At 39.6% G+C, this 72089-nt stretch overlaps 1 protein-coding gene across 1 annotated transcript; it reads right to left on the bottom strand.

Annotated features, from left to right (window-relative positions):
- Positions 1 to 2627: 2627 nt before the first annotated feature.
- On the bottom strand, positions 2628 to 60349 carry LOC308705783 (lysosome membrane protein 2-like). The gene is made up of 12 exons (XM_081390979.1): positions 60036 to 60349; positions 50786 to 50946; positions 46643 to 46790; positions 45628 to 45822; positions 36817 to 36908; positions 36594 to 36713; positions 24606 to 24784; positions 14431 to 14549; positions 9943 to 10016; positions 9783 to 9834; positions 9549 to 9701; positions 2628 to 2878 (listed from the first exon to the last, which is right to left on the bottom strand). Exons 1-12 carry the CDS (start codon positions 60156 to 60158, stop codon positions 2771 to 2773), a joined length of 1524 nt encoding a protein of 507 aa, XP_081247105.1. The 5' UTR covers positions 60159 to 60349; the 3' UTR covers positions 2628 to 2770.
- Positions 60350 to 72089: the final 11740 nt, after the last annotated feature.

Here is a 72089-nt window from a genome sequence, read left to right on the forward strand (position 1 = left end):
TATTTTAGGTATCTGGGAGACTTATGGAACAAATGTGACGTAAAATGTCATAATTATGAGATAAAAAGTCGAAATGACTGTCAATGACATTTTGTAAATTTCAACCTCGTATCAAATTCGACCTTGTACATCATAGTTTGGACTTTTTATGTCATAATTTATTTACAAAGTAACAAGTACTACATACGCATTTTTATGGTGGGATAAGTATGTTATAAGTAACGATACTTGTTATAAGTATCAAGTACTACTCTGTAGGCCTCGTTTATCATAACAGCCGCCATATTTGCAGTTTCAAGTACTCTATAAAAAGTGGTAATCTGGTACCTTAAAGAGCTAATTGTACCCAATTTAGCTCCTGAAATTAGTTTTGTTTGAATAGACTGACCCGTTTAGGTTTATACGGTGGTTAAATAATATTTAAGATGTAATTTTTAGGTTACTATTAATGTCAGTGTATAAGTATAATCAGAAGTACGATTCAGAAAAGGAGTTATTATAAAAACACGAGTACAAAATAAAATACAAAACATATGCCTTTTAGAAAGTCTTTTTAATTGTATTTTCTTATAAATCCACAGGAAAAAGGCATCATTTATATACAAAACTGTACAATTATTTGTGCAGTCTGAATATAGAAATCTAACAGCTGGACAGATGCAGAAGACAATAAACAGTCTGTGTTCATCGATCAAAGTTTTATAGTTTATACACTGATGAAGGCAAGATCTGCATCATTTAACACCTGAAAGACTGAAAAGACACAAAATGCATTTAAAGCACATTACATTCCCACTGAAGCTCAAAGATTCAGTCTCAGCTCGGACACAGACACTATCATTTGAACTCGGGATCAAAAATGAAATTTCACTGTGTGATTTTTCCATTGATGTCCAAGTGAATCAAATTCATCAAGTGCATTTTTTTCATGTTTGGCACATCGGTATAATGACAAGAAAGAAATCATAAAACTCAAATAAAATGGCTCAGAGATTGAAACAAGTGACCATCTCAAAAAACAGTGCGTTAAACGTGCAGCTTTAGAATTACATTTAATATAGTGTATTTTAGTGCTATGTGATTGATAATACACACATGCAGTGACGAAAAGAGGTTATTATGTTATGATTTTGCACCAAAGCATCTAGTTGAAGGAAAGCCAGTACAAACATGAAACCGTAACATATCAAAACACTGTTTGATCCTCTAAACGATGAAAATATACAGATTGAACCTTTTAAAAATACTTATTTTCATACTTCAAAAGAGATTCTGAAATATTAGTCCAGTAACACTATTCAATCTCACTGCAATCTTGCTCTGTCAAATAATACTTGATACAGATCTTCATTTCATAACAATAAACCTTGAAATCATCTAAAATAAATCAGACAATCGTCTGCGTTCAGTGTTTGAGGATCAAAGTTTACATTTACATCAAATCAACAAATATTAGATCATTAAACCTTAACTTTAGTATATGACACGTCTCTGTAAGGCACAGTGATGTCACCTGTTCATTGAAATAAAAAGACGCAAAATGAACAAAACAAACATTTCTAAGAAGGCACAGCAGGTTCAGTCGCGTATGGCTCGTTCACACTGGATGTTTTATTGTTTGTCTATGTACACGTGTGTCAGACACAGTCTTTGGCTGCTGGTGTTGCACCATAAGCTTGCCATGTCAAAGTAAAACTACCAGGTGTTTCTGAACGCACGTCCTGTGTGAACCGACCATTTAGTAACACAGATATAAAGTTGCTTTTGTTTGGCCTTCAGAAGTTGTGAAAGTCAGTCAACGTAGTGTCTGATTGTTAAAGGTGCTGCAAGTGATTTCAGGAGCTTACCGACTTCAACCGCACACACCCTCTCTGATAAACTCCACCCACTGACACACACACCCTGTCAAACCCCGCCCACTGACACACACACACACACCCTGTCAAACGCCACCCACTGACACACCCACATCCTGTTAAACCCCACCCACTGACACACCCACACCCTGTTAAACCCTGCCCATTGACACACCCACACCCTGTTAAACCCCGCCCACTGACACACCCACTCCCTGTTAAACCCCGCCCACTGACATAGACACATGCCGTCTGTGTCAAACCCCGCCCACTAAAAGATACACACGCCCTCTCTGTGATAAACCCCGCCCACTGACGTAGACACACACCCTCTGTCAAACAGCAGTGCATGCTGGTTAGAAATTTTGTCCAACCTGAGACAGCACCGACACCACGTCACTCGACGTATGGCATCAAATGTAAATTTGATATTCAAATTAAATAGATAAATTTTAAATTCAGGCCTAAATGTGTTTGTGCTCCACAGCTCACATAGTGACACACAAAAGTACAGAGCGAGAGGAGTAATCCTCCAAAAATCACTTACAACAGCTTCAGTGTTGCTCAGTGTTTAAACATGTAACTAAACAGATGCTGAATGACCCTGAAGTGTGTGTGTGTGTGTGTGTGTGTGTGTGTGTGTGTGTGTGTGTGTGTGTGTGTGTGTGTGTGTGTGTGTGCAGAGACACTCTTCAGTTGTTCTTCAAGATGCTTGTTTCCTAACGGCTTCAGTCCAGAGGAAGAGTCAGTGTGTGAATCATGACCGTCGTTTACTGACACACACCGCTCAACAAACTACTGATAGTGCTTGTTAGACAGCATCTGTGACCACACACACTCCGACACACTCTCCCACTCACACACTCCAGCACGCACACACACACACACACACACACACACACACACTCAGCAGTTTAGGACTTGTCCACGGAAGTCATGCCGATAAACGTTCCATTCTTCTCATCTTGATCGTCCACTTTGCCGCTCACAGGAGCGTATGATGTGTCTTTCTTTGCGGATGGCTAAAAATAAGAAAGAAAACACAACGATTGTTTAGTTCGTAATGTGAGTGTGTGTGTAATCAGTCTAAAACAAACAATGCAAGGTCAAGAACACAAACACTTGGCCAACATATTCCTCGAGTACAGCATGTTTTAGTCCTTAAACCAGTTGAAAGCATCATGTGATTAACCAGACTGGAGGAGTTGAAGTAAGTTAAGCCTGTTTCACACATCTGAGTGTTTTCATTAATAATGCATGTACATATTCATACACTCGCTTATGAGTCTGACTCAGGAGAGGACTAGATCCTAGAAACATTTATATGTTCTTATTGTTGAATGTGTCAAAAGCCGCTTTCCGACCGGAGGAACCTTTTCACAGTTCCTAGAACTATTGGCGGAAGTTCCCGGATGTCGGCGTGTTCGCACTGCAGGAACTAGGAACGATTTTAGTTCTAGGAACTCCATTTGGAGGAACTAATTTAGGTCCTACTTCAGAGTCGGTCTAAACCAGCACTATAGGAACTACCCGTGACGTTAGTGTTCGCTGATTAACGCGAAACACCCGCCATTTTTAAAACAGCTAGAATGTAAACACACAGATTATAGCCTATATATTTACTCCATAAACTAACTATACAAACATGGAAAACAGTGATAGATGGGTCTCTAAACCTTTATGCTGAAGAGAAAATCCAACGCAACTTTGAGGGGACCAAGCCAAACATGATTATGTTTATCTGCCCAGCAACACTGGACATCAACCACACGGCATAGGCTAATAACCTTTTTTTCATATACTGTCTACTTTCTATATCAGTTCTATCTAATAAGATATTAAACAGTACTGTTAGACAGATCGCTAACTAATGAACACAGAGAATGCGAGCATTGTTTGCTCTGGCGTTCTCAGCGCCGCCAAAATAAATGTCCGTCGCGCCGTCAAAATAAAAGTCGCCGTGCTTGCATCACTCCCTTACCCCTCATACCAGTTCCTATGGCCACTTGGCCAGTGCGAACGCAAACAGCAAAACCGAGTTTGGGGGAGAGTAGTTCATAGAACTGTTTAGAAGTGGACAGTTCCTAGAACTAAGTTCCTGTAACTACTTGGTCGGAAAGCGGCTAATGTCATCATTTCATTAATAAATAGTACTGTTTTGATCTCCTTGCTATAGTTATTATTTTCTATTTTCAAAATGACCAGCAAACATCATAATAATCCTTCATTCTAATAATTGTGAACGGAACCCACAAAAAAAAACCTTATTGTTCATGGAACGTTCTCTGGATGTTTGTAAATGTTATACAAATGTTGCTTTGTCTCGGAATTTTCAGAGAACATTCAAAAGTAACGTTCCCATAATGTTTGAAGAATGGTACAATTGAATGTTCCCTAAATGTTCACAAAAACATTTAAAAAACTGGATGTTTTGAACATTCAGAGAACATTCAGAAATACCATTTTAATGGGAATGTTAGCAAAATGTTCTTAGAACATATTTTTGTTAGCTTGTTAGCACCATGCTCTACTGTTTACGCAACAGCATGTGACAATTCTCATGTGATATTTTTGCAGAAATGAATATGCGCCACAGACGTGCGTTGTGTGAAACAGGCCTGAACTAGCAGTGTTATTTGTAAGATGGTTAATGAGTGTGTGAACTTACAGGAGCGCAGCGGAAAACCTCAGCGAAATCAAAACGCTTCACTTCAGTCTAAATAAAAGCAGATCAGCACAACATGGTGTTCATTTGCTCAGGTTAGACATACAATGTTAATAAGCAAGATAGCATAGCATTGTTACAAGGTTAGTGAATTGATCTGGAGAGCAGGATGTGGTGGTTAGTAACTTCTGATTGAGTTATGACAGGAAACAGCATCACATAAACCACAGAGTCACATAAACCACAGTCTGAACAACAGCAGAGTCTAGATGAAACCTCAGCTCCACTACAATTAGGTCTGTCATATAGGCTAGATATAAATATAATGAGAACATTATAATTGTATTTTTGGGACATAGATTTTAATGGTGAGACTTTTGTTTTTGTAATCAGGAGCTGTGTCTCAAACCGTTCACTCGTTCACTAATCCCTACATAGTGAATGGCAGTTGAGTGCACTACATCAGCAAGGAGTGAACGAAAATGAGTGAGCGAATTCGGACGCTGACATAATTATCACGCGCCAGAGAGCTCGGACAATTTTGTCATAAACATTACCTACCCATCTTTAATATTTCCTTTTTTGGCTCTATGAATTGTATGTAACAATTGTATGTATGTATTTTTCACGTTTATTGCGTAATTTGATAAAAAAAAAAAGATAATAAAAACACTTGATTGTCATATTTATTTACTTTTTACATTTATATGTGAAAATAAAAGAGAACAAAACACTACACAACACATTTGTTTATTCAAATATAGATATAACGGTATATATATAAATAAATAACCAGGCGTCTGGTCTTATAAATCATTGTTTTCTATCTCGCGTGCGCCGTTGCCATGGTGACATTGTTGTTTATTTTTCATTCGTGCTCTATCGCCTTGTGTTGGATTGTGGGAAATAGTTTCTCAGCATCGGATGTACACTCGAATTCAGAGAGGATTGTGGGTAAAAGTAGTGAATGAATGTAGGGAATGTCGTTCACTCAGAATTCGGACACCACTACAAAATGGCCGACACCCTAAATAGTGCACTATATAGTGGATAGGGAGCGATTTCAGACACAGTTAGGCTCTCAAAAATTATATAAGAATCTGGATTTGGATTTATCGGCCAGTATATCGGTTTATCAGTTAACGGCGTACAAATATAAAGAATTATACATTATGGGCTTTCAAACAAGAATTGAGCAAGAATCGTTATCGAGAGGCTTCAGGAGGCAGAGCAACAATCAGCTATCCCCAGTTGTCAGTCCAGGACAGCTGCCAGCTCCTCATATTTTGAGAAGGTTGCCACGCGGCACGCGGACCCTTATGGGCATTCCCCCAGGAGAGCGAGTACAAGAGTCTCGCCCCCTTATGCAGCCCTTAGGAAATCGATGTCTGCTTCCCGCTGCCGATGGTGCCTCGGGACACATCGGCTTCCAGCGAACACAAATCGCAGCGTCTGCCCGAAGACGTTGCGGCCCTGTCGAGTTCGCCGCCTCTCGGGAGGTCTGTAGAGAGCATATTTCGGTTAGTTCCTGCCAGTTAGCTGCTTCAGGTCACCGAAGCCATTTGGAAATTTATAGCCGAGGCCAGTCTCGAGGGACTGGTCCCCATAATGGCATATTTAGATACCCCGAGGGGTCTACAAAATATAGCCTAGGGGGTCCTGCTTACAGTGGAGCTAATATACAAATATTATCTACTAGGGGCGCTTCACATGTCTGTTAGCCCCGAGCAGGGTCGGTTCTTTGAACAGGAAGTCTAGTCCCTCTTAACACAGGAAACCTCAAAGTGGATTCTTCCTTGGTTATGGGAGCCCGGGTTCTACAGCCGGCACTTCATAGTTCCTGTGAGGGCGGGGGGAGTTAGGCCTTATTTTGGATCTCAAGATACTGGATCAACCTCCGAGGGGATTCAGATTCAAGATACCGACTGTCAGTCAGACCAGCTCCGAGGACTGGTCTGTCGTGATAGATCCACAAGCTCCTTAACTCCTCGTTCCCTTCTAACCCCATCACAGGAAGTTTCCGAGATCCGCTTTTGGGGGAAAAGCGCATCAGTTCCGGACTCTTCCATTCAGCCTAGTATTGTATCCCCGCACCTCCTCGGAATGCATGGTCACTGTCCTAGAGTCTTCAGGGCATCCTCATTCCCATCCATTGACTACTAGAGCAGACGGTTCAACACCGAGGTGTTGTTCTGAGTCTCGTGAGGTGCTCGGGAATATGGCTCAGAGTCTAGGAAATATCACTAGTTCCTCTTCAGAGAAACCGATTCCTGGGGGTGGTGTAGGTTATAGTCACGATGCAGGCACAAGCTAGGCCAGGCCACCACTATATGACCTTATCAAAGAGTGGGCTCGCTGGCAGCAGTGTTCAACATACTATTCTTTGGCCTGCTGTACGAGGGGGCCCTGTAGTAGTGGCTCAGGACTAATGGGTTTTTCCTGAGAGGGAACCCACTCCGCGCATATGCCCTCGTTTTCTGATCATGGAGAGGAAGTTAGGGTTTCTGCTCCGAGAACCTGTTTTGGAAACACAGGGTCTGAGGAGATTTCAGAGAGGCCATCAGGTTCTATTTTTGACAGACAATACGTCGGTGGTCTCTCTGATCAAAGAGGGGCAGTCATCCTGTCGAGGCAGGGGCTGCGGCCCGGGGATTTCAAACCCCACCCCAAGTTGGCTTTAGCCGGGATGGAGGTCGGTTTGTCAGAGGTGGTCCCGTATATGGCTTCCAAACATCTGGGCTCTCCTGGCAGGCCTTCCACGGTAAATCCGGATCAGGATGATCCTCCCTCCTCAGTCCGAGGTTGTGATATTTCACCCTTAGCTGAAGGGGGGACCAATTCACAAATTCTGGTCTCTCAACCGAGGTTGTCGAGACCATTCTAAACTCTAGAGCCCCCTCCACGAGGAAACTTTATGCATTTAAATGGAAAATTTTCATTTCATGGTGAAGAACGTCAGTTGGACCCAGTTAACTGCCCAGTGGCTTCAGTGCTGGAGTTCCTCCAGCATCGTTTCTCTGCCAGGCTCTCCCCGTCCACGCTTAGGGTCTATGTGGCGGCTATATCAGCCTTCCACACGCCTTTAACGATGGGCACTCTGGGGACACACCCACTCATAATTCGTTTCCTTCGTGGAGCCAGGAGGATGAGGCCTGCCATCCAGCCTAGGGTCCCCACGTGGGACCTGGCAGTGGTCCTCGAAGGGTTATCCCTGGCACCCTTCGAACCCCTGGATAAAGTGTCTGAGAAATTTATATCCTTTAAGGTAGTCTTCCTGCTTACTATTACTTCCCTGAAACGAGTTGGCGACCTGCAGGCACTATCTGTGGCTCCCTCTTGCCTCGAGTTCGCTCCTGGCAGAATGAGAGCCATTCTCCACCCTAGACCTGGATACATGCCTAAGGTGCCCACGAATGTGGCACGGTCTATAATCCTTCAGGCCTTTCATCCTCCACCGCATGTGTCGGATGATCAAGCTAAACTACACTTGTTATGCTCAGTCCGGGCTCTTGAGGCCTTTGTACATAGGACCTCGGGCTGGAGGAAGTCGGACCAGCTGTTTGTGTTTTGGGTTATCCTAGGAGGGCTCCCCGGTCTCCAAACAGACTATTAGCAAGTGGATAGTAGAGGCTGTTTCTTCAGCTTACGAGGTGCGCAATCTGCCTTCACCTCTCCTGATAAAGGCCCACTCAACTAGAGGAGTGGCATCCTCTAGAGCCTTGCTAGCAGGGGTTTCTCTTCAAGAGGTCTGTGATGCCGCTGGCTGGGCCTCCCCACACACCTTCATAAAACATTACAGTCTGGATCTGCCCTCTACACCAGGTTCACAAGTTCTCATGTCTTGAGTGTGCCAGATTGCTTCACACCAGGATCTCTCAGTATGGCGGCGTGGGTATTCGTTCCCCAAAGTGTCGAGTATCGACGCAGCGGGAGTTCCCTTGCGAAAGGGAACGTCTCGGGTTACTATTGTAACCCTCGCTCCCTGAGTAGGGAACGAACGAGATGCTGCGTCCCTCGGCCACACTTTTCGCGCTCCTGAGAACGACTTGCTTCGACCCTTCAAAAGCTGACGCGGCTATGTTTCGGTGTCCTTTTATAGCACAACAATAATTGAATCTCTGATGATTCAATAAGTGCAATTCACCTCTACAGTATTCCTCAAGGTGGCGATGTCTGATACACATGAATGGCATGATGTTTTACTCATAATTACCGCAGATATAAAGCAAACAAATATATCAGCAAAACTTGAAATGGCTCAGCGATTTACAGCAGAACAAATATTTTATCACAATCAAATATTAGTGTCACTGATGGTGGATCTGGTGAAGAAGCTGTCAGTGATCAAAATATTGATTTTGAAGGTGCTGAAAATGATAGTTTTGAGAATATGGTTGGGATGGCGAATATGAGCCAAATGAGCTCTGACGGGGACAGTGATGATGGTAAAAAACATCTGCTGAAATTGAACCCTTCCAAGCTCTAAAAGGTAACGAAATATGCTTTATTTTATTCTTTTGTAATTGTTATAAAAACATCAGTAGAGTTTTATATTATCGCGACAGGTGGAGATCCATCCGTGACATAGATCCGGGTCACTAAAGACCGTAAATGTAATAATGATTTGCGAAACATTCATGCATTTAAGGGTTAATGTTTCTTCGTACGTTTCCATAACCATTAGCTTTCGAGTGTTCAGGCAAAGAACATATTTTTGGTTAGCTGAGAGTTAATGTCACCAGCTCCACCGATTTTCTCAAACTCCACACATCTGTCTTTTCTATGAACAGTGACCGTGTGAATATTGATTCATAAAGGTCATTGTGGAAGAATAGCGTTCTGTTTCCACAACAAACACACACTGAACGGACACATAAATATTCGTGGAATGATTTGGCGCATAAATTAGTGTCACATGATGCAGCTTTAGTTTGTGTGAACCGCACTGACAGCCAATGATTTGGTGGGAAAGTGAAGAATAATCTGGGGAAATACTAGTGATTCTACTGCTTTCAACACTTCATTACCTTGTTTTGATAGAAGCGTATGGCGAGGATGATGGAAACTAAGAGCAGGATGACTCCCAGAGCGATGATGATTAGAGGAAAATGAGAGACTAGAGTCACGACCAACAGCAGTTTCTGAATCCTCGCGGCCGAAGCGTCATCAATCACCACCGACTGCAAAACAAATCATGCAAACACACATTCAATACGATATTCAACTGTAATGGCTGATTAAATCATCCCATTGACTCTCACCTCGTTCAGAAACACAATGGGGAAGATAGTATTGTTGAGATTCTTGGTCATACTGAGGAAACAGAGACAAATGACCTTCAGCTATAAAACTATATAAACACTCACGCCTGTTTATCAGAACGCCGTGATTAAATATATCAGACAGGAAAACATCACTCACGGAAAGCCGGTTACTCTGTCGAGATGAATGTTGATCTGGGCTCTTTTCATGGCACGAACAGGCACTCCCATAGTCTAACACAGGAGAAGTCAAGATCTGAGTCAGATTGCAGTTAACAAACTAATTACACAGGAAAAAATACATCATAGAAAGAGGCACGATGACGAAAGTGAGCGTTTTCTACATTTGGCTCCTTAACTCTGGAATAGCCTTCCTGATAAAGATTCATCTCTTTAGCCAAGCATTCACATATCATGATTCTCATAAACGTACTACAATTATATTTGATGAAATAGTACAAATACTCATATTTCGCCTAAAATGCTATGAACAGAAGGTACGCGAATCCTTCTTGCTTTGCTTCCTTCCCCACTAGCAAAAATCTGTTCTAGGAACGTTATGCTAATGTTCCCATTTAGTTGGTTATGTGAATGTTTAGGGAACATTCCATTGTATCATTCTTCAAACATTATGGGAATGTTACTTTTGAATGTTTTCTGAATATTCCCAAAACAAGTAGCAACATTTAAAAAAGGAAAATCCAACTGAAATGTTTGAGGAAAAACACTCCATGAACGATGTATAAATAATGTTTTTGTGAACGTTTATAAAGACCAGACAACTTTGAACAAACATTCTGTAAACGCTACTGGAAGAACGTTCGCTCATAACTTTGCCAGTACTTTCTGAGTGCGTGTCCTGTAATTTGGAGTGTTTCTACCTTTGTGATCTGTTTAGGCGACACCGATAATTGCGAAGATTTCAGACGGCGGCAACATCTGATCGACACGCAAAACTTTCAAATATCATCCTTATACTGTAATAATTCTGAGCACAGGTTGTAAGTACTGCCTAACAGGTTAACTAACCTCATAACATGCACTGTAATAAAACTGTATTAGTAGGCCTGTCACGATTATGAAATTTGGCTGACGATTAATTGTCTAAAAAATAATTGCGGTTATGACGATTAATTGTCAGTTTTAGGGCTTTGACGATTAATTGTCTGTGTTAGGGCTTTGGCGATTATGCCGATTAATTGTCTGTTTTAGGGCTTTGTGCTTCATTCATTAAATAATTGTGATAAATTTAATCCTTTGTAAGTTATCATTTTGCAGTGTAAGATTACAGTTAACACCTTTAAATATTAAATAAATATATTCAATAGCTATGACAATTTGTTTATTAAACTTAGTGAGTGTATAAATCAGCAGCAAAAAGTAATTTTTGAAAACATCTGCACAGTAATTGAATAAAATCTAAAAACATGTTAATAAAAACAAATGTGCACAAACCATGATAATATGATACGCTTCAAAACAGAGCGGAACAAAGCGTGTATGCGCATCGCGGGTGCAGAATGATGTGCTTAATGCAGCATGGAGTCACAGTGCGCAGCGCTGCACAAGTGCGCATTTAAAAGTTCACGGCACAAAGTGAAGAAATGTCGACTGTCGAGGGCACAAATCCTAGTGTATATCAGTCCAACAGTTTATTGATCATTTGTTTCTTCACAGTTTTAAACTCCAGTTATTGCACGTCTGATGCCAATTCATAGTCCTTGTAAAAAAAAAAAAAAAAATTCATAGTCCTTGTGCTGTGTAGGCACACGGTAGCAAGCGAGTCATTTAGAAACAGCAAAAAAAACTCCAAAATAAAGTCATTTTATGCAAATCCACAGCCCTTTATCTACAGATGAAGCATTATAACGTCAATGTCACATTGGAGAAAGTTTTACCGTGTATCCTGTCGTAACCGGACGACGCGCGCTGTTTGAATGCTGCACGGAATGATTGACAGCTGCAGAGTTTGAATGCTGAACGGAACGATTGACAGCTGCAGACGAGTTTGTGAACTTTAATTTAACAATGTAAATATACTACTGTCCCTCACATTAAGCTAAGAAATGGCTTTAGATGACTTTGAATATGTTGCTGGAACATGTAAATTAGTTGCTGGAAAACGTAATTAGTGCTTGTCTATTTATTTTGGTCCATGACTCCCCCTTCAGGGGCGTGTCTAGAGCATTTTCAGTGGGGGGGGGGGGAGCATGCTGGGGCACTGCCTCCAAACGGGGTGGCCGCCAGTGACCAAAAAAAAAAAGAAGCTAAATTCTACAGTAGCCTATATTACGTAAATCCTATTGATTTTATTATTTTTTTAACTTGAATAAAGTTACTTGTAAACAAATGTAGTAATAAAGCACATTTTTGATTAATTTAGTTTTTTGTTATCCCTATATATCCATTAAGTTGAATTTGAGAGCCAGTGTTTATTATTTTTAGTGTTTCCATAAAACTAACAAGTTTATAAAATAAAAGCAATTTTAATAATGAGCAAGTTTAAAATCCCAGAAGCAGAAACGATGTCAATTATTTTCTTTTAATAAGTAGTTTGGCCATTACAATATACAGTAGTTTTATTCACAATCTCTTTCAAATAATAAATAAATAAATAAAGAAAAATAAAGAAAAAATCCCCCCACTGTAATAATTCAAATGGTTTGGCCAAAACATCATAGTGTTTCATTCAACATTTTTTTCAGATTAATTTACAAAAAAGCTGAGTAACACAGAGTTAAAGTTTTAGCACTTTAACACTTCAAATGAAAACACCACAGTTTAAAAATAAAATATGGAACCATTACATTGTGCTCTGCTAATATATTAAAGAACAGTCTTTAGTCTAGAAACAATAATAGCTGCCAACTTTTTGTTTAGCTTGGAGTGTATTGTGATTGTCACTAACATTTTAGTAATTAAACTGAATTTTATTAGGTTTAGTGACATGTTACAATGTTTTGGTACAATTTCTGGTAAACTACACTTTTTTATTATTTCAATTCAATTATTGTGATTTGATTTAATATTGACTCATTTGGATAAATATTAGGTAGGCCACACAAGATAGGCGTTTTTTTCTAAAGAAAAAAACAACTCACCTGATGCTGTAAACATACAGAGAGCCCTATCAGCTGGTAGTAGGCTATTATTTAAGGTTAAAAATAACTCAAATTAAATATAATGCGTACATTTTTTAAAAAATTATAATAACTTTAATTAATGATATAAGTAAAATTATAATATGTAATATAGAACACATATTTAACTAATACTCTCTATAGCTATTTTTTTCTTGCCAATGTACTATAGCCTATTATATTAATTAAATGGCTTTCCTGAGGTAAATGGGACATAATTGTTCTCCAGCTATGTTATTGACCTCTTCACACTTATGAAAAACACTGATTGATCGATATTATGTATGAGGAATATACATTTCGGTAAGTTTTAGCTGTATCTTCAGTGTTCATTCATGTTTTTTTACTATTAGCTAGTAGAGATGATCGGTTCACGTGCGCTAGGGATCTGTCACGTAACATTTAACGTTACAAGCGCCAAAACGTTTGAATTTCGTAATAAAATTGACAGAATATGAGAGCTGAGATTTTTTTTTATATCATAAGTAACCTGCTCTGTCTAGTCTGGCGGTCTCCGTGTCCTCTTTGCTTCGCGATTTTTCTGTGCGTGAGAAAATGGATGTGGCGTGAGAGAGTGTGAAAATTGCGTGTGTCTCACGGTGAATGTGTGAGAGTTGGCAGCTCTGGAGTAACAGTAGCAGAAAGAGAGGAAAACAGTCGAAAAAGAAGGAAGGCAGACCTCAACTAAAACAGCTGAAACTTCTGGAACTAAAACTTCTGTTTCGGTGGTGATGACTGGCAGCTCTTTGTTTGGTGTCTTGACTTCCCCACTCTTGATTGATAAGGACAGTAAAAGTCCAAGTCCGCGATGACCGTTGTTTTTCTGGCGCTGCACTTTTTGAATCGCGAACTTCAGTAGAGTCTATAAACTGATTGGCCGTAAAATGAACCAATCACAAGACATCTTATAGGGGGGGCACCTGGGGTGGCCAACCGAATTTCAGGGGGGGCCGGTGCCCCCCCTGGCCACCACGTAGACCCGCCCCTGTCCCCCTTGTGCCGTAGGCCTATAAAAGAGCGCAATAATCGCGGTTGTCTGAAACAATCGCGGTTAGATCAAATAATCGCGATCAGACGGTTATTTAATTATCGTGACAGGCCTATGTATTAGTACTGTCAAATCGTGATTGATCGCATCTAATGTAAAAATTTGTAAATGCTCTATATGTGTACACACACACACACACACACACACACACACACACACACACAAACTTATATGTTATATGCAATTAATCAAGATTAATCGATTTGACAGCACTAAACTCATACTGTATCTGACTGACAGAACATTTCCTAAATTGTAATATTGAATCAAGCATTTTATAGCTGAAAAAATGAAGTGAATGTAAACAGTAGAGAAAGATAACGCATGTGTAGGACTTAAAGTGACAGCAGCCTAATATTTCTGCTGCTGTCTGTGTTTTTAATGTTACTCAATTTGAATTGAATCGAGAATCTGTTTAAAGTGTCTGAACGTTGAGTGGATCAGCTGGTGTTTCACTTACAGGGTTCAGATCCAGAAAGGTCTGATGACGCTCGTGGACAGGAGAAATACCGTCGATGGCATTGGCGTACTTCTCATCACCCAGATGAAAGTGAGGGAAAGACACGACTACAGGAGCACCTGTGACACACACCAACAACATCGTGAAGCTCACAGAACCACCGTTTACATTCATGCAAACAGACATGCATTGCATTCAAGGCATACATTTGAGCAGTTTATGCATTCCCAGGGACCCCAAAATCAAAAAACACAAAATAAATTACGTTTCTCAAGTATATGAAGTATATGCAGGGCCTAAAATCAACACTCGTCAAGCGTCAAATGAAAGTAAAAATTGGGTTTGTGAAACGGTGTCAATCGCCTGTTGGTCGGTAACTTTTTATTAGTGCTGGCAATGATTAATCGCATCCAAAATAAAAGTTTGTTTTTACATAATACATGTGAACTGTGTAAAATTATTTTGTATATATAAATATGCACACATGCATGTATATACTGTATATATTTATATATAATTTATATTATACATAAATATTAATATTTTATATATAAATAACAATTTTTTCTTAAATATATACATGCATGTGTGTGTATTTATATTTACAAAATAATTATACACAATAAATATACACAGTACACACACATATATGATGTAAACACAAACTTTTATTTTGGATTTTAATTGCGATTAATAGTTGCCCAGCACTACTTTTTATGAATTCTAATAATGCAATAATGTGAGAACATGAACGTAAACGAGAAACCAATTAGCTAGTGTACGAATACTGCATCAAGCTCTGTTTCGCGTCTTCTTGCGCTTGAACGGACTATTTCACACAAAAAATTTTCATAAATGCCCGTCTCAGCAAGTATCCAAGTAAACACAGTCGGTTATGGCTTGATTAGTTCACTTCAGAATTTAAGTTTCCTGATAATTTACTCTTCCGCACGTCATCCAAGATATTCATGTCTGTCTTTCTTCAGTCGAAAAGAAATTAAGGTTTTTGAGGAAAACGTTCCAGGATTTTCTCCATATAGTGTCTTCAATGGGGTCGAAGGTCCAAATGTGAGTTTAAGTGCAGCTTCAAAGCCTCGACACGATCCAGCCGAGGAATAAGAGTCTCATCTAGACAAACCAGCGGACATTTTATAGCAAAATAAATATTTATATACTTTAACCACAAATGCTGGTCTTGCACTAGCTGTGATGCGACACACATTATGTAATCACATTGAAAGGTCAAGCGTGACGTAGGTGTAAGAACAGACCCAGTGTTCACAAAGCGAACGTTTACAAAAAAAATAAAAAAAATAAAAGGTAAAACAACGATGTCGGATGATTTTGAAGTTGGAGGAGAAAATGAGATGGAGTTTTTCACCCTACCCCATAATTTTGAACCGGAACAAGCATGACCTTTCGACGTGATTACGTAATGTGTGAAGTCATGGACGTGCAAGACGAGCATTAATGGTTAAAAAGTATATAAATGTTTCTTTATTTAGAAAATTATGGATTTTAATCAAAATTTTAATTCTGAAGTGAACTAATCCTTTAAGAATTGAATGTTAACAGTAGAGAAAGACAACGCATGTGTAGGTCTTAAAGTGACGGCAGCCTAATATTTCAGATTCTTTGATTCTTTCTGCGTTTTTAAACATTAAATAACAAAAGACAAGGAAATCACTCACTGCTCTTGACTGAGTAACTTTTGAAACGTTAATAAGTTAATATGTTTAATTTATACAGTGAAGACTATTCAGTGTTATTTTACATTTGATTACTTTATTTAATGCCGCCACCTGAAAACTACTGTTACTTGTCTTTAATAATGTTTCAGATTTATATTAGTTAGGCTAGTAGCTGTAGCTGTGGGATCGAAACTGGAATTTGTTGTTATTACGAATGTTTTCTGTGTTCTGACAGCAGAAATGACGTCTTCTCCTCACATTGTCTTAACAATTAGACGAGCCCTCCTGAGATGTGGTGGATGTTCATCCTGTCGTTAAAGAACGAAGGAACCTCGTTTCATGACAACACGCGAGGAACTCTGACCTTGACGATGAAAACAATCCGGCGTGAATGAGAAACACAGATGCGTTCACCGCCTCTGTTCTGAACACATGAGGGGAAACTAGACTCCAGTGTTACTGGGACAGAGGTGAGAGTTTTCCAGCCCTCGTGTTTGACAACATACTCGTGTGTGTGTGTGTGTGTGTGTGTGTGTGAGAGAGAGAGAGAGAGAGAGAGAGAGAGAGTGTGTGTGTATGTGTGTGTGTGTGTGTGTGTGTGTGTGTGTGTGTGTGTGTGTGTGTGTGTGTGTGTGTGTGTGTGTGTGAGAGAGAGAGAGAAAGTGTGTTTGATAATGTGTCTGAGTAAGTGTGTGTGTGTGTGTGTGTGTGTGTGTGTGTGTGTGTGTGTGTGTGTGTGTGTGTGTGTGTGTGTGTGTGTGTGTAGTTATTCGACACACCTGTAATATGCGAGCGCTCGAATGCTTTGGCAACACAGTAATGGTTCTGCTGAAGCTCACATGAGCACAGCGTGACAGAACGATAAAACACAAACACAGATCTGAGAGGAAGGTCAGCAGGTCTGTGTGTGTGAGTGTTTCTCACTTTACTTTATGGATCAGAATACCCAGAAGTGACTTAAACATGATAAAAATGATTCACAGAAATGTTTGGGCACGGCTCAGACTGGATGAAACACCTAGAAAACAGACTTAAAACTCAGAACATTAAAGGAAATAATTTTAGTAATTAATGCATGAACGCACTTTTCATGTGTCTAAAGTTTTATATACAGTACCAGTCAAAAGTTTGAAAACTGCTGCTTTTATTTGATCAAAAATACAGTGAAAAATTATTATAATGTAAATCGTTTCGGTTACTCACGTAACCTCTGTTCTCTCTAGAAGAGGGAACGAGTATTGCGTAGTTTGCTTACGCTACGGGAAAGCCTTTCTTTCTCGAGATACTGAAGCCAAAAATTATCCTTAATTTTTATAATCTTGTCAACGCAGTGCGGCAGCCTGCAGACCTAGGGCAAGCTTACTAGCGTGCCCATTGGCTGCCCTGCGGCAACTGCAGCAGCCTACCGCTGAGCCCTTGGCGTGACGTCACGACCAATGAGCGCGCTTGGCGCGCTTAATGCGTCACAGCCCGCGAAAAGGGGTGTGGCTTAGCGTATATAAACAGGGCTCGGAGGCTGCTTCTCTGGTTTCTGTCGCATGAAGCGAAATGAGCTCGTGGTGCGAGCACGGCGGGCTACGCAATACTCGTTCCCTCTTCTAGAGAGAACAGAGGTTACGTGAGTAACCGAAACGTTCTCTTACGAGAGGTTCTCTCGTATTGCGTAGTTGCTTACGCTACGGGAACGCCCTTGTCAACGCCGTGCGCGCCCAGCATCCACTGGATGAGTCCCAGGGAGAGCCCGGGGAACGTGATAGCAGAGAGCCGGGCGGCCCGAAGAGGGCTAGCGCCGTACATAAGCACACACTAGGGGGTTAGGAGCGGCACGGCCGGTCCGAACTGACAATTCCCTGCATAGTGCAGCTCAACCAGTAGAGCTAAATCACACAACGTAGCCCGCGCACAGATAGTGGGCTGGCATACGCGAGACTTAGACTGATAACACTTTCGCCTGCAAGGCGGGAACATCCAGGTTGTAAAACCTAACAAATGTGGAGGGGGAGGCCCAGCCTGCCGCTGCACAAATGTCATGAATGGGAATCCCGCTGGACCACGCCCACGACGAGGCCATGCCTCTGGTGGAGTGAGCTTGAATGCCCAATGGGCACTGCAGGTCTTTAGACGCATAAGCAGCAGCAATAGCGTCCACTATCCATCTGGACAGGCTGTGTTTCGAGGCGGCGAGACCCTTGGTGCGCCCGCCAAACGAAACAAAGAGCTGTTCCACCACTCGTTTGACTGAAGACAGTGCTATCAGAAAAACGGTTTTGAGCGTGAGGTATTTCATATCCACAGTTTCCAAGGGTTCGAAGGGATGCGCTTTCAGGGCCTCCAAGACCAGTGAAAGATCCCACATAGGAACCGAGGGGGGTCGCGGGGGGTTCATCCTCCTGGCTCCTCTAAGGAAGCGGATGACGAACTCGTTCCTTCCTAATGCGCGGCCCAGCTCTGAACAGAGAGCGCTGAAATGGCCGTGACATAGACTTTGAGCGTGGAGGGGGACCTGCCCGCGTCCAGTAACTCTTGAAGGAAACACAGTACTCGCGATACCCCCACATGTCTGTGGATCGAGCCCCTTAGCAGTGCACCATCTGTTAAACACTGACCATTTCGACATGTAGAGCCGCCTCGTACAGGGGGCTCTAGATTGTATGATCGTGTTCATGACCCCGTCTGGCAGATCAGCGTGTAATCGTTGAGGCTCCACGCATGCAGAGACAGCGCTCTGGATGGGGATGCCATATCGAGCCGCGGGCTTGAGAGAAAAGGTCTCTCTTCACCGGTATCGGCCAGGGGGCTGAGTCTGCCAGCTGTATTAGATCCGGGAACCAAGCTTGGTTCTCCCAGTATGGGGCTAAGAGGAGCACTGTGTGGCGCGCTTCCCTGATTCTCTTGATGACCCGAGGCAGCAGAGAGACCGGGGGAAAAGCATACAGCGGGCCGCTGGGCCGGGTCTGGGCCAGCGCGTCCTCGTTCTTCGAGAAGAACTCTGGGCAATGAGCGTTGTCTTTTGACGCAAAAAGGTCGACTTTCGCTTTGCCGGAACGGCGCCACAGTGACTGGACTGTTTGGGGGTGTTGAGACCACTCCCCAGGGGGAACGCTGTCCCTGGACAGTCTGTCGGGGCCCTCGTTCAGGTGGCCAGGCACATGCGCGGCTCTCTCAGCGAGCGCAGAGAGTGCTGAGCCCACACGAGGAGGCGTTCCGCCAGGGTGCAGAGCGTCTGATCTGACACCGCCCTGGCGATTCACATAGGCCACTACCGATGTATTGTCCGTGCGGACTAGAACATGGTGACCGTGGAGGAATGGGAGGAAGTGTTTGAGAGCTTTCTCGACCGCGAGCATCTCTAGACAGTTTATGTGTAGGAGATTCTCCTGGTCTGACCAGCGGCCATAGACCGGTCTGCCTTCGAAGAGCGCTCCCCAATCTAGGTTGGAAGCGTCTGTCGAGACAACTTTCCGGTGTGAAATCACTCCCATAGTCACTCCTGTGTGATACCATTCGGCTGCCAGCCAGGGCTGCAGGGCTGAAAAGCAGCTCTGATTCACTCTGACTCGCAAGCCGCCGGCCGCCCAGGCTCGGTGGGGCACGCGCTTTCAGCCAGCGTTGAAGCGGGCGCATGCGCAGTAAGCCCAGCTGGAGCGCTGCTGCAGCTGAGGCAATATGCCCCAGGATACGCTGGAATGTCCTCAGCGGAACCCGGCTGCCTATTTGGAGGGATGCGGCGAGGAGGCGGATGCGGCGCGCGCGCTGCTCCGACAGTCTGGCCGTCATAGCCACCGAGTCCAGTTCTATTCCAAGAAGGAAATTGACTGACGGGGCGATAGCGAGCTCTTGGTCCAGTGACCGAGAGACCCAGATCCTCCAGATGGCTGAGAAGCGCTGTTCCGTGAGACACAAGTTCCGTCTCTGACAGCGCTAGAATAAGCCAATCGTCCAGATAATTCAGTATTCGCATTCCCTGTTTTCTCAGGGGAGCGAGAGCCGTGTCCATGCATTTCGTAATGTACGGGGTGCCAAAGACAGGCCGAAGGGCAGGATTGTGTACTGATATACTCGACCGTTGAAGGCGAATCTCAAGAATGGCCTGTGACGGGGAGTTATCTGGATCTGAAAATATGCGTCTTTTAGATCGATAGAGATAAACCAGTCTCCTGGGCAAATCTGCGCGAGGATTTTTCTGGTTGTGATCATTTTGAACGGCCGTCTCATGAGGGCTTTGTTCAGATGTCTCAGATCTAAAATAGGTCTTAACGCTCCGTCCTTCTTGGGTACGAGGAAGTAGCGGCTGTAAAGGCTCGACTCGCTTAGAGAAGGATGAACCTGTTCTATAGCCCTTTTGCGCAGTAGCTTCGCTATTTCGGCTTGAAGCAGGTGCGCAGCTTCTGAACTCACTTTCGTCTCCGTCTGTGCTAGAAAGCGCGGAGGGCGACGAGCGAATTGAAGCGAATAGCCGTGTTTTATAGTACTCAGCACCCATTCTGACGCGCCCTGAATAGCTTCCCATGCTTCCGCATGCATAGCTAGGGGTCGAATGGTCTCTGGGTTCAGATCGCCGCGCTGCGCGGGATTGGGGAACCTGTATCAGAGAGGATGGAGCGGCGTGCGCGCCGCTGGTGCTCGAACACGGGGGCTGGTAAACAGTATTGGCCGGCTGTACAGCGTTCGGTAGCTCGGTCCCAGAGGATGGAGCGCGATTTGCTGACAAACACCCCTGGCGCGAAAGCGGCGTGGGGATTGTAATGTCTAAAAGTGAGTGCGCGTGCACCTGAGCGGGCGCAGAGTTTACACTTATGACACGGCCAGAGTTTGGGAGCTTAGAGGGTGTGCGACCCGAGGTAACTGAATGGCAGAGCGAGCAGCGGGTAGGTGTGAGCACAAAGTTGTGGGCACATTTACTACACTTAGTACTCGAGCGGCTTGTGTCCGCTTTATGAGAGAGCGCTCTATGCGCGTTACCATGGGGACCATGTTTGTGTGAAGCAGTGAGCACATGGGAGTGGGCACATTTTCTACACTTATAACACCCTCGGCTTGAGCCGCTGTTGCCCGGGGTAACCGAGTGGCAGAGCGAGTTACAGGTAGATGTGAGCACAGAGTTGTGGGCACATTTACTACACTTATTACTCGAGCGGCGTGTGACCGCTTTATGAGAGAGCGCTCTGAACGCGTTACCATGGGGACCGTGTTTGTGTGTAGCAGTGAGCACATGGGAGTGGGCACATTTTCTACACTTGTAACACCATCGGCGTTATAGAGCAAATGCTTTGATGGCTCATATGTTTAGACGCTCATAAATACTCAAGCACCATCCTGTGAGATGCAGGTTCGCTTTCTGTATGTAAGAAAGCTGGCCGCGAGCTCGGAGAAGACAGCAGAAAAAATATTTTCTGCCGCCAGAGCCGGATTTGAACACGGTTCTCCAGTGCAGAAGCGTAAAATTCTGCCACTGAGCCACAGGGGCACACATGAGCTTCCAGTTGGTGCGAGCATATGACCGAGCGTCGTGTTTCGGCGTTTGTTTGCAGGCGCGCGTGTATTAAAACAGGCCCGTTTACTGCAGCATTAGTATTTCCAGCCGCCTAACTTAGAGGGGACTGAGAAATATGTATCCCGTGAGATGCGGGTTTGCTTTCTGTATGTAAGAAAGCTGGCCGCGAGCTCGGAGAAGCAAGCAGAAAAAAGTTTTTTCTGCTGCCAGAGCCGGATTCGAACACGGGTCTCTGGTGCGGAAGCCTAATGTTCTGCCACTGAGCCACAGGGGCACACATGAGCTTCTGGTCAGTGCGAGCATATGGCCGAGCGTCGTGTTTCGTTTCGGCGTTTGTTTGCAGGCGCGCGTGTATTAAAACAGGCCCGTTTACTGCAGTATTAGTATTTCCAGCCGCCTGAACTTAGAGGGGACTGAGAAATATGTATCCCGTGAGATGCGGGTTTGCTTTCTGTATGTAAGAAAGCTGGCCGCGAGCTCGAGAGAAGCAAGCAGAAAAAAGTTTTTCTGCTGCCAGAGCCGGATTCGAACACGGGTCTCTGGTGCGGAAGTCTAATGTTCTGCCACTGAGCCACAGGGGCACACATGAGCTTCCAGTCAGTGCGAGCATATGACCGAGCGTTTGTTTGCAGGCGCGCGTGAATTACAACAGGCTCGTTTACTGCAATAATAGTATTTCCAGCAGCCTGAACTTAGAGGGGACTGAGAAATATGCGAGGATTGGAGGAAGTCCGGCCTAAGCGGGACGAAAACACTCTCTCTTCCTCCTTTCGCCGGTGCTCGTGACGTCCGCTCTGATATCCCTTGAGAACGGCGCAGTTGCGCGGCTCGAACAAAGGGAGAGAGAGCGGGAAGATGTCATTATGTGCTGTGAAATCGTTTGTTTGCAGGCGTGCGTGTATAACAGGCTCGTTTACTGCAATATAGATATTTCTAGTCGCCTGAGCTAGGAGGGGACTGAGAAATGTGTGAGAAACGGAGGTGGCCGGAGAGTGACGCGCGCGACCGAGACGCGGGGTAGCTTTCTTATAACGTAAAGGAAGCCAGCCCGTGACCGTCTACTTCTAACATCCCTTGTGAGCGGCGCCTTGCGCGGCTCGAACAGAGGGGGAGAGGGCGTGCGTCATCCGGGGGGGGGTAGCTTCCTTGTAACGTAAAGGAAGCTATAGCCCGTGACCGTCCGTTCTGACATCCCTTGTGAGCGGCGCCGTTTGCGCGGCTTGACAGAGGGGAGTAACCAGCTGGTCTGCTTCATCCCCTGAGGCGACGGCAGTGCGGGCAGAGGCCGGCCGCTGCGCGTCGGTGAGGGCGGGGGAGAAGGAGAGAGCGAGGCTCGCGGGAGGGGCTCCGGCGAGCGCTCAGCTATAACCACCGGCTCGGAAGGCCTTTGAGAGCGGCGTTTTTTCTTACGCGGCCCGGAAGAGGCAGCCGGAGAAGGTGGAGGATCGTGAAACATGGCGAGTCGAGCCCGCAGGGTCGACATCGGCAAGTCCTCACACTGTTCGCAGCCGCCCGTGAAGGGCGCGGGCTGCGTGGTCGAAACCCAGGCAGAGAGCGCAGATCACGTGGCGGTCTCCGTCGCTGAGCGCGGCTCTGCACGAGCCACAGGATGAGCGAGGCATTTGCAACAACGCCTCGCGCTCTTTTAGATGTAAAGTGTGTCGCGGGGCGAACACACAAACACATACAACACAGAGCAGTAAAAGGATATATTCGCCGGATAGCGAAGCAGGCAGGGAAAGCTGAAGGCGGCGAAGGCGGCCGGCGTCCTCAGGCTGAGATCCTCGGCGTGCTGGTCGCTTGATTCGACGGCGGCTTCCTCAGAGAGCAGCGATGCGTAGAGCTTCGCTGAAAAGACAGAAATCAGAGAAGCAGCCTCCGAGCCCTGTTTATATACGCTAAGCCACACCCCTTTTCGCGGGCTGTGACGCATTAAGCGCGCCAAGCGCGCTCATTGGTCGTGACGTCACGCCAAGGGCTCAGCGGTAGGCTGCTGCAGTTGCCGCAGGGCAGCCAATGGGCACGCTAGTAAGCTTGCCCTAGGTCTGCAGGCTGCCGCACTGCGTTGACAAGATTATAAAAATTAAGGATAATTTTTGGCTTCAGTATCTCGAGAAAGAAAGGCTTTCCCGTAGCGTAAGCAACTACGCAATACGAGAGAACCTCTCGTAAGAGAACATCTGTTCTCTATGTGAATATATAGTAAAGTGTAATTTATTCCTGTGATCAAAGCTGAATGTTCAGCATCATTACTCCAGTCTTCAGTGTCACATGATCCTTCAGAAATCACTCTAATATGAGGATTTGATGCTCAAGAAACATTTATGATTATCATCAGTGTTGAAAACAGTGATGCTTCTTTCAGAATTCTTTGATGAATAAAAAGTTCAAAGAACAGCATTTATTAAATGTATTTACCAAATTGATTAAAGTATTTATTAAATATTTTAATGCAATTTAATGCATCGTATAAGAATAAAAGTATTATTTTCACTCTCTTTTTTTAACCTTACCACAAATGTTTGAATTCTATCCCGGTTTCCACAAAATGTTAAGCACCAAAAACTCTTTTCAACATTGATAATAATCAGAAATGTTTCAAAATCATCATATCAGAGTGATTTGTGAAGGATCATGTGACACTGAAGACTGGAGTAATGATGCTGAACATTCAGTATTTTTATCCAGCTCATATATTTAAGTTCAGTAATTTCACTTTAAAGACAATTAATAGGTAATTTTCATTGCCATTAAAGTGGAATAAGTGAACATAAACATATAAGCTTGATAAAAATACTCATTTTAGAAGAAAATTTCAGATGGCACTTAGAGGCTTTTGCATCTGAAGTCTTCATATATATATATGACTTCAAGCACATGAGACAATAAACAATAAGTAAATAATACAATTAAATGAATGATTAAATGAAATGAAATGCCTTATTTTAGTAATGACTCATATGACTGAAACGTCTTGAGTGGTTAAGCACCTTTGCGACACACAGACACGTCCAGCACGCCGTCGTCCAGGCACTTGTTCGGCGTGAGGCAGAATCCCTGGTTCTCCGGGTTGTTCTTCCCGCTGGCGAGCACGGCTCGAGGAGGAGTGAACCGATACGCCGGGATCCCCTTCACCTCCACCTCCTTCTCGAAGCGCATGTGGATCGACCTGCGGGACCAGAGGCAGAACATCAGCACAGAATAGAGCATTTCCTCTGATCAAGGCAAGTTTATACAGCACATTTCATACACTATGGCAATTCAAAGTGCTTTACAGGAAGGAATTTAAATAATCACAAAATAAAAGCAAAGAAAATTAAAAGAGTAAAAAGATAATAGATAAACTTCTCATCTGGCAAAACACCGGTGTATCATATTTTTCACAACTCCCAGTTTTACTCTGAGATTTTCCCATGGTGATTATTACACTGTGTGTGTGTGTGTGTGTGTGTGTGTGTGTGTGTGTGTGTGTGTGTGTGTGTGTGTGTGTGTGTGTGTGTGTGTGTGTGTGTGTGTGTGTGTGTTGTTCTTTCAGCACGCCTAAGAAATCTGATCAGGAGTGTGTTTCCCGAACAACGCTGTAACTCGCTGCTTCACTGCTATACTGCGATGCATCATTGAAGAAATCATCTATAGTCTCTCGACTGTTTCCAGACACCGTACTGTCTCAAACTGGCCGTTCACGCTGGTTAATGATGTCACTCAGGTATGGAGTGATAACTACTGTTAATGAATCTGTTAGAGATCGAATTAATGCTAGATGTTTTTCTATAAATACAGACATGCATCTGAGGACTATTTCTCATTTTTCTCAGTTATTTTGCTTTATTTCCACGTTCGCACATGCGCACTCTTCATAATCGACACTTTAAATCTCTTGACAAACTCAAAGATGTAAATGACATTTGTGTGTATTCTAGATAAAAGACACAGGTTGCACTGAATGTCAGTTTGTTTATTTTGCTCAAGATCAGGATTTATAGGCGGGTCCACAACGCGCTCACACACACACACACTTATTACACACACACTCTGCTTATTACACACACACTCTGCTTATTACACACACACTCTGCTTAATTACACACACACTCTGCTTATTACACACACACACACACACACACACACACACTGCTTATTACACACACACACTCTGCTTATTACACACACACTCTGCTTATTACACACACACTCTGCTTAATTACACACACACTCTGCTTATTACACACACACTCTGCTTATTACACACACACTCTGCTTATTACACACACACTCTGCTTAATTACACACACACTCTGCTTATTACACACACACTCTGCTTATTACACACACACACACACACACACACACACACACACACTGCTTATTACACACACACACTCTGCTTATTACACACACACTCTGCTTATTACACACACACTCTGCTTAATTACACACACACTCTGCTTATTACACACACACTCTGCTTATTACACACACACACTCTGCTTAATTACACACACACTCTGCTTATTACACACACACACACACACACACACACTGCTTATTACACACACACACTGCTTATTACACACACACACACTCTGCTTATTACACACACACACACACACACACACACACACACTGCTTATTACACACACACACTGCTTATTACACACACACACACTCTGCTTATTACACACACACACACACACACACACACACACACACACACACTCTGCTTAATTACACACACACTCTGCTTATTACACACACACACACACACACACACTCTGCTTATTACACACACACTCTGCTTAATTACACACACACTCTGCTTATTACACACACACACACACACACACACACACACACACACACACACTGCTTATTACACACACACACTCTGCTTATTACACACACACTCTGCTTATTACACACACACTCTGCTTAATTACACACACACTCTGCTTATTACACACACACTCTGCTTATTACACACACACTCTGCTTATTACACACACACTCTGCTTAATTACACACACACTCTGCTTATTACACACACACTCTGCTTATTACACACACACACACACACACACACACACACACACACTGCTTATTACACACACACACTCTGCTTATTACACACACACTCTGCTTATTACACACACACTCTGCTTAATTACACACACACTCTGCTTATTACACACACACTCTGCTTATTACACACACACTCTGCTTAATTACACACACACTCTGCTTATTACACACACACACACACACACACACACTGCTTATTACACACACACTCTGCTTATTACACACACACACACACTCTGCTTATTACACACACACACACACACACACACACACACACACACACTGCTTATTACACACACACACTCTGCTTATTACACACACACTCTGCTTATTACACACACACTCTGCTTAATTACACACACACTCTGCTTATTACACACACACTCTGCTTATTACACACACACTCTGCTTATTACACACACACTCTGCTTAATTACACACACACTCTGCTTATTACACACACACACACACACACACACACACACACACACACACACACACACACACACACACACACACACTGCTTATTACACACACACTCTGCTTATTACACACACACTCTGCTTATTACACACACACTCTGCTTAATTACACACACACTCTGCTTATTACACACACACACACACACTGCTTATTACACACACACTCTGCTTATTACACACACACACACACTCTGCTTATTACACACACACACACACACACACACACACACACACACTGCTTATTACACACACACACTCTGCTTATTACACACACACTCTGCTTATTACACACACACTCTGCTTAATTACACACACACTCTGCTTATTACACACACACTCTGCTTAATTACACACACACTCTGCTTATTACACACACACTCTGCTTATTACACACACACTCTGCTTATTACACACACACTCTGCTTAATTACACACACACTCTGCTTATTACACACACACTCTGCTTATTACACACACACACACACACACACACACACACACTGCTTATTACACACACACACTCTGCTTATTACACACACACTCTGCTTATTACACACACACTCTGCTTATTACACACACACTCTGCTTATTACACACACACTCTGCTTAATTACACACACACTCTGCTTATTACACACACACACACACACACACACACACACACTGCTTATTACACACACACACTCTGCTTATTACACACACACACACACACACACTGCTTATTACACACACTCTGCTTATTACACACACATTCTGCTTATTACACACACACACTCTGCTTATTACACACACACTCTGCTTATTACACACACACTCTGCTTATTACACACACACTCTGCTTAATTACACACACACTCTGCTTATTACACACACACTCTGCTTATTACACACACACACTCTGCTTAATTACACACACACTCTGCTTATTACACACACACTCTGCTTATTACACACACACACACACACTGCTTATTACACACACACTCTGCTTATTACACACACACACACTGCACACACACACACTCTGTTTATTATACACACACTCTGCTTATTACACACACACTCTGCTTAATTACACACACACACACACACACACTCTGCTTATTACACACACTCTGCTTATTACACACACACACACACACACACACACACACACACACACACACACACACTCTGCTTAATTACACACACTCTGTTTATTATACACACACTCTGCTTATTACACACACACTCTGCTTAATTACACACACACACTCTGCTTATTACACACACTCTGCTTATTACACACACTCTGCTTATTACACACACACACACACACACACACACACACACACACACACTCTGCTTAATTACACACACACACACTCTGCTTATTACACACACACACTCTGCTTATTACACACACACACTCTGCTTATTACACACACACACTCTGCTTATTACTGCTTATTACACACACACACACACACACACACACACACACACACACACACACACACTCTGCTTAATTACACACACACACTCTGCTTATTACACACACACACTCTGCTTATTACACACACACACTCTGCTTATTACTGCTTATTACACACACACACACACACACACACACACACACACACACACACTCTGCTTATTACACACACACTCTGCTTATTACACACACACACTCTGCTAATTACTGCTGATTACACACACAGGGGCGCACAGCACACAAACATGTCAAATATTTAAAATAAAAGGACTACAATGTAAAAGATTATTATTGTGTACATAAAGGTATGGTGGATCCGGCTTGTCCCGTAGATGTTCTGCTTGCGCACTTTAACCCGGCTTCGGGCTTTCCACTTTCAAAGTCCGTCATGTAAATAGCGAATCCGCCATGGCGCGAGCGCAACTGTTATTTAAAGAGAATGGGAGATGAGACTCTGATTGGTTTAACGCACGTAAAGCCCAGAACACACCCATTACTCATTAAGAGAATAGAGACAGCCCTTCTAGACCATGCGCTTAGATCGTTAAAGTAGGGCCCTTTATGTTTACCATCAAGTGTTCTTTTTAAGGAAGCATTAGGAAACAAATCTTACAATTTCATTATGTGCTCCAGGGCGTTTGTTTTGAACTGGGGAAATTAGTTTTCCAGGCGGCCCGCCTGATTAAATGTTGTACAAAGGTTACACACGCCGTTCAGACGGACGCCTTTCCCTTTAAAATCCAGGTGAGGAGTCAGTGGAAAAGGACAAGGACAGCTGTTCCCGCCAGCACAATAACCCGAGGCTCCGACGCGAATGAGCAACTGGGTTAAAAGTGGCTTGACAACACGCCAGCCTGGAGTCGTACTCGCAAAACCATGTGTGAGCGGCCGGACACGCCAAGACTGATGGAAATCTTTCCGCACCGAACAAAGGTGGGCGTTTCGGGTCAGAGGTCCCACTGGAAATAGACACAGAGGTCAGCAGGACTCCAGGTGAAAGGTCAAGGGTGACCAGAAACACTTTATATGGAGTATTAAAATAAGAGTCGCTCGTCATACTCTGCATTACTCTGAATTAATGGAAAATATATTTAATTTAATTTAATTATTAAATCTTTGTCTTTTATGAAGTTATTTAATAATAATAATATTCAGAGTGGAAATTAAAAACAACTGCATTACTTTAATTAGAACATTTAAATGTCATTATGAATAATAATTTAATGATAATACATTATATATTCATGAAATTATTTTCAAGTAAAAAAAATATTTATCTGAAATAAAACTGATCCGCATTACTCTGAATACACTTAAAATAAAATAAAAATGTTGAGTATCATATAATTGATAATAGGTTATATAAAATAATATATAATACATAAATGTTAAATAAAGAAATGATAGTGCATTATATGCAGTTATATTATTAAGTCTATACATTTTATGAAATTATTTATTTAAAAAAGTTGAGAAACAGGTGACAAAAATATCTCATAGTGGGGAAATGTAAAATGGAAAAGCCTTACTTTAAATAAGTTAAATATAAAATGAAAATATTGAATGAATAAATAAATTACAGATTTTATAAAATTATTTATATAATATATCACTTTTAAATAAATAAATGATAATGCATTATTTAAAATTATATTATTAAGTAAAAAAATGTATGAAAAAAAGTGAAGGAACAGGTAAAAAATATTTAAAAAACAATAAAAAATGTAAATGCATTACTTTAAATAAATTGAAAAAAAACCATGTAAATGTTAAATCAAGAAATGATATATTATATAAAATTGTAAATAAATAAATTATAATGCATTAAATGCATATCATTTACTTATGCAAATATGCATAATTTATTTTGATTAAATTCTTTATTTTAAAAGTTAAGGAAATTGAAACCTATTACTCTAAATAAATGAAAAATTAATTATTTTAAAAAGTTAAAGTAACAAATAAGAAAAAAGTGTGTAAAGCACCCGGCTGTGAGCGCTGAAGCAATTTATTCTCTTGCTTAAAACTGCAATCATGTTGTAAAATCCCAGCAGCCCGAATATTTCTGCAATGGTATTGCAGTGATATTGCAGGGAATGAGAGTAAAGTTAATATTCCCACACGGAGTCGGGCCAGGAATCCGGGAGGTTCGGACCTTTGCTTCAGTTTCAGGGCCGAGAGGTCGAGAGGAATAATGGCACGCATATTGTGTAATTTCCACATATTGTGTTTTTAAAAGGGAGCTTCAGACATTCGGCTGATTTTCAAACATATCTTGAGCTGTTCGTCCAGCAACACTTACACTAAATCATAATCATTTTTTCTTGTAGAAATATTCCATAAATAATAATAATAGTTTATATTTATCTTGCAGAAATATTCCATAAATATTAATAATAGTTTATATTTCTCTTGCAGAAATATTTCATAAATATTAATAATAGTTTATATTTCTCTTGTAAAAATATTCCATAATAATAATAATAATAATAATAATATTTTACTTTATTTATCTTATAGAAATATCCCATAAATAACAATAATTTACTTTAAATTAATCTTGTATAAATATTCCATAAATAATAATTATACTTCATATTTCTCCTGTATATTCAAAAATATTCCATAATAATAATATTTTACTTTATATTTCTCTTATAGAAATATTCAATAAATAACAATAATAACAATAATTTACTTCATAATAATCTTGTATAAATATTCCATGAATAATAATAATAATTAATATTTCTCTCGTAGAAATATTCAATAAATATTCCATAATAATATTTTACTTTATATTTCTCTTATAGAAATATCCCATAAATAACAATAATAATTTACTTGTATAAATATTCCATGAATAATAATAATTATTTATCTCGTATAAATATTCAATTAATAATAATCATGATAATAATTAATAATTATCATAATAGTTTGATTTACTTCAAATATGTCTTGTAGTAATATTCCATAAATAAGCAATAGTTGTTGAACTGGAAAGCTCACAGAACGGAGTGTGTGTGTGTGAATCTCAGTCTGGCTGGCTGAGCGAGTGAAGCGGCGCATTGGAAACATGTGCAACTTCTAGGAAGTTCTCATGAACAGATGCTCTTTCCGTCACATTACGACATGTTCCGGAGGTCCGGATGCTCGTGATTTACTGAAACTCTAGTAACGGCACTCATGTGATGTGCTGCCAACAACTGTACAACATGAGAACAATCACACACAAACATCACAACAACAACAACAACATCAACAACATGACTTCATCCTGCTCAGAGGATCATACTTTTAACAAATTAAATTAGATCGACGTGAACTCTCACAATCAGATGAACTAATGCCATAAAGCGCTAACACTTTACAATAAGGTTCATTAGTTCATCTATTAACTGACATGAACTAACAATGCATTTGTTACAGTATTTATTAATCTTTGTTAATGTTAGTTAATAAAAATACAGCTGTTCATTGTTTGTTCATGTTAGTTCCCAGTGCATTATGTAAGGGTTAATGCCCTTCGAGGTGTCCATTGTCAGGTATTAATGGATGACGGCGAGGCGCGCGCATAAGTCCATTAATACCTGACAATGGACACCTCGAAAGGCATTAACCCGCTTATACCATGGTCATTTACGAAAGAAAGAAATATTTAATCAATTAATAATATGTCACAGTGTCTGGTTTATGTTCCTTGGGTCACCACTAGATGTCCTCCTTCCCCACGGTGTCCATCACACTCTTGAACTACATCCCCCATGATCCTTGTCTTTTCATTGCACTCAGCTGCCCCTTATCACTGATCATTGCACTCAGCCTGTTCCCCATTAGCATTGTTATTTCCCTGTGTATATATACCCTGTCTGTTTTAGTATGTGTCACGGAGTCCTTGTTTGTATCACACCACTTCCAAGTTCTGTTCTTGCTGTTGTCTTGTACCTGTTTTTGTTGGATTGCTCTATTGGATATTGACCTCTGCCTGGACTGGATACGATTTTGGATTTGCCCAATAAAATATACTACTGCATATTGGATCTCTCTGTTTCCCTGTGTGGATCGTGACAGAAGGACTCCGTCACATCTTGATCCAGCGGTATGTATTCAAACCTCTCTTCCCCAGCCACTGAACAGGAGAGGAGAAGATTATTTGAGGGAACCCGACTGGTGATTTTTCGTGGGACCCGGGGAGGTCGCAGAGGAGTGGATGGGCGAGAGGGTGTTCAACACCACTCTCCACCATGGCCCCCCTTCGACTCTGGGTTGATGAGGTCCAGCCCAGAGCCCCATCCGCCACTGATTCCGCCCAGCTCAGAACCGGCACATTGCCATCAGAAACAGAGGAGGAGAAGGAAGACCTCCTCCATGATTGTTCCGGTGGTCCCAGTTCCGGTGGTCCCAGTTCCGGTGGTCCCAGTCTCGGAGGTCCCCGTGCAGTCTGAGATAGACAGAGCAGCTGAAACTCTGTTGGATTACTTCGAAAGACTACATCAGATCCTGGAGAGTGCCAAGACTGTCCATGGCACGTCTGCCGAGCCTGTGTCTTCGGACAAGATGGCCACCGCCGAGCCTGTTCACGTCACGCCTGCCGAGCCTGTGTCTTCGGACAAGATGGCCACCGCCGAGCCTGTTCACGTCACGCCTGCCGAGCCTGTGTCTTCGGACAAGATGGCCGCCGCCGAGCCTGTTCACGTCACGCCTGCCGAGCCTGTGTCTTCGGACAAGATGGCCGCCACAGAGACTGTTCACGTCACGTCTGCCGAGCCTGTGTCTTCAGACAAGATTGCCGACGTCGAGCCTGTGTCTGAACTTGAGCCGGTAGTGTCTGTTCCTGAGCCGGAGCCAGTGTCTGTTCCTGAGCCGGAGCCAGTGTCTGTTCCTGAGCCGGAGCCAGTGTCTGTTCCTGAGCCGGAGCCAGTGTCTGTTCCTGAGCCGGAGCCAGTGTCTGTTCCTGAGCCGGAGCCAGTGTCTGTTCCTGAGCCGGAGCCAGTGTCTGTTCCTGAGCCGGAGCCAGTGTCTGTTCCTGAGCCGGAGCCAGTGTCTGTTCCTGAGCCGGAGCCAGTGTCTGTTCCTGAGCCGGAGCCAGTGTCTGTTCCTGAGCCGGAGCCAGTGTCTGTTCCTGAGCCGGAGCCAGTGTCTGTTCCTGAGCCGGAGCCAGTGTCTGTTCCTGAGCCGGAGCCAGTGTCTGTTCCTGAGCCGGAGCCAGTGTCTGTTCCTGAGCCGGAGCCGGTGGTGTCTGTTCCTGAGCCGGAGCCGGTGGTGTCTGTTCCTGAGCCGGTGGTGTCTGTTCCTGAGCCGGAGCCGGTGGTGTCTGTTCCTGAGCCGGAGCCGGTGGTGCCAGTTCCAGTGCCTGAGCCGGTGGTGCCAGTTCCAGTGCCTGAGCCGGTGGTGCCAGTTCCAGTGCCTGAGCCGGTGGTGCCAGTTCCAGTGCCTGAGCCGGTGGTGCCAGTTCCAGTGCCTGAGTCGGTGGTGCCTGTTCCTGAGTTGGTGGTGCCAGTTCCTGTTCCTGAGTTGGTGGTGCCAGTTCCAGTTCCAGTGCCTGAGCCGTTGGTGCCAGTTCCAGTGCCTGAGCCGTTGGTGCCAGTTCCAGTTCCTGAGCCGGTGGTGTCTGTTCCAGTTCCTGAGCCATGGCCGCCCGAGGGGTCGTCTCCGCCGTGGCCGCCCGATGGACTGTCTTCTGCTCCGCCGTGGCCGCCCGATGGACTGTCTTCTGCTCCGCCGTGGCCGCCCGATGGACTGTCTTCTGCTCCGATGTGGCCCCCTGAGGGGTCGTCTCTGCCCTGGCCGCCCGAGGGAGAGTCTCCGCCCTGGCCGCCCGAGGGAAAGTCTCCGCCCTGGCCGCCCGAGGGAAAGTCTCCGCCCTGGCCGCCCGAGGGAAAGTCTCCGCCCTGGCCGCCCGAGGGAAAGTCTCCGCCCTGGCCGCCCGAGGGAAAGTCTCCGCCCTGGCCGCCCGAGGGAAAGTCTCCTCCCTGGCCGCCCGAGGGAAAGTCTCCGCCCTGGCCGCCCGAGGGAAAGTCTCCGCCCTGGCCGCCCGAGGGAAAGTCTCCGCCCTGGCCGCCCGAGGGAAAGTCTCCGCCCTGGCCGCCCGAGGGAAAGTCTCCGCCCTGGCCGCCCGAGGGAAAGTCTCCGCCCTGGCCGCCCGAGGGAAAGTCTCCGCCCTGGCCGCCCGAGGGAAAGTCTCCGCCCTGGCCGCCCGAGGGAAAGTCTCCGCCCTGGCCGCCCGAGGGAAAGTCTCCTCCCTGGCCGCCCGAGGGAAAGTCTCCTCCCTGGCCGCCCGAGGGAAAGTCTCCGCCCTGGCCGCCCGAGGGAAAGTCTCCTCTGTCCTGGCCGCCCGAGGGACTGTCTGCTCTGCCCTGGCCGCCTGATGGACTGATGTTTCTGCCCTGGCCGTCTGCACAGCCTGCTCCGCCCAGGCCACCCGATGGACTGTCGTCTGCTTCACCCTGGCCGGCCGATGAACTGTCTGCTTTGCCCTGGCCGCCGGCTAAGCCATCACCCCCTGTTCCTGTTCCCCTCCATGGACCTGGCCCCCCATCCCACCCCCTGATCCTCCACCGTTCCACCTCCCTCCTTGACTCTGGTTTTGTTTGTGTTTCTGGGTCTTGGAGCGTCTGGTAGCCGCTCCGTAGAGGGGGGGTTATGTCACAGTGTCTGGTTTATGTTCCTTGGGTCACCACTAGATGTCCTCCTTCCCCACGGTGTCCATCACACTCTTGAACTACATCCCCCATGATCCTTGTCTTTTCATTGCACTCAGCTGCCCCTTATCACTGATCATTGCACTCAGCCTGTTCCCCATTAGCATTGTTATTTCCCTGTGTATATATACCCTGTCTGTTTTAGTATGTGTCACGGAGTCCTTGTTTGTATCACACCACTTCCAAGTTCTGTTCTTGCTGTTGTCTTGTACCTGTTTTTGCTGGATTGCTCTATTGGATATTGACCTCTGCCTGGACTGGATACGATTTTGGATTTGCCCAATAAAATATACTACTGCATATTGGATCTCTCTGTTTCCCTGTGTGGATCGTGACATAATACTTGAATGTGTTTTAGAGTAAAAATCGTGAGGGTTTTTATTTATTAAGTCGAGCGCACTATTTAATATCTCCCGTAAACAGGCGTCGCCAAGCACCGTGGCCACAGCGCCCCGACCGCAGAGTTTGAGCCAGCGCAATCATTTAGAACTGTCATCAGGCAAATTGACGGGACGCCTTTCCTAGGGGTCCATTATCACTTTTTAACGGACACCCTGCAGCCAATCAGAATCGAGTATTCACCCAGACCATGGTATAACTAATGTTAACAAGCACAACCTTTGATTTTGATGACGTATTAGTAAACGTTGAAATTAATATTAACCAAGATTAATAAATGCTGTAGAAGTATTGTTCATTATTAGTTCATGTTAACTATGGTAGTTAACTAATGTTAAAGGGATAGTTCACCCAAAAACAAAATCCTGTCATCATTTACTCTAGTTTCTCTCCTCTGCTGAACACAAAAGAAGATATTTTGAGGAATGTCAGTAGCCAGACAGATGATGGACACCACTGACTTCAATAGTATGGAAGAAAAAATACTATGGAAGTCAATGGGGACCTGAAACAATTTGGTTACTGACATTACTGACAAAATATCTTCTTTTGTGTTCAGCAGAGGAGAGAAACTCATCCAGGTTTGGATCAACGTGAGGGAGAGTAAATGATGACAGGATTGACAGTCGTTTTTTAGGTGAACTATCCCTTTAATTAATGAACCTTATTGTAAAGTGTGACCGTTTCATCTGCAGTTCTGGCTCTGAAAACACTGACTAAAGCTCTGCTGAATGCATGTGTGTGAATGTGATCATGTGTGTGAATGTGATCATGTGTGTGAATGTGATCATGTGACCTGCAGAGGTCGGGGGTGCATGTGTGTGAATGTGATCATGTGACCTGCAGAGGTCAGGGGTGAAGACGTTCAGTCGCTCTTCTTTGGTCAGGAACGAGTGGAAGGCGCTGCCGTCGGAGCCGTTGATCATGTTACTCTGGTTGGTCTTCCAGAACGACAGCATCCTGAGACAGGAAGCACATGAAATCAAACATCTGCACCGCAGCGCTTCATCAAATATAATATAATATTCAAATATAATATAATATTCAGCACAATCGGCTTTACTTTTCTCCCTTCCAGGTGAAAATGCGTCCGAAGTCCAGGTAGTTCTGCTCTCCGGTGTGATACACAAACTCTCCGTCATCACTGCCGTTTTTCTGAAAACACAACGACAATATATAATATTAACAATGCTCTCACAACGAGTTAATGATGTTTTAAATGATTAACACTACAGTTATATAGATTACTTGTGGAAATGTAAACATTTGAAGGGAAATAGTTATATAGTTCAAAAGTTCTTACAGATTTTTTTTAAACCATCAGTATATATCGAGTAACACCAAACACACTGATTCTTCTAACAAAATTAATGAAGGTTTAATTAAAGATGTAATAAATTATTTTACTGTTATTTTAGGGCAAAACTATTCAGTCGAACTGAAGTGTATGTGGTTAAATGATCAATTTACTTCAAAAATATGTTGTCATTCAGTTTTTCATGATCTGTTGACATTACAAAATATATTATAATATTAATATTATTTTTAAACATTTTAATATAGTAAATATAATATAATTACTATTTTATACAACAAATTATAAAATATAAATAGGCTATTAATCAAATATAATATGAATTACAAAACATTTAAATTTAATTGCATAAATGAATAAATATAATATATTATATATATTTAAATTATATTATGTTACTATTAGGGGTGACCCCGAATAGTCGAAGATTCGATGCTTCGATTGGAGGAGCCTGATTCAACTACCGATCTCACTGTCGAATCTTCGCAGAGGTGTTGTGAAACGATCACGCCACTTTGGCTCTATGAGGGCGCTCTGTGTCTGATTTCACAACTACCGGTTTTCTGTCAGTACGTTAATATTCAACCTATTATGATAATGCTGTATATAAAAATGTGCAAAGAAAGAAGCTTTTAATAAATATTTTTTACCGTGCGTGAATAAATCCAAACACCCCGTGACAGATTTAAGTTTCACTTTCAATCCGTGACCGACAGAGGAGCGTCTTGGCGGCAAGGATTTAAATCTTTAACAATGTCTGGGATAAGAAAATCTAAAGTGTGGATGTACACCATCAGAAAGGATATTCTCCAAGGCTGGATTTAGCATCAGGAAACCCATGATCGCACTTCTGCCGGCCAACGTTAACAAGTTGGTTTTCCACGGGACATTCTAAAATGAAAAAAGCTATAACGCTTAAAGCTCCAATATGTAGGAATTTTGTAATAAAATTTCCAAAAATAACTTGCACAGTGTGATATATTTCCTCCAGTTGTGTACTTACAATATCTCAAAAGTCTCCAAAGATTTTTTATTTTAGAGAATTTCCGATTTTAAATAACTGGCCGTCCCGGAAAAGAAATGTCGCGCCTCAGTGACGCAATATCCCTTTTTTCCGGTGTGGACCATGTGATAGGATATTCCACCACACCGGATTTATTTTTTTATTTTTTTACAACAACTTTATTGAGGTTTTTTTTTCTTATCACAATAAACAATAAAGACGTCTGACAAAGAATAAAAAAAGAATAAAATAAAAAATATGACCCACCACACCGGAATATCGCATGGTCAAATGCGGAAGTGGTGGTTAAAGCGTTATAGCCATAGACTGTATGGTTATAGCTGTTATGGATCACGATTACTCTTTGGCGAGTATTGAAGTGCCAACAAAACGAAAGCGTCCATATTCGGATACACTCAGACTGTGTGACAAACGGAGGAATAAAACCCGGATAAATATCGGCCAGGCGTTTTCGAGATGGAGAGAGCTGCGCGTCAATCTTGGACTTGACAGAGACTCTGCTCTCGCGAGTGTATTGATAGACAGGTAAGACATGCAACTGTCAATAATAGCACTTATAAACAAAGTTATATTGCTCTTTGTACTTTGGTAAGGCTTTTTATCACGTGTGGTGACCGAGATTATGGCAGTACAATTAAATACAATCGGATATGATGTTAAAAAAATATATTTAGTCATTACTTGCAAATGTTCGTTCAAATTTACTTTTAGATATTGGTTTGAACACGTTAAACAACACGGCATTAACCATAAAAACGTAAAACTGCACAACATTAACCAAACAAATCATTTGACAAATAGCTGTATGTTGTAACGGGATAATATAGCATAACATTTCACGTTCCTTGCAGTTCATTAATTATGATGACATAAAATTATACGATCAGACATACAGGTAATACAAAAACGAATAAATTACCTCATCCGTGATCATGATTCATTAATTCCATGTAGATATATCGCTAGATGGTGAAAACGCATTAAAAACGACATCTCCCATCGTCACCTCCTTCATAGCGTCATCAAGCTTCGCCTTTGTTATTGTTGGAAACTGCGCCCTCTTGTGGTCAAATACCAAAGTCGCATACTGGAGCTTTAAAAGGCACTTTAACGTGGTTTAATGTAAGGACACAGTACACACTTTATTAAGAAACCATACTACAGTTAAGCAGATGAACCCAGAATATGAACGCAATGCATTCGTCCTATAGTAAAGCGTTTTCTTTACATAATTTTATATTTTAATTGAACTATTTTAGGATATTATAAGCCGTAAACACTTTTCACGTTTTAGAATGTATTTTATCCGCGTGCACAAAAGACTCCAACGGACACAGACAGAGAGAAAGACTCTCGATTTGTTCTCTCGATCAGGTACTAAACTTTATCAAGGTATCAAAACTTTTCAGCCGGTTCTAATTTGATTTTTGGATGATGTGAACATGTTTAGCTAAAACGACTGCCACTCCAGTTTAGCATTTATAGAGTTTAGCATTTATAAAGTTGAAAATTCTTCTGGCTACTATCGTTATTTTAATAATTTCTTTATTATTATTTTATTTATTGATCTGTCAGGGTTATCTAATCTAACTATTTGTTGCTTGTGTTTTGAATATATGTTCCCCTGCACTTTAGGCATTTTGCACACATTTGCTCCTCATCTTGTGACTCGATTCTGATTTATTTCGTTTTGTATTTTTATTTATTAGAAAGGTAGGCTATATTCTGTTCTAATTTAATTTCGTAATTTAATTGTTTATTTTTTCGGTGCATCGATGTTGTTCTGTACTTAGAGCCTGCTCGCACAAGTAATTTAGCCGATTTAATTTGATCTGCATGTGAAATGCAAATCCTGTCTGCAGTGTGGCCTTTCTGGAGTTATTTATGTTATTTCTTAGTTTTATTGATCCAAAATGTTTTTATACATTTTCTTCTATAGGGGAGACCGGGGATGGTTGTAACACGGGTCAGTTGTAACAATTCCAATCTGTCCAATCAGGAACTAGTTACAAATCACCTGATTCACTTCGCACATCCTCAGTTTAGTTCTTATTCCACATGTGAAAAAGTAGAGCCTAGTGGCAGACACAGCACATGTTAGAGTGGAAAAAAAAAATTGAGATAAAAAAGTAACTTTTTTTACTTTTTTTGTTTTTGTTATGGGAATTTCTGCTTTGTAGTTAAACTCATCAAACTTTTATTATGTTTATTGTGTGTCTGTGTAGATATTTTCCATGCAAGTTGTAAGTGCTAATGTTTTGCCTGTTAGCTGTAAGGTGAGCTAGTTCATGGCTACATGACTCTGGGTTAGTTGTAACAACAAGACTCTGGGTTAGTTGTAACAACAATGAAACAAATTTTTTTATGGCAAATACTATAGACTTACAGTAACAACCATGCTTACACAAATAGAATGTTCAAGTGTTCAAGTTCATTTTATTATGGTCAATTACTATGACAGAGAAACAACAGAGTCACGCACGCACACACGCACGCACGCACGCACACACACACACACACACACACACACACACACACACAAACACACACAATGTTCAAGTGTTACATTTTATTATGGCCAATACTAACACTGGCAGTAACAAAAATGCTTACAAACAAACAATGTTTGTTTATAACCATTATAAATTGTTCAAGTTCAATTTATAATGGTCAATTACTATGATTGAGAGTGACAAACACACTGAGACTAAGAGTGAAACACACATCAGTTATATTTAAAAGTCAGTGTTGAATAAAAACCTTTCATAATATTTTTTTTGTCAAAATCCTTATTTCATTATGTTACATATCACCCCGGTGGATATCATAATGTTACATCTCACCCCAGGGTATGGAATGATATTCCGGACATTATTCAAAAGGAATTGCAAATTGTATTTGCAATTGCGTTTTCAAATTGTGCACGCATAAAATGTGACATAATCCAAACGCAAATGCAAATCGCGCATTACCGTTTGCATTTTCGTTTAAGCGAACGCACAGTGACTGCCAAATTTAAAATGGAAATGCAAAGTCCATTTGCAACTGTGTTTCCCATATCTAACGAGTCTTGACCCTGTCATATTTAAATAGCAATTTCAATTACCACGTCTGCTTTTTCACTTTCTCAGCGTCGCGTATGTAGCCAGCCAAAACTCAAATGAAATCGCAATTCCCTTAGTATTTCCATTTCCGATGCCTTACACGGAAACCTGTCAATCAGCGTCAAGGGTGGGATTATGCTATGGGGCGTGTTCGTGTTGGGACGTGACGTCACTCACAGTCGACGGTTAAGAGGTGATACTCTGAACAGACAGACACCGATTTATTTTAAACAATGGAGGTAGTTGGTGAAATTGTGGAGGACCTTATGATGCTCGCGCAGCAAGTTGATGACAGTACATCCTCTACAGATGTAGGTAATGTAACAAAAGTCACAAAATTCCATGACACTGAGATAATCTTTATGTCTTAATCTCTATCTTTAATCTTGGTTTTGGTTTAGTTTAAAATGAATATTTCTTAAACCCTCACGTCTTTGGGTTCTGTTTGGATCTCATTTGATATTTTCCCCCCATTCAAAAAAACATATCTCTCTTATCTCAGTGTCATGGAATTTTGTGACTTTTGTTACATTATTTGTCTAAACACACAAAAAAACCTGGGTTTGATTTAATTGGTCTGAAAGTAGCCTATGTATAATTTTGTTTTTGTCCATTTCACAGCTGAGATTAATTTAAAATGATTAAATCCCACATAAATCTAAACAAATAGACTACACCATAAATGTAAAGTGGAACAAACATTCTCTCTCTCTCTCTCTCTCTCACACACACACACACACACACACACACACACACACACACACACACACACACACACACACACACACACACACACACCAGCCGCGGCGCTACATTTTAGGTCCGGGCCCATCCATTTCTACTATGGTTTTGTACGTTTCTTCATTCGGATCTATTTGCGATCCATTCAATTCTAAACAACGCAGTTTACATGCTTTGTCCTTGTTACATTATTCATTAAGTGATAATAATAATTAGTGATAATAATAATTAGTGACATAATTATCAGTGAACTTGATAAATGTTGCAGATGTTTTACTATGCATGCAAACAAATGCCTTTCAACTTATGCGTGCAAAATTCAGAATAAAATGAATGTGCAGCAATTTGTACAAATAGAGAGTCTGTATACATGTTGTAGCCATTAAATAAGCTCATTTAGTTTCATATTTGTTAAAATATTATAATGTTTTTTTTTCATCTATGTTGATTATGAAAAGTGAACCGCACGAGTAAGATAGGATGCGCAATATATCGAGAGATGTGGGTCAGACATGATTTTTTTTGTTTTGTAGAAAGCCTTTTTAAGTGAATTTCGTTTTGTATAAATTGTATCTTAATTTTAATATTTTTTTTATCAACCAATAATTTTTTTATTGCCTGGATTTAATAAATTAAAAAGGAAATATAGCAGACAATAAAATCATTGAGGGGCCCGCGCGGTCATTGCATTGCTCGTGAACAGGAGCGCATCTCTTAACGAAACTCAATGTATGCCTCACAGACATGAAATATATCTTAAGAAAGCCCAAAATGTATTTTTAACAATTTAAAACGAAGGCTACTCTCTGATTATGTAATCCATGATGTGCATTTCTCTCTATAGGCGCGTTCACTATATGGAGATGACGATCGTCAACTTCATCTTTACAGCTGTTGTTGCTGTTAATAAACTAAAAAAATAATAGGCCTATAATTTTATTAAACAATAAATTCAATTAAACTGTAATTGTCTTAAAAAAGCAGCAAAAAAAAAAATCCGTTTTTTTTTTTTAAACCTATGCTAACTACGCATTAAATTCAGGTATAGTTAGTCGCTGTCCTCGGTGCCGCAGAAAAGCACTGAAACGGAGATGAAGGGGAACCCGTTTTTGTTTTTGGCTTATTTTAACTGGCCCATCCAGTTTTCTGGAGGCTCACCTACAATCAAAATCCTGCGCCGCTAGTGACACACACACACACACACACACACAGGTTTAACTGCAACAGACAGCATTTTTATTGAATTTCGCAAATTGAGAACACTTATTTGAAGGGGTGAGACCTAGCACCGACACTCATCTCTTGTGGTATGTCCAGTAAAGGACGTCCAGGTTCTTTAGTTGTCCTGTCCTTCACAAAAAGCCTATTATTAGCTACTTCACTGAGGTTGGCGAAGACAACATTACTGATGTTGCTGTTGGTCAAGGCCACGAAAACATTTAACTTATCCAAAATGAAATGGCTTCTGAGTAAGAGGACATCTGTAGAGGATGTACTGTCATCAACTTGCTGCGCGAGCATCATAAGGTCCTCCACAATTTCACCAACTACCTCCATTGTTTAAAATAAATCGGCGTCTGTCTGTTCAGGGCATCACCTCTTAACCGTCGACTTTGAGTGACGTCACGTCCCAACACGAACACGCCCCATAGCATAATCCCACCCTTGACGCTGATTGACAGGTTTCCGTGTAAGGCATCGGAAATGGAAATACTAAGGGAATTGCGATTTCATTTGAGTTTTGGCTGGCTACATACGCGACGCTGAGAAAGTGAAAAAGCAGACGTGGTAATTGAAATTGCTATTTAAATATGACAGGGTCAAGACTCGTAAGATATGGGAAACACAGTTGCAAACGGACTTTGCATTTCCATTTTAAATTTGGCAGTCACTGTGCGTTCGCTTAAACGAAAAGGCAAACGGTAATGCGCGATTTGCATTTGCGTTTGGATTATGTCACATTTTATGCGTGCACAATTTGAAAACGCAATTGCAAATACAATTTGCAATTCCTTTTGAAAAATGTCCGGAAAATCATTCCATACCAGGGTATGTTACAACTAACCCAGACTATGGGGTGAATTGTAACATTTCACTCCTCGTGTTTGAAACTAAACCATGCATTTTCTGTTTGTGTTGCAAAGACAATAGCTATGTCATTTAATAGCAGACACTTGTAACTAGTTTGGATCACATTTTGAACACACTGACTTCAAAGTACTTCAAGCTATAGACCAGGGGTGGGCAAACTACGGCCCGTGGGCCACATGCGGCCCGTTAGGCTGTTTAATCCGGCCCGCCGAGTATTTAAAAAAATTGTCTTAAGATCGCATTAATTTTGCCTTTTTTCTTGCAATACTTTGCGCTATATATATATTGCGTTGCATATATTTGACAATCGGAATATCAGATATTTCATGCCATAGCTAACAAATGTAAAAAAGGAAAAATGACATAAAAGCAGATCATCATTCATTCAGCGCTGTTATGGCTGCGGTGTGTGTGCCACGTAACAAGCAATGACGCGTCACCATGGAAACCAAACAGACAGCGCCTTAAGCGCATAGACTTGTTGCACGTTAATGTTTTTTCCTTTTTTGGAAACTCAATGAGAAAAAAAATGTTTGGTAACCGCTTGCACACCTTAGTTTTTCCTTTGATTTGACTGCTATTTAGTTTCTTTGCTCCTCTGGATTTGTGGATGTATCCTGCCCGATTCCGTTTACCGACCTTTATCGCCCGGCTTTCGGCTACGCTCCCCTGTCTGCCATGTACAGAACCCGTTTTTTTTTTCATTAAATGTTCTGTTCTCCCTTTGCCTTTTATGTTTTATTTTATTATTCTTAAAATAAATTTGTATATTCGTTTATTTCCACAAATGTATGACTTTTGGAAGTGCAATTTCCATTCAGTTTTAATAAAGTTGAATTAACGTAACCTGTAATTTTTACTCTTCTAAGTGTACACTTGCAGATGTTTTGTTTCTAATTTACTGTTAGGCCATTAAATAATAATAAGGATAAACAATATTTAAAAAGTATAGGCTATAATTATCTAACATTTTTAAAAATTAACATCAAAACATAACATGCTAAATGGGGGATATCTAGTATAAAAAAAATGTATTGTCAGAATGTCGTCTCTCAGTTGTTGAATTTTGCACAGACATTGCCACAACATTGTCTGTTTGCTCAGCCCGATCTTATGAAAGTGTGAATACCACGAATTGTATTGTAGTGCATAATATGTTTTCGCGTGCATATGATATGCACTTTATGGCGTGTAATAGGCACGCACTCCACACCCCTAATCCTAACCAAGGGGTTTACAGTGTGTAGCATGCACGCAAAAAAAAAACAAAAAAAAACAAAACATTTTTGGCATATAAATGGCACGAGAAATAAAATGTGTGGTATAGATACGCACTTTCATGAGATCGTGCTTCATAATCTGCTACTGGGCCGGCCCTCTGTCAAATTTTTAAAACCCAGTGTGGCCCTTGAGCCAAAAAGTTTGCCCACCCCTGCTATAGACAGAAAGGTCAAAATTGTTACAACCATCCCCGGTCTCCCCTATATTTTGTGTGATTTTCTATACATCGCCACTTTGAAATGTTAAAGCCCATTTTAATAAAGAGCAGTGCAAGTGTAAGTGAAGTGTGTTGTGATGTATCAGATGTTTGAGACTCACGTTGAGCATGAGGCCGAAGTTCTCGTCGGTGTCGGGCTTTATGGTGCGCAGGCGAGTGAGCAACGGGTCCTTGAAGCCCCACAGCAGCTCGTCCACCGTGTGTGTCATGAACATTGTGGTGCCGATGGAGCCCATGTACATGGAGATGCCCGAGGACACCCAGAATCCTGCGCCTTTGATCCGATTGATCACGGCCTGTGTGAGGAAACCAGAACGTGAGATTCAGACCGGCGAGAAAAACAAACTTTAACTAGTGTCATCCTTCCCTCGCGGGTCAAAATGACCCAAAGTCCTGAAATTATACCTAATTTTTTTTTTTTTTTTCAGAAAGCTTATTTTATTTCATTTTGATAATATTTTTTCTATTTTTTTTAATGCATTTTTTTGGAGATTTTTATTTATTTTTTACTTTAAATTACTAGATTTGATCAATAAATAATAAATAAATAGTAATTTAAGCACATTCCTCACATTCTTTCAACTTAAATTCAAAATAACTCAATTTCATGCATATCGCTTTTAATTCAGCTCAAAATATCTTTTGCCAACCTCTCGTGGAAAGATGATATTTCATGACTCTAGATGGCCTTATAGCTCTATATGGAGCAAATGAGCTGTTCCGCTGGGTCCTAAAGTCAAGTTATCTTCAGTATGCGTTCAGATACACATGTAGACATTATACTTTTTTTTTTTTTTTGGTTAAGTTTAAGCATTTTTAGTTAGAATTTTGAGCATTTTTAGGTTTTTCTATGTGTACTGAAGCATTCCTCGCATTCCATTCATTCCTAAGGGGGTCAAATTGACCCGTGAGAGAAGGATTTGTTCTTTTTTAAATTTCAACCACAAAAGAATTTTTTGTGTGTGTATTCGTGGTTCAACTGCAACAAAAGTCCTGGGTCTTGGACCCCTCTGATGAACACTCAATGTTTAAAAAAAAGCAAAATATTTTCCAGGTCAAAATGACCCGAGGGAAGGATGAAGGTTAACCACGTTCTCATGAACTTTGAGTTCTCACCACCGCTGGGATGTTCACGGTCGTCACCAGATCCACGCTCGGGTCTCCGACTGACTTCTCACGCACGAAGACGAAATACTTTGGCGTATAAGCGGCGACCATCGTCCCGTTCTCCACAAACGACACGTTGTGTTTGGGCCTGTACTCTCTGCAAACAGCATTATATCCTATTAGACTCACTTTTAGAGGCATTATGAGAGTGAAGAGCTGATGGATCAAAGAAGGTATACACTAAGGACAGTCCGAAATGTTCACACGTTATAAAACAATTACGACCTCACGTTGTGTCAATCACTGCCTCCGAAACTTTCGTCTGTCATAAAAAAATGTGATCATGTGAATGTGTAACCCAAATTTGAATTGGGTTAGATTTTCTGTTTTTCGCAGAAAATATATATAAAATGTATATTTCATATATATATAAAGTAAACAAAACAATACAACGTACACTGGAGTCAAGGGAGCAAAGAAAAAAAAACATTTAAAAAAACAACAACAAAAAAACATAAAAAAACACATTTGTGTCATTCAAAGATTTTAAATAATTAATAGTCTTAATAGCTTTTCCGTTAGTACTAGATTGAATAGTAGAAAAGTAATTTTCCAATTCTTTAAGGACTACAGAGAAAAGGGGCTTTTTGTTAGAAAACTTGCACTTAGGAATGTGAAATTTGACTAATAAAATTAACAAATTAATTACAAAAGCCTCCTTATTCACACTGTTATCATACTTTAAATATCCAATGGCAGATATGACTTTTCACATGACTACAATGGCAGAAAATGTGGGGTATTTTGACAATTCAGAGCCACCGAATGACGAATATGAAATTTTGGACTCAGTATGCAAGGACCTTGAGAATGAAGCCAATAAAACGGCTGTATAATGCAAATGAAGATTGTAGGATAGAAAAACACTATCTATAAGTGCAGGATATGACGTAAAACTAAATAATTCATGATTCATTCTCGTTTTAGACTGACTTTTATGGGCATTATGAGAGTGAAGAGCTGATGAAACACAAAGAGCATGAAGCCATTAGAACGCTGTATAATGCAAATGAAGATTGTAGGACAGAAAACATGATCTATAAGTACAGGATGTGGAGTACATCTAAATTAATCATGATTCATTCTCTATGGCTGAACTTCAGGTCAGATCGATCCTGCTGAAGTGTTGTCTGTTTGCTCTGAGTTACCCAAGATCAAGGCAAACAGAGCGTCCTGGACTGTCCTTGGTTAAACGGTGGAGAGGGTGTCGTCCGCTTGTTAACGGCTACAGACTTTGATATTTGTTTAAGGTGTGCCATGAAGTCCTGCAGGCGTACGAGAGCGTGACTGCAAACTGTGACTGCTCATACAACATTCACTGGAACTGAGAGTTTAAGATGCATATTCATAATTCTTCAGAAAAGACAGAAGTGAACTTGAGAGTTATTTACCCATATTATATATATATATATTCATTTAATTTGTTTAATTTATTATATAAATATACATTTATATACAGTATATATATATATATATATATATATATATATATATATATATATATATATATATATATATATATTGATATTGATATATCAGTTGTATAAATTAATATTAAATATATTATATTTTACCATATTTTACTAAATTACATGTTACTATTATTAGTTTACGTGTTACTATATTATATTATAATACAATATAGTAACAGAATTTTTTTTATAAATAATTATAATTTATTTTATAAAATAAATACAAAAAAAATGTTTAGACAATTTATTTATTATGTATATCGAAAGTAAATTAATGTTAACAATTAATTAAATATATACTAAAATATTTTAATATAATGTACAAATATATTGGTTATAATATATTTATATACACAATATTATATGATATGTTGCTATATTATATTATAATACAATATAGATCCAATAATATAATACATTTTATAAAGTATACATAAAAATAAATTGTCTATAAATATTTATCAAATATAAATCAATGTTTATATATATATATATATATATATATACACATACATACATATATATACACACATTTTATGCAGTCATTACATATCAAAATGTGTTTTATAAAATAAAATTAATATAATATATAAATAAGGCATAAAGTATATATTGTCATTATTTTATTACATTAATGAATATTATAAATTATATAAAATTTAATTCTTAATTTATTTATTTTTTTAGTTTAAATGCATGATGGGATTGATGCTAAAGACACAAGATTAAAGAGATTGTATAATGCATAATGCAGAGAGAGTAATTTCCGGAGATTGCATGTGATATGATATTAGCACAGCAATAACTTCAGATAGCAGCCGTTTTACGATGCAACTAAAGGCAACATGATAAACTATTGTTAGTTTTATGAGCTTTTTGTTGGTTTTGCTCTCTTTCTTTAATTACAGAATAATAAAATGCAGGAATGTTAATTAATTCCAGCTGGTTAAAACGGATTAGATGGCTGGTGTAATATTCCCCACGCCAGCAGATGACTCAGGATGACTCAGGAAACTGTGAATAGCTTACGCTGGACTTTCCCTGTGAGCATTATAAGATTGAGCAGCATCTCCAGATTTGTGCTGAGATCCGCACCGGACTCGAATCTGACCGTCAGCATGGTGTTACTGAGCTTCATCAGAAGCCAAATGATCATGAAGAATGATCTCATTCTGCCTCTGTCACATGGCCAAAGCAAACCCAGCCACAGTGCTCCATCGATTCTGTGTGTCGCTGCATTTCTGAACACGTCTCACCATTATTGCAACTATGCATTGCTTTCTCAGTGTTTCTTAATGGGCATTAAACTTCTTATAATGTCTTAAACATAAAACATAGCATAAAAACTTAAATTCATTTGCAATTTTTAAGTACAATCTGTCAGTACAAGTCATTTCAACTTAAGTTATATTAAACTGCCTTAAAAATATCTAGTTGAATCTCGTAAAACATAAAAAAGTTGAAAGTGCTTAAATTATTTTGATGAGTTAATGTTATGTTAAAACAGAAGTTGTCATGATTCACTGATAATGTCATTTTTTACAGTGTATGTGGTGTTTCTGTAATGTTATATTATGTTTTATGATGTTATGCTGTTGTTTTGTTGTTGTATTATGTTTTTTATGTTATTTTGACATAACTTAAAAGTTAAAACATGTTTTTTGCTGTTGTTTTGCTGACAAAAAAACATATAAAACATAACAGCAAAACATAACGTTAAGTTTTGTTATATTATGTTTTATGTAATGTTATGATAAAAATATAATAACAGCAAAATATAAAACACAAAAAACATAACATAGCAAAACAACATGTTGTGTTATTTTATGTTATGTTATATTTTATGTTGCTTTATGGTGATTTATAAAATAAAAACATGTTGTTATGTGCAATGTTTTGCTATGTTATGTTTTATAACATAAATAACAACCTCATAAAAACAACACAGCATAACATGTTATGGTATCTTTTGTTACGTTATGTTTTTTATGTTTTATAAAATAAAAATAAATAAAAAAACAGCAAAATATAAAAACACAACATAAAAGTTTTATTTTGTTTTTATAACAAAAACATAACATAGCAAGTATTGTTATATGTAATGTTTTTCTATCTTGTGTTGTTTTATAACAAAAATAAAAAATAAAAACAACATAACAAAAGATACCATAACAAAACGTTAACAATGTTTGTTTTTATGTAATGTTTTTTTTTTTATGTTTTTTTAAGACGCAACGTAATGTAACAAAACAAAACATAACATAAAACATAACATGTTATGCAGTTGTGCAGAGTGGGATTTTGGACCAATGAGGTCTCACTGTGGGCGGAGCTTCACAAAACAACATAATAACATAACATAAAAACAACACAAAATTACATGTTTTGTTATGGTATCTTTTGTTATGTTTTGTTATATTTTATGTTGTTTTAAGACGCAACGTAACGTAACAACATTAAACAACATATAATGTTATGCAGTTGTTTAGAGTGGGATTTTGGACCAATAAGGTCTCACTGCAATTGAAAACAAGCAACAGTGTGACCAAGAAAGATGCCCTGCCACTCGTGTTTGGCTGGCTAGAGATCTGATTACTGAAGCCCAGAGCGTCCGCTGTACCTGTAGGTGTACGGCCCCATCTCAGTGAGGCGAGCTTTGGCTTCTCCTTTCAGGAAGGCGTCAGGGTTGGTGACGTTGAAGAAGAAGAACTCCATGAAGACTGGAGGCGGTGGATTCTTCCATGTGGCAAAAACTTTACTGCCTTCCGTCAGCGTGATCTCCTGAACACACAAAACACACAATATAGGTTTACATTACAGGATAAACAGGAGTTAGTTCATGTTTAGTACGATGCAAAGTTGATGAGAAACAAAATACAAGACATAACACGACAACATAAAAACATGATATATATTTTATGTTATAAAATACAAAATAAACAAAAAACAACAGCAAAACAACATGCTATGGTTATGGCATTCATCACACTGGAAATAGAAGGTCAAGTTGAGCACATTGCATTGTGGGATACAGTATTCAGGCTGGGTGTCACCTGACCGAATGCGCTACATTATTGCTTACTCAAATGTAAAATTTCTAAATTCCTCAAATCCTGATGAAGTTCCTCCCGTTTGTTCCGCCTCCACCATCAGATCATCAGACCTTCAGCCAAAGCACCAGCAGAAACATGAAGTATCACAAGAGCTATGAAAGATATTCAGCCATGACTGAAATTATTAGATACACTGTTATCAAACGCAGCGCTCAGATAACCTCGACCCAGCCTGTGCACGGGTGATCGGACTCTCGAGGAGCGCTGAGACATCGACCACTTCCCGTCTGCCAGAAAACAGGCCAGAGACCAAGAACAGCAGAGACCCAGAAACCAGCTTTATACACACACACACACACACACACACACACACACTCTCTCTTACTCACTCACTCACTCACTCACACACACACACACACACACACACACACACACACACTCTCTCTCTCTCTTACTCACTCACTCACTCACTCACTCACTCACTCACTCACTCACTCTCTCACAAACACACTCTCTCTCTCTTACTCACTCACTCACACACACACACACACACACTCTCTCTCTCTCTTACTCACTCACTCACTCACTCACTCACAAACACACTCTCTCTCTTACTCACTCACTCACAAACACACTCTCTCTCTTACTCACTCACTCACTCACTCACTCACTCACTCACTCACTCACTCACTCACACACACACTCACACACATACTCTCTCTCACTCACTCATTCACTCTCACAAACACACTCACACACACAACCACACTCTCTTTCTCTCTCACACACACACACACACACAAACAAAGTCTCTGATGAGGAACTGTAATCAGAGTTAAAGATAGTGATCTTCACACTCTCGTACAGAAGGTTAACCGCTAACAGTTTACTATATTAATGTGATTCACACACATTTCTCACGTCTATATTAATAAAGACACTTGCTTGGAAAACAAACTGACACTCAGTTCAACACTTTAGAATAACTTTATAATAATAATAATTACTGTTTTGGGGTTGGAATTATGCATTTATTTGATCAGAAATACCGTAAAACTGTGAAATATTATAACAGTGTAAATCATCAGTTCTCTATGTGAATATACAGTAAAGTGTAATTTATTCCTGTGATCAAAGCTGATTTTCAGCATCATTACTCCAGTCTTCAGTGTCACATGATCCTTCACAAATCACTCTAATATGATGATTTGATGATCAAGAAACATTTATGATTATTATCAATGTTGGAAACAGTTTTTGCTGATTAGTTTGTATAACGACCTGTTATAAACCCCGGAGAACGACCCATAATGCATCAGTGTGAATTAATCACTGTTACTGAATTTTATGATTCATCATTTATGGAGACTGTAATCATATCGGGTTTATCCGTGGAGGAAACGGAGATCAGGAAATCTGCTGATTTATGCTAATGCTAACCCTTCTGTTAATTGGGCAAGCGAGCACAGTTATGGGCGGATAATCTCAAAACGGTTGATATAAAGGCCTCCCTGGATTACATGATGTGTCCGACGACAACGCTACACAATCTGAACAGACGGTCACTGGGAACATCTCAGAGGATCACTGTATGTCCGACTGACTCTTCCTTCTGAGTCTGAACTGAACTCAAATGGCACTGAGAACTGGGAAGAGAGAAACATAAACCACTTAATTGGGGAAATTGAAAGAAACAAAATAAGATGCACCAGTGTTTTGCCAGATGAGACGTTTATTCTATGTATCAACTTTTTACTACTTTAATTCATTTTACTCTAATTCCTTCCTTTAATAACTGTATAATTTAACTCTTTTAATTAGTTTTATAACCGTTTTAATTTCCCTTGCATTTATTTTGTGCTTATTTTCTAGGTAATGCACTTTGAATTGCCATAGTGTATGAAATGTGCTATATACATAAACTTGCCTTGCCTTCCACATCTAAACCACATTAAACTCACTAACGCTTCAGCAAACGTGCATTAAGAGTTTATTTAGCACGAGTTTCTTCCCTATTAAACTACTGAAACTCTTTCTCACACACACACATACACACACACACACGTGAGGCTGGACTGAATAACCCCTCATTAACACACACACACACACACACACACACACACACACACACACACAAACCTCACAGATCACATGACCATCAGCTCATACTCATTTCTGAACATTTCTTTTCTTCACTTCTTTTCTCATGTAAAAATCCACCAGCCAAGACCTCTAGAAAAAACGCTGAAGAATTCGTCCAGAACAATGACGTGTTTATACTAATCTAAGCTTCACTGCTATTTAAGACACTTTCAACGGCCAAAAGAGGATTTTTAATTAAATGTCGAAATCCAGCTACACAATCTTCCAAAGAATCATACATATATATATATATACACACTATTGTTTTGGGGTTGGAATAACAACTCTCTTCTGCTCACCAAGGCTGCATTTATTTGATCAAAAATACAGTAAAAATTGTGAAATATTATAACAATGTAAATCATCTGTTCTCTATGTGAATATATAGTAAAGTGTAATTTATTCCTGTGATCAAAGCTGAATTTTCAGCATCATTACTCCAGTCTTCAGTGTCACATGATCCTTCACAATTCATTCTGATATGATGATTTTAGTGATGTATTTTATTTTTCAGGATTCTTTGATGAATATAAAAGCATTTATTTGAAATAGGAATATTTCATAACATTAAAAATGTCTTTACTGTCAATTTTATCAATTTAATGCGTTGATTTAGTATTAATTAATAAATTTCTTCTTATTTTTTTTATCTTACTGACCCCAAACATTTGAGTGCACACTTTACTCTGCTATCGAAAGTATTTCATGAAATAGATTATTAAACAAGTGATTGTACGGTGCCAGCAGGAAAAATATGCTGAATGCAGGTAAGAAAATGCAACTATTTTACTAACTATGCACATTTATATGGTTAAAGGAAAAATATTTCAGTTCAGATGTTTCAGTGCTGATACGACTTGGCAAGGGCAACAAGCATGAAGTATATCCTCTTGGGACCCAGGAATAGACTTTTGTCCACTGTAGTGGGCCCTATCTTGCACCCAGCGCAATTGACTTTTCCCTCCACAGACGCACGTCGGTAAATTAGGGAATGAACTTGCGCTCCCGGGGGGCGGTTCAGCGCAAAGAGGAGGCGTGTTCCGGCGCAAACGTTCCCTGGTGCTATTTTGCAGTTTCAGAACACAATTCCGCCACTGACCAGGAGAAACCTCGTGAGAAAAGTTGCGCATGTTATTCATATGCTATTTTAAGGGTGCATGGTTGGCCATAATGTAGCGTGTGCACAACGCGCATACACTTTGATCTACACAGAAGCAGCAGTTTTCATTTTTGCAAATCATAGTCTACATTATTACAAGGAAAAACATTAACACACGAGGGAAATCATTTTTGTGTCCATGAAGATGTGGAAAAATATGCATAAATCTAGCTTACATACCCAAATTATTATACGCCTGTTTAAGCGAAGCTAATTTGGGTGCGTTTCTCCATTCCCAATGTCGCTTCTCTGTGTTTTACGGCCCTGACGAGAACGTCGGTCTCCTCGGCTGTGAACCGCTCCTGCAAATCCGCCGTTATAATAGCAACCCGCCATGGAACAAGCACGCCTGCTCTTAAAGGGAATGTGAGATGTCGCTCTGATTGGTTTATTTCACGTTACGCCCAAACCACACCTATGAGTAATGAAGCTACTTCAGACCAACCCATTTTAGATTTGCGTCAGGCCCAAGAGTCATTTATCCCGCCGGTATAACCGAGACCCGCCCACAAAGTTACTTGCGCTTGATACTTGCGTTTTAGATCGTTAAAATAGGGCCCCATATTTTAGTGAATTTCTCTGACATCATACATGTCACATGTCACACCTGGGTGTCCTGTAAAGAGCACATTCAGGGCTTTTCAGAAACACCAAATGTGTGGAGGTTTCTGCATGACAACAACTTCTCCTTGGTCTTTAAAAATGTCTGACATTAATTTAGTGATCAAATGTAGGAAATATGATAATATATTGTAATTATAATTTAAATCGGACTACTTTTCAAATTGTATTTCATAAACCAACATCTCAGGAAAACATTATGGGGTTTCAAATCAAAAAATGACTTTCTGTACCAGAACAGGGCGTTGATTTCATACATGTCCACTGTAGAGGGCATCAGGACTTAAATCATGTTTATCAGGCATTTTGGGAGACACAACAAGTGAATATGGAAATAAATTATACATCAATATTCCTATGGAATATTAGATATTATTATTAAAATGTTGCTGATTATTACTCCAATTATTACACTTCTTTTTTCATTAAATGTTGCTCCAAGAACACATTAATGTGCAAATTAGATACAGTGTATAGATACATTGCATTGAATGGGAATATTAATTTATGGCCATTTTACCAACATATTGCATAAAGTAAAATAGTGTATCAAATAATTCCGTTATATCTTTCATAACATAGTTGAGAATCATCTTTATACAAATTTTGGTTAAAAAAACCCTATATGGTGATTGAAAAAAAAAATCCCATTGTTTTTCCCTATACATATAATGTCATTTTATTTTTTAAACAACTGAGTCCTGGTGTCCACTACAGAGGACATAGCATAAGATAAGAATAAAATATAATTTTTCAAAAATGTTTTTTTTTTACCATTTGTTTCTTATGCTCTAAACAATGTGATGACATGGAAAAAAAAAACTAAATTAAAAAAATATATAAATAAATTCTGGGTCTCAGGAGGATATCACAGAGAAGGATGTCTTTGTTCTGTAGGAAGGTACTGTCAACATCTGTTGCTCATTAGGAAGGACCTCCGTGTTCGGATGGTGAATTCTCTATGCTACACACAGTACAACGGTCTTTCTGGATCCCAACGTACATGTGGTGATCTAAGCCGGACACTGACCATATATGGACTTATGTTGGATTCATATGGATTCAAATGTGCATACCTATAGACTAAACATGTAATACGTATGTGCACGCCATCAGCGTTCTCACAGGTTCGTGTTTTTTAAGTTTTGCAGAGAGAACTTAAGGGTTTTCTGTTAGAACGGTGTCGTGTCAGCGGCCCCTAAGTTAATAACTAATGATTGTTGCGACGGAAGTGAATCAATCAAAACTAACTTTAGCAGAACAATAACTTTATTCTAGAACTGCTGTAAAGCCTAAACAATCTCTGTTACTGTAATTTCCTATTATCACTGTAAATCTGCTTTGAAACAATCTATATTGTTAAACGCGCTTTATAAATGAAGGTGACTTGACTTGACTTGTTATACAATGTATCTTTCTATACATTCTTACTGGTGAACTCTGAGACACTCCCCTCATATTCTTACTACTATTTGAACGATCTAAGCTCATGGTCTAAAGCGCAAGGCGCAAGTTCACTTAGTGCGTGTCCGAATCCACTTTTGCTAGTTTAACGACAGGTAAAATGGTCGGCGCTCCTGGCGCATGGTCTAAAAGGGTCGTCTCTATTCTCTTAGTGAGTAATTTACGTGCGTTAAATCAATCAGAGTCTCATCTCCCATTCTCTTTAAATGCCAGTTGCGCTCGCGCCATGGCGGATTTGCTATTTACATGACGGAATTTGACAGTGGAAAGACCGAACGCGTCACCAGAGTGCAAATGGAACTGCTCGTGCGCGAGGTAAAAGTGTGCAAGCAGAACATCTACGGGACAAGCCAGATTCCACCATATCTTTATGTACACAATAATAATCTTTTACATTGTAATCCTTTTATTTTAAATATTTGGCATGTTTGTGTGGACCTGAAAATGATAACTGCGTCGGACTGAAACTAGCACTTGGCGGTTGGCTGCATTGCGCCGAGTGTAAGATAGGGCCCTATATCTTCTGAGATAAAGATGCTAATAAACTTGAGAGATACTTTTCTCCCTCAGCGCAGGGTCATTGTTCATTCAAATGCTAATTGCTAGAAGGACTGGAATGAGGCACATAGAATTCTAATTCTAACAGTAGCCTAAAGATTCTCAATAATATCTGTGTCAATAAATTCATTGCTTTTCTAACTAAGAAAAATAACAGCACAGGGGGTGTTGCAAAGGGTTTAACCAGGCGCTTCGTATGTAGAACCTTTTAGGGGTTCCCATTATGGGATGAAGATAAAGGCTCTTTGAAATTGAGCCAAGAACCCAATTGTTCTATTTAGAACCGCATTGAACCTTTTTGGATTAAAGGTTCTTTAAAATTGAGTCAAGAACCCAAGGGTTCTATATAGAACCGCATTGAACCTTTTTGGCATAAAGGTTCTTTAAAATTGAGTCAAGAACCCAAGAGTTCTATATAGAACCGCATTGAACCTTTTTGGCAAAAAGGTTCTTTAAAATTGAGTCAAGAACCCTAGAGTTCTATATAGAACCCCATTGGACCGTTTTGGAAAAAAAAGTTTCTTTAAATTAAGTCAAGAACCCAAGAGTTCCATTGGACCTTTCTGTTATAAAGGTTCTTTAAATTGAGTTAAGATTCCTAGAGTTCTATATAGAACCCCATTGGACCTTTTTGGAAAAAAGATTCTTTAAATTGAGTCAAGAACACTAGAGTTCTATATAGAACCCCATTGGACCTTTCTGTTATAAAGGTTCTTTAAAATTGAGTCAAGAACACTAGAGTTCTATATAGAACCCCATTGGACCTTTCTGTTATAAAGGTTCTTTAAAATTGAGTCAAGAACACTAGAGTTCTATATAGAACCCCATTGGACCTTTCTGTTATAAAGGTTCTTTAAAATTGAGTCAAGAACCCTAGAGTTCTGTATAGAACCGCATTGAACCTTTTAGACATACTAAAAAGATCTATCTGATCTATTATTATGGAATCATCCATTTCACATTCATCTGCCTCTAAACGGCACGTAAAAACAAAACAAAAAGCCAGAATTTATGCAGATAGACAAAAGTCTCCAGTACGAACCATGCAGACAGTCTAGATGGGCGGCAAATGTGTGTTTTACTCTTCCAAACATCTGCAGAACATGATTAAAGCAGAGGTTAATCTGAGGAGTTTGTCTGATGTCTCGGATATAATCGACGGACGCCTGTAAACATGGGCGGCTCAAACAGATCGTCTGGCCGCTTCAATCGGCACTGTTATTCTCGGCTGTGGGCTGAACTTGAGAGGGTTAATTGCTACTCTGGAAAAAGAACTTCCTCTTGCAATAAAATCTGCATTATTGCTGCACTAAAAGAAAACTTGGAGTAGAAATGATTTTCACTAAGAAATTGCTGGTAAATTTCACTAAATTATTACAAAGAAACGTGTTATTACCAACAATTATTACAAGTAACACGTGAAACTTTGAATTACAAAGATTGAATTTTCTTTTTACTTGGAAGATTTTTTTGTGCAGAAATGCAATGAACCGACTCACACTAACTTTTAGGCTAAAGTTGCATGAACTAGTAGGACTCTAAAACAAACCAGCTGAAAATACTGTAAAAGGATCTTTCAGCAGAAGAGCAGCAGTGTTCATGGAGAGAAACAACACACACACACACGCGCACACACACACACACAGTGTGTTTCCTGTTCCTCTAGCCGATGACATTTCAATACAAACAGAGCACTCAATTCTGCTGTTAAAGCTCAAGAAAATTATTTGTGCAAACAGAATTAGATTGAGTGGTTTATGTTCCTGATGACTTCAGTAGATCGTTCTCTACACTGTCTGATGAACTATCATGTGATTTCTGCAGACATGGCATTTATGAGAAGCTCTAAGTGGAAGAGTGATGGTAGCACGTGGATGAATGCAGAATGTGGTGAAGACAGAAACACTGAGCACATGTTACACGTCACTCTCTGATTACACTGAATGAGCACATGCTTGTCTCTGATGACTGAACACATCGTGCTCGTTTCCCGCCACTCCATGTTTCACTGGGGTTTCTGAGCTCATGAAATGGTAATAATTAAGTAAAATTTAAATAAATAAATTATTTATTTATTTATTTAAAAACAATCAATATAAAACACTTACTAAAAAGTAAATAAATCATAAAATGTAAATAAATAATAAAAAACACTACAAATGTAAATAATTTAATATAAAACAATTACTAAAAATTAAATAGATAATTGAAATTAAAATAAATAATTAAAAATCAAAACAAAACAGTTCCTAAAAATTAAAATACATAATTTAAGAATAATCTTTAATTTTAATTTAAATTTTAATTATTAAAAATAATCTATATAAAACACCTACTAAAATTTAAATAAATAAAAGAAAATAATACTTTAATTTAACACTTACAAAAAATAAGATAAATCATAAGAATTTAAATGAATTATTTAAAAATAAAAATAATAAATACGAAACACTTACTAAAAATTGAATAAATCATAAAAAGTAAACTTAATCATTAAAAAAATCTGAATAAAACACTTACTAAATTTTTTATAAATCATACAAATTAAAATAAAAATGTAAAAAATAAACATGATTAATATAAACACTTAACACTAATATATACATAAAAAAAATACTTAAATACAATCACCATAAAATAGTTACTAAAAACTAAATAAATCATACAAATGTTAAATTAAAAGAAAAAACTTGTGAATAATGTAAAAGACATAAAATATTATACACATTTAAAATGAATAAGATTACAATATTTTGGCTGACAAAAAAAGTTCACTGTCATCAAGCCGCAATCAAACCCAAACCTCACACAGAGTAAGACACCAGCACTAATAAACTCCACAATGATGAATGGAGATGAAAACAGTCTCTCACCCTCTTCAGCTTGTTGTGGATCAAGGTCTGGAAAAAACCGGACACAAACAGTGCGATTCCCGAGACCAGGAGAAGAGCGCCGATGACTCCGGACGAGAACATGCAACAGGAGCCTTTCCTCATGGTGCAGGTGTAATAAAGCTGAGGCTGATGAAGCGATTCCTCTGGACGTGTGTGTGAGGTTCTCCTCCTAAACACACACACACACACAGGGTTGAAAGTTCAGCACTTGCAGCAGATTTGCATGAGATAATAAATCAGCTGTGGTGCGTTGACTGTAATAGTGTTTGCCTCCAGAAGCTCTTCAGAAAAGTAAACGCGATCCAGCGGGCGGCTCAGTATTTGAATGAATGAGTGCAGTGTGAGGGGCGAGCGTCACCGAGAGTGGGAGGGAACTGAGAGAGAGAGAGAGAGAGAGAGAGAGAGAGAGAGAGAGAGAGAGAGAGAGAGAGAGAGAGAGGAGTTTCGCGTGTTTGGATTCCTGTACATGGATCAAGGTGACCGGACAGATTTAACTGGACCTTCTGTTGTGTGTAAATTCACAACTCTCATGAAAACAGATCATGTTTCACCACCAAAATCAAAGCAATCTTTAAAAAATATATGTTTTGCAAATAATATTTGTGTTAATTTTTCTTATAAACACACACAAACACACACACAAAAACTTTTTCTTCTATGCATTTCTCTAGCTTCCTAATCTAATAAATAATGATTATTGTTTGGCTCTTTGACAACTTGCTTAATGCATAAAAGTACATTTAAAAGAATGTACTTTTGAACTGAAAACAAAGGATATAACAAATGTGATGTACATAAATTAAGTTTTGCATAAAACAGCATAATGGAACATTATGACTTCATTGTGAAATTTATAAAAACTCATGATTATAATGCATATAGATTTGTAATTCTCATTATTGTCAATAATGCTGTCATATTTGACTGAATTTTATTTATCAAAATTAGCATGAATTAGCTGCAGCACATCGAATACTAGCACAATGTGTACGTTCTTTACAATTAAAATGACATATAATAGAGTGGGAGGTAAAATGTGTTTAAAAAATGTCACAATATAAAATGGTAATAATCATTTTTTGTGTGATTTTGAGGTGAAATGGTGATTTTGATACATTTCATGACATGTGCTTATGTGAACTTATGTGAAAAAGTTTCCATTAAGAATGTGTGTGTTTATATTCATGCATTTGGGGAAAAATGTGTAGTATTGTGTAATGCACTTTCCTGTTTCTTTTAATAACAGGGCGTGCAATGCACAAATCTTTAAATGTTTGAAGAAATACTCAAATATTTAGCAGAACACGCTTGTAAAGAAACTATTTTCCACACAAAGCTGTTTAATGAAACGTCCAGCGAGACAAAACAGCTGCAAACGTCATAAACAAACTCATGTGCAGGTCAAGGACTCTCTCTCTCTCTATGTCTCTCTCTCTCTCTCTCTCTCTCTTTCTCTATGTCTCTCTCTCTCTATGTCTCTCTCTCTGTTTCTCAATGATCAGAACTTCACCAGTTCTCATTTGTCATGACCTCTGTGGCATTTCATGGTCTTTATTGAAAGATTCTGAGAACTTTGTACCAAGTCACAGCAAATGCCAGGGGAAGTATGTGACCTACAAGTGTCATATAGACTGAAGAACAAAGATCCACCCTGACTTCTCCACACGGATCCAGGCGTGGACGGACCGCACAGAGAGAGAGAACGAGAGAGAGAGGAGTGGAGCATGTTTGAGAAGGAACCGCATGTAGAGGTCACTGAGCACAAAGTTGCAAGAGTTAAAGGGTCAAACGCCTGCAGAATTCAAAGAGGAACTATTATGCCCTTTCACAAGTCTTGATGTTGTTTCAGTCTCTACTAGAACATGTTTTCCAGCTTGAATGTTGATTATTTTCCTCATATTCTCCATTGTTGCGGCTCCTCTCTTCCCAGTCTGTCAGTAACGCTCTGTTCACTTCCTGTCTCTATGAAGCCCCTCCTTCTGAAAAGCACACTGTGCTCTGATTGGTCGGCTGGATCAGTGTGTTGTGATTGGTCGAGCGCTTCGAGTGTGTTTGGGAAATGCCCCGCCCCTTACCATAACCGCCAGTTTAACACACTACTAACTAACTCAACCAGGCCCCGCCCCTTTATTCTGCGAATGAATTATTATAATGAGGAATATTGTGACGTGTTCGTTCCCGGAAGAAACTCAAGACTTTAAATAATACAGAATGTTTCAAAGCAACTTCACAGAAATAAACAGTAAAAATGTATGTAAAATTCATCAATTATGAAACAAGTTTAATCTCTAGTCATTATTCAGATCAATTCAGCTCAAGTTTGTTCTCATCTGATATTGTCAGAATTCAATATTACTGAATATTAATCGTCTTTTTTTTGAGTATCCTGCACTGTAAATATCATAAGTCCAGTACGATACCTTATGATATACCACGGTACCAACACAGTACTTTTTTGTAAGACATTATTATAATTTTTCAGATTTTTGCAGCAAAATGACTGAATCTGCTGTGATTTTTCTGATGTGACATTTTTTTTGTTATTTGCAATGAAAAACCCACCAATAATCATCATGCATTTATGTAATTAGAATTAGCGACTGTACGAGCAATTAGCAGTAAATATATTTGTGCAATAATTACTGAAATCAACCGGTGCGCAATCCATTTGTTATCTATACATCATTATTTAGGCCTACGTTTGTTACATAATGCAGCACAATCAATGTGTTTGCGTTCAGAATTATGGATTTTAATAAGCTAAGATTGTTTTCACCCTGTTTTTGGCAGAAAATATGTTAAAAATATATACTGTTGTGAATATGTGCATTAATTATTGCACTGCAAAACCCTGGAGGAACTGAATATTATGAGCTTTCTGAATTTTTAATTTTAATTTTGCATAAAGTAAGTGAAAACCTGTTTTAGGATTATTAGGATTTTGTTTTTCATTGTGACATGATGTACAATTTAGTCAGTTAAGGTCAAATTTCGAGAGAGAGAGTGTGTGAGTCAGAAGTCATGTGTGTGAAGAAGTGAAAGGTCAGTTCAGAGGTCAAGCCCTGTGTTTGCACTTTCACCTGAATTCTCCGGGATCATGTGACCCAGCTTCCAGAAGAACGCAGCACTTCCTCTTTTACAGGTGATTAGAGTCAAACATTCCAGAACAGCAGGAAACTGTTACCGTGGTTACCTCTGACCTCCATACAGCCCATAATCACACATGACTCTGAAGAAACATCTGATCATCAGGCTTCAGACGTCTGATGCCTCCTACTGGTGAAACATAGAGAGATTTTAGGATTACTATGGAATTTAATATAAAATGTAAACTGAAACTCTGTTTTCTTCTAAAACACACTCCAATAATCTTCTTTTTACAGTGTATGCTGAGTGTTTCCATTAATAACAGCAAGTTAAGAATCCTTACACACCAGATTTACATGAGGAGGAGGAGGAGGAGGATCTAAATGCTCATTGTCTTCTTCACGGAGCTTCAATGGTGTTTGTATTCTGTTCACTGTGTGTGGAAGATGCAGACATCTTTTATTCAAGCAATCCAGCGCCGTCGTCAAGGGGACGAACAGGAATGTCGCAGGTCCTGTGAGTGGCGAGGGGCCTCACTAAGGTCCTTTACAGTAGAGTCTGATTACTGGCGCAGGAGGGGGTCCCATAATAATGAGCTCTCGCTCCCGGGAACTGAAGTGATGCCAACAAAACAACCCACTCTTCAGTCTAGGTATATACACACTCACCTAAAGGATTATTAGGAACACCATACTGGCAGAGGTGGAAAGTAACGAATTACATTTACTCGCGTTACTGTAATTGAGTAGTTTTTTTGTGTATTGCTACTTTTTTAAGTAGTTTTTAAAATCTGTAATTTTACTTTTACTTAAGTATGTTTTGTTTAAAGTATTGTAATTCGCTACATTTTAAATCATATCCGTTACTGAGTAAAAAAAAAAAAAAAAACTATTACAATAATGAAATAGCCTATGGGAAAAACATCGCGCTCCGGAAACTGCGCATTGATTGATTGAAGGGCGGGAGAACAGACACGCAAAAACCACAACACACACACACACGTGAGGCGAACCCCTGGTAAGTATGTGGATACTTTGGATATAGAAAAACGAACGCGTAGTTGTCCTCGAGGCTCGAGCATATTCATTTTGCAAAAATTGTGGACGCAAATTGGCTGCAAAAGGAGGAAACACATAGAACATGTTCGGGAACACCATCCCTCCGTGCAGATTAAGATATGTCCCGTTTATAATTTAAGGTGATGCAGAGGGAATCCCGGAGTTTCATTATCATGAAAATGGAATTTAGGCAGATGTCACGTAAAACACATGAAAGTAAACCTGTACAATAAATCAAATTGCAACATGGTCTGTTGGCTATATATTAAGGCAAAAGAGACTGCTATATAAATGTATAATCTGCGTGTCTGTGTGAATCAGTGCGAATGAGACGAGCCGTTTCGTCTACTACATACTCAAGTACGCGACGCGCTAATGGTGTTTTCAGCATCTCACAAACAATACGAGGACATGAAAACATGAACATCTCCAGAGCTGCTCTGAGAGAACGCCCAGTGAGCATTTTCATCATTTTATTTGAGAAAAACCTTGTCAAATACACTCTGAAACAGGACTTCACTACAACCCATCAAAATAAAAGTTTGGTTTAACTAACGTTGGAAGAAATGATGACATAAATAGGCTATATAACTATTGTGGGCCTACAATAGAATGTACTTCTCATAATATTATTAACAACAACAATAATAATACAATTTATTTAAACATTACTTAAGGATTTTTTTTTTTTTTTGTCTATGGTTTAATTGAGAAAATCTGTTTTGCAGCACTTTGCCAAAAAATAAAAGGAAAAAAAAATATGTTAAACTTTTATTTGATTACCACCGATTTGGATAATATATTTGTTTTAAATCATAAAAAGAAAAAAGGATTTTTATGAATGAAATACATTTCATAGAAGTCTATTGTTCTTGAACATTTTAATAAATTATTAATGATAAAAAATAAGTTGTTAAATGAGTAGTTCACATTAAAATGAAAATTACCCCATGATTTATCAGCCCTGAAACCATCCTAGTAGGCTATATGACTTTATTCTTTCAGACGAATACAATCGGAGTTATATTAATAAACACTCTGATGATTCTGAGCTTTATAATGGCAGTGGATTGCAACCATCAGTTTAAAGCTCAAAAAAGTACGCCATACACAGTCTACTTACACCTAAAACGCAACTTATGCAACTCATGACATCAGAAGTAGTGTAGTGCGTCCTGGGGTAGCATAAATATCAGCAGTATGTCGCATTACTCGCATAAGTTGCGCTTTAGATTTAAGTCGAATCCATATGTTCGTTTGGCCGGAAGCTAGTTATTTTACTTTAGAAAGTTTTAAATATGAATATCTTTCTTCACAAACTCAACGTTTTGTTTCAGAAGGCCTTTATTAACCCCCCGTTGGCCGTGTGGATCACTTTTATGATGGATGGATGGATAGATGCACTTTTATGATGGATACATGCACTTTTACGAGCTTCAAACTGATGGTTGCAATCCACAGCCATTATCAAGCTAGGAAGCGTCAAGGTGTTTATTAATATCACAGGCTTCCTTCACCTCTGTACAGATAAAAAAATGATTCCAGTTTGCATGGATACACGGAAGCGACATTTTTGTTTTGTATTATGCAGGCCAGACAAGTAATTTGCAAAGAAAGACTACTCGCATGCACACATTCAAATGCACATAGCCTACCTATAGATTAAACATGTAATACGCATGTGCACGGCGTCAGCGTTTTCACAGATTCACGTTTTTGAAGTTCACACAGAGATGATAGCGTTTTTCAAAAATTTTCAAAGCTTGCACCTTGGAACCTATTTCAAGGTTTACATTCTTGAGCTCCAAACACTGTTGTCGTGCAAATGAACGGCCAGAACACATTAAAGTTTTCTGTTTTCTGTTAAAGCGGTGTCGTGTTAGCGGCGCCTAAGTTAATAACTAATGATCTTTGCAACGGAAGTGAATCAATCAAAAATTAAAGAATTTGAAAGGAGTAGTAGTTACTCCTTTAATCTAATTCATAATCACTTATTGAAATTAGTTGATTAGACATGTTTTATTGAAATTTGAATAAACAAAACAAACAAATGTTTCCAAAAAAACTGTTTTCATCCATTTAACTGTCATTTTAACTGATGATAATAATAACCATAATTTAATAATACAGTTTTTATATTTAATAATTGTTTAATACCGTAAACCATTATATTTCTGAGTCGGTTATCATACTGTGAAAATCTCATACCATTACAACCCTACTCGGGGGACTCCCCAACCCACCCCGCTGTTAAAAAAGTAACTCAGTAACTTTTACTCTGAGTAAATTTTAAATGAGCTACTTTTTACTTTTACTTGAGTAGATTTTTCGACTGGTACTTTTACTTGTACTTAAGTAAAAAAAAAATTGTAGTAATAGTACTTTTACTTGAGTAGAATATTTTATTACTCTTTCCACCTCTGCATACTGATACTGTGTTTGACCCCCTTTCGCCTTCAGAACTGCCTTAATTCTACGTAGCATTGATTCAAGGTGCTGAAAGCATTCTTTAGAAATGTTGGCCCATATTGATAGGATAGCATCTTGCAGTTGATGGAGATTTGTGGGATGCACATCCAGGGCACGAAGCTCCCGTTCCACCACATCCCAAAGATGCTCTATTGGGTTGAGATCTGGTGACTGTGGGGGCCATTTTAGTACAGTGAACTCATTGTCATGTTCAAGAAACCAATTTGAAATGATTCGAGCTTTGTGACATGGTGCATTATCCTGCTGGAAGTAGCCATCAGAGGATGGGTACATGGTGGTCATAAAGGGATGGACATGGTCAGAAACAATGCTCAGGTAGGCTGTGGCATTTAAACGATGCCCAACTGGCACTAAGGGGCCTAAAGTGTGCCAAGAAAACATCCCCCACACCATTACACCACCACCACCAGCCTGCACAGTGGTAACAAGGCATGATGGATCCATGTTCTCATTCTGTTTACGCCAAATTCTGACTCTACCATCTGAATGTCTCAACAGAAATTGAGACTCATCAGACCAGGCAACATTTTTCCAGTCTTCAAATGTCCAATTTTGGTGAGCTCGTGCAAATTGTAGCCTCTTTTTCCTATTTGTAGTGGAGATGAGTGGTACCCGGTGGGGTCTTCTGCTGTTGTAGCCCATCCGCCTCAAGGTTGTGCGTGTTGTGGCTTCACAAATGCTTTGTTGCATACCTCGGTTGTAATGAGTGTTTATTTCAGTCAAAGTTGCTCTTCTATCAGCTTGAATCAGTCGGCCCATTCTCCTCTGACCTCTAGCATCAACAAGGCATTTTCGCCCACAGGTCTGCCGCATACTGGATGTTTTTCCCTTTTCACACCATTCTTTGTAAACCCTAGAAATGGTTGTGCGTGAAAATCCCAGTAACTGAGCAGATTGTGAAATACTCAGACCGGCCCGTCTGGCACCAACAACCATGCCACACTCAAAATTGCTTAAATCACCTTTCTTTCCCATTCTGACATTCAGTTTGGAGTTCAGGAGATTGTCTTGACCAGGACCACACCCCTAAATGCATTGAAGCAACTGCCATGTGATTGGTTGATTAGATAATTGCATTAATGAGAAATTGAACAGGTGTTCCTAATAATCCTTTAGGTGAGTGTATATATATATGTACATACACATATCAATAATCATGGGTTATTACAGAACAAACATGTAAATAAAGGTGTTTTTTCTTTAGTATGAAATTCTCAATGATTCTCTGATTTTTATTACTTCAGCAAAAATTAGAGGCAACAGATATAACCAATATATATAAATAAAAATTATTAAGTTATAAATTAATTCTAATTAATACAAATATTAATTAATATCATTATTAAAGGTCCCGTATTATGTCCCTTTTCACAAGATGTAAGATAAGTCTCTGATGTCCCCAGAGTGTGTATGTGAAGTTTCAGCTCAAAATACCCAACAGATCATTTTTTACAGCATGTTTAAATTGACATTTTTTGGGGCTCAGAAAAACGAGCTGTTTTAGTGTGTGCCCTTTAAATGCAAATGAGGTGCTGCTGGACGGCACAGGGGGCGGAGCTTCATGAGCTCGTGCTCAGTCTGTCAGGAAAAATTCATCTCACGGAATGATGATAATATCAGAAACTCTCAGTAACGGCGTTCATTTCGAGTCGGACAATAATGCCTAGAGTCAGAGTGCTGTATAGAGATGAAACAGGTATAGTTTAGTAGTTTAATTACGGTTATTATTTGTCATCTGCTTGTATGTATCCATTATTTATTAATAGCCTACAAGTCTGCTGTCTGAATGATGATCAAACATATACTGATGAGTTTAATGAAGTTTATTGTACATCACACAAAAGATGAAGCGTCAGTTTTACTTCAGAAAATCACCGTAAGAGCTGAGTAAACACAGTAAGTTATTAGAAGTGTGCAAGTAGCCAGTAGAGTTGAGGGAGCATTCCTGTGGGCGGAGGTTAGTCAAAAAACGGTTTTAATGACGTCATTAAAGAAGGAAGTAGAGGGATGTAGTCCAATCAAGCCGTTTTTTGTAGTCGACTTCTGTTAAATAAAATATCTTGCTTGGCATTGAACTTTGAGCTTTATAATTTTACAGATATTATTTATGCTCTAACAGCAACATTACACACTAACTAAAGTTTGAAACATGGGATCACGAAGAACGGGACCTTTAATATTATTTAGAAAAATAATTTATAATAATTTATAAAAAATATTAAATACATTTACAAATTGTATAAAAATATTTATTTTAAATGTAAATAAAATACGTAAAAATATAAAAAATTCAAATAATAAAAAAAGTAATGCAAAATATCTCATTCTGATTACTGTAATGTGGAATATGTATAGATTCTATAAGAAAGGTTTGTAATAATAAAGATAATGTATTGAAGAGTCTCTTCTGCTCACCAAGGCTGCTTTTTTGATTTGATCAAAAATACAGTAAATATTTGAAATATTATTCCAATGTAAAATATGTGAATATATAGTAAAGTGTAATTTATTCCTGTGATCAAAGCTTAATTTTCAGCATCATTACTCCAGTCTTCAGTGTCACATGATCCTTCACAAATCACTCTAATTTCTAATATTTTTTAAATAATATAGTTTTAAATTTTTACATAGGATCCAAAGTGTGTTTTGATCAGAAGTCCAAACATGTGACCATATTTGTAGTATAAACAGTAATATGCTGATGCGTCCAGTGAAGCTCCGCCCACTCCTGTCAATCATTCCCTGTATTTAGCAGATTCTGCACTTCCATTTACTCACCACAGTTTCTCTGACACTCGGAGTTTGATCAAAGCATCAGAAATATCACCGTTAATAGCAATGGAAGTTAAAGAGGATCGGGCCTCTACATCAGATCCTCCATTGTGTTTGCTTTCTGTTTGATTCGCACATGACCGTGAAACAACAATAGACGTTTAGGGGCCCAGATGAGATACATGAAACAAACAGGGGCCCGTGTGTTCACGTCATTTATAGGACTCACCCGTCTTTCTACAGCAGTGAGGAGTTTTCCAGGACAGGAATGTCTCTATTCCCTACAATCCCAGACACTAAACACACAAACACACACACTAGGGCTTCTGAGGGGTCCAGCGTTTCTGGGGGTTGATTTTGGGAAGCGCTTCCCGGTATTCAGAAAAACAATGATGGGAACGCCAAGTTAGTATGAAAAGACAAAGATGTATATATACATATATATATATATATAGTGCTGTAGTGAACACAAAAACACTAAACATGAGCTCACGGTTATTCTGATCTGCTGTTTTGCTAACGTTATTATTAAGTTCTGAAAACATAATTTTTTAATGTATATCTAAAAGTTCTGAAACAAGTAACATTAAAAAAAACATTAGATGAACATCCAACTAAACGTTTCAGCAAATCAGAAAAAAAAAAAAACGCCCCATGAATGATGTATAGATAATGTTTTTGTTTGAACGTTTTGAGAACATTAATAAAGACCAGAAAACATTATATTAATGTTACTGGAAGAGCAAAAACGAACATTCATTATATTCCTATAATTGAACAAAACCTCACAGGTTTCACAATTCTCAATATTATCAAATAATGAATTAATAACTCAAATTAATTAACAAATTAATTGATATTGAACACTGTAAGTATATCCAACCTTACCTGGATATACTCATGTTAAGCTTATACTATATAGCAAATCTTAACTGCTTGACTGTTAAATTGACAAAAACTATATAATAAGCTATTAAAAGTGGGATATACAGTATAGTAGCATTTTTTCATGTGTACATACATATAGTACACTCATGTAAAGCATTTATTTATATATATATATATACACACACACACACACACATATATAACCTACTTTTCCAGCGTAGTACACTGATACTTTAAGATGTTATAAAGACATTAAGATATTACAAATATCAACATCATGATTTTATGTAAAGCTGCTTTGAAACAATGTATATTGTGAAAAGTGCACTATAAATAAATCTGACAGGATGAATGAATCACAGTGTTTCACAGAATGAGGTTTACCATCTCCACACACACACACACACACACACGACACGGTTCCCCTTTACCTGAACTCTCTGAGATCATGTGATGCAGCAGAACTGAGAACTTCCTCTTCACGGGTTATCAGTCCCGAGCACCAGGAAACCCGTTACCATGGTTACCCAGTTCCTCCATGCAGCCCATAATAGCACTGAGCTCTCAGTGAAGGGCGTGTCTGGACCAGCAGCAGCTAAATTACAGACAGTACTTCATTAATAACAGCACAAAGTTACATTTACAATTAAATATGTGAGTTACGTTTTCAAATAAGTAACGCAAGTTACCCATGTATTGACTGACGGTTCACCTTTCCCCATGATGAGAGAAATCTGGCAAACTCAGATTAACCTGCAATAATTAAACATGTAAAATAACACAAATATACTTTATGCATTTAATCTCACTTTATTTACCAGTGTCTTTGATGCAGACATTAAATGCCCCACTTTAACTAGGGATGCAAGATATAGGGATTCATTAATAATGTTATCATTATCGGCCCAGTAAGAATATTTGCCCGATATATTAAAGCTGACATTATTTCCTTCAGATGTTCACTGTTTAACATGATGGTTTTGAATTCCTTAAAATATGATTGAAATCACTTCAAAAAGGGAAAATACAGTTCAGTGCAACATGTGTAGCGCAATCTGTCATATCGGCAACATACAATCATAATGAGAACGTTAATTGTGTGCTTTGGAGATGGATTTTAATGGTGAGACCATATATCGGGCGATAAATATAAATCCAAATTTTTATTACAAAAAAGATTAAAATCCATGTCCCAAGCACACAATTATAACGTTCTCATTATGATTGTATGTAGCCGATATGACAGATTGCGCTACACATGTTGTACTGAACTGTATTTTTCCAATTCCAATCATATTTCAACAGTGAACATCTGAAGTGTCTCAGCTGAAGGAAGTAATCCATTATTTATCGGCTTTAATATATCGGAGAAATTTTCAGTTCTTTCATTCCAGAGAATGTGTGTAAATATCATCATGAATAAGGAATCAGGAATGAAGAGGGCAGGGAATGAGCTGGAGAACACTGCCCTCTGCTGGACAGGTGAAGCAAACGCTCAAACTTCAGCAAAAAAAACTCATTTTAATGCTAGTTGTGACTTATTATGGCTCGACTTGTTTATGTCTTTCAATATGACTCAGTAATGGAGTAAAAGAAAGTGAAAATGACTTTTTCCGTACTTTAAATTCTTCTATGTATAATATATGACTCTATTATGATAAGACATATGATAAAAGTTTGGGCTAAATGTGATCTTAAAAACATTTAATCATTTTGAAAGGCTTCTTAAATATTGAAA

This window comes from Scardinius erythrophthalmus (genome assembly GCF_964197995.2).
Source record: "Scardinius erythrophthalmus genome assembly, chromosome: 17".
Lineage (NCBI taxonomy): Eukaryota > Metazoa > Chordata > Actinopteri > Cypriniformes > Leuciscidae > Scardinius > Scardinius erythrophthalmus.

Coding starts and splice junctions, on each gene's coding strand:
- LOC308705783 (XM_081390979.1), bottom strand. CDS start 60,158: ATGAGGAAAGGCTCCTGTTGCATGTTCTCGTCCGGAGTCATCGGCGCT. Junction 46,791..50,785: donor ATGGGGCCGTACACCTACAG/GTACAGCGGACG, acceptor TGCTGTTTGCAG/AGAGTACAGGCCCAAACACA. Junction 36,909..45,627: donor ACTTCGGCCTCATGCTCAAC/GTGAGTCTCAAA, acceptor TTGTGTTTTCAG/AAAAACGGCAGTGATGACGG.